Source organism: Solanum verrucosum, unplaced genomic scaffold, assembly GCF_900185275.1.
Source record: "Solanum verrucosum unplaced genomic scaffold, falcon-dt-bn FXZP01000097.1, whole genome shotgun sequence".
Taxonomy (NCBI): Eukaryota; Viridiplantae; Streptophyta; class Magnoliopsida; order Solanales; family Solanaceae; genus Solanum; species Solanum verrucosum.
The window spans coordinates 1,358,194-1,430,282 of NW_026020256.1; the positions used below are offsets into that span (position 1 = coordinate 1,358,194).

General features: G+C 36.8%; 2 protein-coding genes across 6 annotated transcripts in view; both read left to right on the plus strand.

Moving 5' to 3' along the window:
• The first annotated feature begins 26,238 nt into the window (after window positions 1–26,238).
• LOC125833258 (OVARIAN TUMOR DOMAIN-containing deubiquitinating enzyme 1) lies at window positions 26,239–52,112 on the plus strand. The gene is made up of 9 exons (XM_049512405.1): window positions 26,239–26,346; window positions 26,598–26,802; window positions 27,877–27,942; window positions 28,017–28,100; window positions 28,213–28,335; window positions 51,164–51,216; window positions 51,329–51,378; window positions 51,465–51,565; window positions 51,754–52,112. Exons 2-9 carry the CDS (start codon window positions 26,632–26,634, stop codon window positions 52,015–52,017), a joined length of 912 nt encoding a protein of 303 aa, XP_049368362.1. The 5' UTR covers window positions 26,239–26,346; window positions 26,598–26,631; the 3' UTR covers window positions 52,018–52,112.
• A 14,468-nt stretch (window positions 52,113–66,580) lies between these two features.
• LOC125833263 (probable DNA primase large subunit) overlaps window positions 66,581–72,089 on the plus strand; it is a 27,273-nt gene continuing 21,764 nt past the window's right edge. Inside the window, exons 1-3 of one of the 5 annotated variants that reach the window (XM_049512415.1) lie at window positions 66,581–66,636; window positions 66,716–66,819; window positions 69,018–69,099. In XM_049512415.1, coding sequence (XP_049368372.1) covers window positions 66,625–66,636; window positions 66,716–66,819; window positions 69,018–69,099 — 198 coding nt within the window. In that variant the 5' untranslated portion in view covers window positions 66,581–66,624. Of the gene's footprint in view, window positions 66,637–66,715; window positions 66,820–68,741; window positions 68,757–69,017; window positions 69,100–70,596; window positions 70,733–71,132; window positions 71,215–72,089 lie in introns of those variants that run through there. The other 4 variants (XM_049512414.1, XM_049512413.1, XM_049512412.1 and 1 more) reach the window with 4 other exon arrangements.

Below are 72,089 nucleotides of genomic sequence, written 5' to 3' on the forward strand. Positions count from 1 at the left end.
AGGCAGCTTTCTTATCCTCTCTTCCCTTAGCCTTAAGAACAGGGCAATCCCTCACTTTGTGCGCAACCTTTCCACACCCGTAGCAATCATCCATGCCGGCTAGGCACTTACCATAATGACTCCTCCCACACTTGGAGAAAGTAGGCTTGGAAGAATCTTGGCTGGAGTATCTTGGTTTAGTCCTAGGCCTATCTTGTCCATCAAACTTAGCATTAGTAAAGTTCGCATCATTGGTCCTATCCCTTTTTACCTCCCTATTCACTTTCTTGAGCTTTTGCTCCTCAATTTGTTCGGCATGAACCATAAGACTTGAAATGTTCATACTAGGGATAAGCATTGCCGAACGACACTCATTATGTACTAATTCGGACACTCTCATCACAAACTTATTCATTCTAACCCTTGAGTCTGCCACTAGAGTTTGGGCATACTTAGATAGTTGGGTGAACCTAAGAGCATACTCGTTTACACTCATACCTCCTTGACGGAGGTTGATGAATTCTTGCATCTTTCGTTCCCTCAATTCTAGGGGAAAGAACCTATCTAGAAATGCTTCTTTGAACATTTCCCACACTATTGGGCCCGCTTCTAATGGCCTACTATCTTTTTATTGCTCATACCAAATTTGAGTTATATCCCTCAATTGATAGGCAGCTAACTCTGCCTTCTCTACCGTAGTCAAACCCATGATGGCAAGCACCTTATACACCTCATCTATGAAACCTTGAGGGTCTTCCTCCACCTTGGAGCCATAAAACTTTGGAGGGTTCATTTTCAAAAACTCTCTCACCATCGAAGCAACTATATTCCTATTATTATCCGAGGATACTACTTCCCTATTGACTTTAGCCGTAACGGCTTGAGTCAATAATTGGAGTGCCGTCCTTATCTCCATGTTAGTCATAGCTCTTTCATCAATAGGGACTTGAGGAGGAGCTTGTGCAGGGACTTGATTTGGAACTTGAAGAGGAACCTCTTGCCCCTCATCATCTTCATCAACCCTCCTAGAATTAGCCCTAGTATTAGTCATACCCTGAAACAACGAAAGGCACGGATTAGAAGAAGGGCCTACTAAAGCCAAACTCTATGGCACAACTAAAAGTATGAAGAAGTGAGACTTTTCCTAAGCATCCCATAGCCTCTTATTCATAGATGTGTCGCGACTCACACCGATGAATAAGACTATACTAGACGTGGTTTGAGACATCCTAAAACTAATCCCAAAACCTTATGCTCTATTACCAAGTTTATCACGACCCGAGAGCACCCTTTAGTCGTAGCATGACGTACTTGACCCCGAAAGGGTCGCATACAAGCCCTTAGCATTATCATATCATAAGATCGTAGAAAAGTAGGGAGAATTTAAAACTTTATTTAAAGCATAATACCAAAAACATTTCATAAAAGTGGAAGTATTTCTAACATCTTTGTCTAAACCATTTATGAATAACATGAATAAAATTTTGGGACGCAGCCCACATAAAGTCTAAAACATAAGAAAAGACATAAATGAAACATAAGGGGTTTGTCCTCGAAGCTATGAGGACTCACCAATCTTCAATCTTCTTGCACCTAGGAACCTAGCCTCCAAGCAACTCAATCTCCCAACACCCTACATTTGATTATAATGTAGGCAATATGAGTTGATACAAAATGTTCCAAGTATGAAAGCTAACATACCAACATAAACATCTCAAAGTGGTTAGTCAACATAAGACATGCTCATAAGAGATAATAACATAGTCAAAAGTGTAATCTCCAACATAAGCAACGAATAAACATAAGTCGACATAAGACATAATAAACGAGCATAGGAAATATATCACAATAAGCCAATTCTTCAGCATAAGCATCATATAAGCATTATTGACTATTAGTCATGTATGCCATAATAGTACCATTCCCAAGTAACCTCAAAAGCATACAAGTGCAAACCAAGAATAGCATCCCATAATACTACCCAAGCTATATATCCCTTCTTGGTCATCCTAATCATGGTATATATATATGGTCTAATTCTCTAGGCCTCTCTACCATAAGGGTACCATACTTCTAGGTAAGCTCAAAGCACACCTGTGTAATGCATGAAAAGCATCCCATAATACCCTTCACACTAAGCATAACCTTGAATCCATCCTAGTCATATTCACCCTACTTTGGTCTCATTATTAACTTAACTTCTCATAACTAAGGGAATCTCTCACCTTTAGTCAACTATAGCAAGGAAGGCAACTGTGGAATAATCCCATCTTAACTCACTCTACTTAGTAACCCTAAGCCATACTTGTGCAATACAATCATAGCATCCCATAATACTACTCATGCTAAGTATTACTTTTAGGTCTTGTTTCTAGTACTTATAAGTTTGGAACCTAATTCCACTTTTTATCTTTATAACACAATGAGGTACTCTCTTAAGCACATCTTAGTTCATTTATAACTTGAACCCTATGAGATACCACTTTTAGTATATCTTAGTACATTACTAGCATAGATACTTTGAGATACTTACTTAAGTATGTCTAACTCCCTTATACTTTGAACATTATGAGATACTCTCTCAAGTATGTCTAAGTTACTTCACTTCATAGACCCTATAAGATGCTAGCTTAAGCAAGTCTAAGTCCATCTACACTCTAGAACACTATGAGTTACTTCATTACGTAAGTCTTAGTTCCTTATGCTTTGAACACTATGAGATGCTTCTCAAGCATGTCTTAGTTCATTGGATATGGAGATTTCTACTAGGAACCTAGACTCAACTATATGAAGGATCCCATCTCATGAGACCTAACTATGGGAAAACCCACACTCTACTGCGTAAGAGTTCCCCCTTGTTCTTGGATAGTCCTCACATCAACTAGGTGTGCTTCTCCTTTCTTCTTGGAGCCCAGAACCTTTCTTTGTGTGACACTCCATCTCATTGTCAATATCCACTTGGAACCAAGCATACACCCCAAGGTTTACTTGTTAAGCCTTTCTTAACATTCATCTCTCATGGAAGGATGTCCTTGACAATCCATCCATGCTCAAGTGATTCTATCACGTCATACTTTCAAGCATTCATAAAGTAGATTAGGTGAGTATAGGCCTTTCACCATAAACCCATCCATTAGATTCTATTCATCACATTGACTCTACTCTCAAGCCCTAGTGATTCAACATTCATGACTACAGGCCTTCATCTCAAAACTTTACTTCATTCTATCCTTCATCATATCTAGATTACAAGACATTCAAGTAATAGGCTTCTTCTTAAGCAATTCTCATCACATTCCTCATTACTAGGTGATTCTAGCCATAATTCATCAAGTGTAGGATTCACTTTCTCGAGCTGAACCAATGACGACCCAATAACCACCGGCTATCGATTCAGTAGTTTTGGTCTTAAGACCTCTCTCTCGAGCAAGCCAAAGACACGAAGATGAAATCATATTGGCAACTACAATTCCATTAAAACAACTACTGAACGAAATCACATTAAAACAACAAATTAACTATTAATTTGCACGACCCAACAGTAAATTCAACCCATGTTCACATAATCACACACCAAGAATTGGGGTTTTAACTAGCCATGAAAAAAAGATAAAAATCGATACCGATAGGTGTTCCATCAAATGGGTACGATAAATATTGTCTTTAAACACGCAAGGATGAAGATTCTTCAAGACCCACTTCCAATTTCTTGGAATTTAAAACCTTCAAAATCTTCAAAGCTCAAGAACAATGTCTCATAAAAATTCTAAAAACTCAAAACTGAAAAAATTAAAATCAGTAATAATTCGCTACAACTTTGTTACTATGCTACATATTTAAATGGGTATTTATAGTTTTCAAAATTTTGGGCTGCCAAGGACCACTCAGTGCAGTTAGTTGAGATCACCGATGCACTCGGCGATGCGCCCTTTGGTCTAGTTCATCACCTTTCAGCTTTTGCCTTCAGCATCTTTGCATTTTTAATCATTGGGCGATATGGTGTTGCTTCGCGGAACTGTTCGGCGATGCGCCGACTGCTTCATTTCATCGCCAACTTGATATTTTCCTTCAGGGCTAAGCACACTAGAACTTTGGGCGAGGTTAAGGCCACTCTGCGACTCACCTAATGCATTAGGCGATCCTCAGGCCTTCTTTTCTTCATTCCTTCAGCTGCCTTGTTCCTTTTTGCTCCATAGTGTTCATGCTTTGTCTCTAAATCCAAATACCTGAAACTCAAGGATTTACATCAGTTTTTGAGACAAAATATGCATTTGAGGACACTAAATTTATTAAAATATAGCCCTAAATGAGTCCAAACTGTGGACTCATCAACACCCCCAACTTAAACTTTTGCTTATCCTCAAGTAAAACTCAAGTTCAGCAATTCAAAAAGAATGTCTCAAATAGAGCTACACAAGACTCAATCATGAATGTACACATAAGACTCAACTTACTCACGCAAGGATCAATTGTGTACTCAAAGACTCAAGTTGTGATACACCATTATCAAAGATTCTCATGCTCACAATACTTGTTTCAAAAGAAAGTTCAAGCTCAACTAAAGTGTTCAAATGCCCTCACATAAAGAATGATTCCATTATCACACACAATGGTTTAATCATTTAAAGCTCCGGAATCAAATGCAACGCTCACACTCACAAAGAAGAACACAATGCATGCTTTCCCCCATAGGTTTGCCTGTATTTTCCAATTGACAATTGCTTCAGATCACTCAAGACCAAAAAGGTCTTTTCAAGGCTTGTAATGGGGTTGAGTGCAAAAGTATTGTCATTTAGGCTCGATGACTTTTATCCTCATGAAATGTGGTGCTCACAACACATCCTTTCCTATTCTTTCATCATTTTCTTTAGTGCTCATAAGTAGTCCCATTATTCACTCTCCATGAATTGTTCGAAACCCCATTCCGTTTTGCATTTTCATAACTTTATTCCACGACTTTTTCTTTTTCAATCTTTTCTTCTCTTTTTCTCCTCTTTTTTGTATGGAGGGATCCCATTTTTCCCAACACCATGGGTTAAAGGGGACTTTTCTAGCACTTCTTGACTTGCCTTCTCTTTTCACCACACCCCCAACTTAGGATTTTGGCCTAAATTGGCTATTAAATAAACCACAAATCAAGAGGATTATAGGTAGTGGATCAAGAAAGGTCATATTTTTCATCAAGTTTCTTCCCAAGGTAAGGCTCAAGGGCTGTTCAAAAGAGGTTCACACACACTCACAAGGTAGGTCACAAAGAGGTATATGTCAAATTGGCTCACATTCTTCGAAGTTGCCTAAGATTATATCAAGAGATAGCCTTACTTAGTCGACCGAACTAACGGGGCAAATTCTAGGTGTCATCATACACGGTTCACGGTAAGCTCATCACACAAGGCATTGACACCAAAGTTAAATAAGACTCCACACTTTTGCTAGCTAGTGTGCAATATTCATCACAAAAGACTCGATTCGATAATTGGCTAGTCACAACGAGATGAAAAGAGTTCACATATTGTCTATGCAACTTTAATTGGCCTCGTCGTAGCCGCGCATTCATTTATGTTCGATTATGAGCACTATTTAAGTCATCGGTATTGATCAAAACTGATACTCAAATTTGCAAGAGAACAGCCACATTCACCATATACAAGAGGTGGGAAAAAAATTTTGGAAGGGTCAAAAATCATTAACAATTAAAGCATAAGGAGCCACAAGCTCAAATATCCGCGAAAAGCAGTATAAAACACAATTTTAAGAATAACAACCCAAATACATAATCAAAACACGGGTCACGAATAGCACACCAAGGTGGGCCTCACCCCACCACAAATAAAAACATTTGTCCTCAAATGCAAATAAAAACATCCATCATTCGAAATAAAGTAAGGCAGAGATGGACGTAAAGAGAGGGTAATGTCTACACAGTCACTCCATCTGTATGGGCCTCAGCTCCCGATGTATCACTCTGAGTCTGAGCATAAGTGCTCAGGATCACCTCAGGAGGAATGGCAGTGCCAGATCCACTAGGGGTTGTCACGTGCGAGTTCTCCAGAAAGACATGCACAACTGCACAGAATCCCCGGGTCCATGAAGGAACATTAGGATCTCTGATAGTGGTCTTCCGGTTATAAGTGGACCTTTTGGCCTTGCCTTTCTCACTTGTTGTGGGTAGTTTCATAGCTTTGCCTTTGGACTTAGCTACATCCTCATTTATTGTAATCCCCTTAGCTTTCTCTTGGACTGGTATTATTCTTTCAGCTACTTTTGATCTAGTAATGTCTACAAAACCTCGAGGAGAAGTTAGGAAATATCTGAACGAACACACAGAGAATTAGGTGCAGATAGACTCGCCGAAACAGTTAGAGGGTCACCGAATTTCTTCGACGAACTGGGCTAGCCCGCCAAAAGCTATAGGGTAAGAAGGGTTCAGGGGTGCAGACAAAAGGCGATCAAGAAGACTTTCGGCAAGTCACGTAGTACTTTCGGCAACCTCAGGCTTCTCGCCAAAAGTTACAAAATCAATCATCAAATAAAGCATAAAATTAAAGGCGAGATGGGGACATTAGGTGAACCACCGAGTGGTTCGGCGAGCTCGACCCAGCTCGCCAAACGACCCAACGTGCCTATTTTCAACCCAACTTTTCGAAATCAACCCTGCAACCCCTGAAATCAACATCAAGGCATGCACTAGTTAAATTAAGCTCAAACCCATAACACCTAAGCATAATACCCATGAAAATTACTTCATTTTAAGCACAAGCCTATGGGATTTCGACAATCAAAACATTACGGGCAAGATTATCAAATTAAATCAAACATTAAAACATACGAATTCTATCAGAGAGATCCAGCACACAACTACACGATAATATCATTGAAATGAGTACAATTTTGATAAAATAATCTCGGGGTTCGGAAAAACCAACCTTTGATACCGATTAATGAATATTGAAATGCTAGGCAACAAAGTGATCCACAATCTGAGCACCAATCAACGACTAAATTATGCTAAAAATGCAAGAAATATAGAAACTAGAGTGCGGTGTGAGTTTGGGAAAATAAAAATTGAGGGAAAGTGAATGAATTTGAAACTTTTAAACCTTTGGCCTGAAAAATCATTCAGTTCACGTCCATTCGGCGACATTAGTCATGCTTTGATGATTCCACAAATTTCACTCATTTAGGGCAATATTTTAATAGAATTACTATCCTCAAATGCATATTTTGTCTCAATAACTGATGTAAACCCTTAAGTTTCAGGTATTTAGAGTTTGAGGCAAAGCATGGACACTACTTGGCAAAAAGGAACAAGGCCGCTGAAAAGAACGAAGAAACGAAGGCCTGAAGATCGCCTAGCCTTGCTAATGAGTCGCCGATAGGCCTGGATATCGCCTTTTATTCCAATGTGCTGAGCCCTAAAGGAGAAGGTCAATTCCGCGATGAAATAGAAAAGTCGGCGCGTCACCAAGCAGTTCCACAAAGTAGTAATTCTATCACCCAATGCCTCAAAACGTGAGAATGTTGAAGGAAAAAGCAGGAAGGTGATGAAATTGACAAAAAGGCAGATCATTGAGCGTATTGGTGATCCCGACTAACTGTGTTGAATGGTCCTCCGCAGCACAAATTTTCAAACACTATAAATACTTGTTTTAAATTTCTAGATTAGTATCACTTCTATTATTCAAATTTTTTACAGTTTTTAGAGAGTTTAAATTTTATTATCACTTCTATTTCGCCCTCTATCTACACCCCTTAGCATTTGTGCACTGGAACTTTCAGCGAGCTTGTCCTTGTTCGCCGAAGGCAAACGGCGACACGCCAAGTGGTTTTCCCATCACCTATTTGCTGCAATTTTAGAGCTAATCCTTTAGGCGAGCTCGATCTAGCTCGCCCAAGAAATTTGGCGGGTCGCCCTCTTGTTTGGCGAGTCTGACTGAAATTGTTCTAATGAGCTTTTATTTAAGTTTCTCTAAATTCTCTTCGAGATTTTGTAGACATGACTAATTCAAAAGTTGATGAAAGAATAACTCCAGCTCAAGTGAAGTCCAAAGGAATTGCGATAAAGGAGGATACAATTATGTCGAAAGGAAAAGTTTCGAAACTACCCACAACCACTGGGAAAGGCAAGGGCAAGAGGCCCACTTCTACCAGTAAAACCATTACCCTGGACCCTAATATTGCATCATGGGCCAGGGGATTCTACAGGGCAGTGCATGTCTTTCTGGCAGACTAACAATCAACAGAACTTGGTGAAGCTGGCACTGCTGTACCTCCTGAGATGACCTCGGGCACTGATGCCCAGGGTCAAGGTGAGGCATCGGGCACTGATGCCCAGATAGATGGAGCGACTGTTTAGAAAGGATTCCCTCTTTACCTCCCTCTCTGTCTTTATTTCTTCTCACTTTTAGATGTAGTTATTTGCATTTGAGGACAAATGTTTTTAAATCGTGGTGGGGTGTGGCCCACCTTTGTGTGCTGATTATGTTCATGTTTTTTTTATATAGTTGGGTCGTTGTGCGTAAAATTGTGTTTTATACTGTTTTCTTGTGGATGTTTGAGCTTGTGGCTACTTTTGTTTTAAATTGTAAATGATTTTGACCCCTCAAAATTTTTTGCACACTCTTGTATGTACTTGACTGTGGCTGTTCTTCAGCAAATTTGAGTCTCGATTTTGATCAATATCGATGACTCAAACAGTGCTCATAATCGAACATAAATGAATGCGCGGCTACGACGAGGCCAATTGAAGTTGCATAGACAATATGTGAACTCTTTTCATCTCGTTGTGACTAGTCAATTATCAAATCGAGTCTATTGTGATGAACATTGCACACTAGCTAGCAAAAGTGTGGAGTCTTATTTAACTTTGGTGTCAATGCCTTGTGTGATGAGCTTATCGTGAACCGTGCATGATGACACCTAGAATTTGCCCCGTTAGTTCGGTCGACTAAGTAAGGTTATCTCTTGATATAATCTTAGGCAACTTTCAAGAGTGTGAGCTAATTTGACATATACCTCTTTGTGACCTACCTTGTGAGTGTGTGTGAACCTCTTTTGAACACCCCTTGAGCCTTACCTTTCTTTGGAAGAAACTTGATGAAAATATGACCCTTTTTTATCCGCTACCTATAATTCTCGTGGTTGATCAAATAGCCAACTTAGACCAAAAGCTTAAGTAGGGGGTGTGGTGAAAAGAGAAGGCAAGTCAAGAAGTGCAAGAAAAGTCCCCTTTAACCCATGGTGTAAAAAATATGCAACCCCTCCATACAAAAAAAAGAAAGAAAGAAGAAGAAAAATAATGAAAAAGTTGTGGAATAAAGTACAAAAGAAATGGGGGTTCCGAACAATCCAAGGAAGTGAATAATGGGATGACTTATGAGCACTAAAGAAAATGATGAAAGAAGAGGAAAGGGAGTGTTTAAAGCACCACATTTCACGAGGATGAAAGTCATTGAACTTAAATGACCATACCTTTGCACTCAGCCCCATTACAAGCCTTGAAAAGACCTTTTTTATCTTGAGTGAGCTGAAACAATTGTTGATTGAAAAATACGGGGAAACCTATGGGTGAAAGCATTCATTGTGTTCTTCTTTGTGAGAGTGAGTGTTGCATTTGATTCCAGAACTTTAACTGATTAAACCATTGTGTGTGAATATGGAATCATTCTTTGTGTGAGGGCATTCAAATACCTTTGTTGAGCTCGAACTTGCATTTGAAGCAAGTATAGTGAGCTTGAGAATCTTTGATAATGGTGTGTGACAACTTGAGTCTTTGAGTATACAATTGATCCTTGCATAAGAAAGTTAAGTCTTGTTATGTACATTCATGATTGAGTCTTGTGTAGCACTATTTGAGATATCTTTTTTGAACTGCTGAACTTGAGTTTTACTTGAGGACAAGCAAAAGTTTAAGTTGGGGGTGTTGATGATTCCACAAATTGGACTCATTTAGGGCTATATTTTAATAGAATTAGTGTCCCCAAATGCATATTTTGTCTCAATAATTGATGTAAACCCTTAAGTTTCAGGTATTTGGGGTTTGAGGCAAAGCATGGACACTACTTGGCAAAAAGGAGCAAGGCGGCTGAAAAGAACGAAGAAATGAAGACCTGAAGATCGCTGAGCCCTGTTGGCAAGTCGTCGATCTGCCTGGTGATCGCCTTTTGCTCTAGTGTGTTGTGCCCTAAAGGAGAAGGTCAATTCATGAAAAGGAGCAGTCGGCGCGTCGTCGAGCAGTTCCACGAAGTAGTACTTCTATCGCCCAATGCCTCAAAACGCGAGAATACTGAAGGCAAAATCAGAAAGGCGAGAAATCGACCAAAAGGCGGATCGCCGAGTAACTGCGCCCAATGGTCCTCCGCAGCACAAATTTTCAAACACTATAAATACTTGTTTTAAATTTCTAGCTTAGTATCACTTCTATTCTTCGAACTTTTTATAGATTTAGAGAGTTTAAGTTTTAGAGGGTTTTAGAGACTTTGTTCTAAGACCTCGAAGATTCAAAGGGTTTCAACTCCGAGAAATTGGACGTGGGTCCCGAAGATTCTTCACTCTTGACGTGTTTTAAGACTTAATTCTTCATACCCAGTTGATGGAAACTGATATTGGTATAATTTTTATCTTTTTTACATGTCTAGCTAAAACCTCAATTCTTGGGGTGTGATTTTGTGAATATGGGTTTAATTATATGTTGGGTCTTGCTTGTTAATGGTTTATATGTTGTTTAAATGTGATTTCGTTTAGTAGTTATGTATGAACTTAATGGGATTGTAGTTGCAAATACAATTTCATCTTAGTGTTTTTGGCTTGCGAGAGAGAGGTCGTAAACTAAGACTACTAAATTGATAGCCGGTGGTATTGGGTCGACATGGGTTCAGCTCGAGAGAGTGAACCCTAGTCCTTCTCCCATACATTCAGCTCAAGAGAGTGAATGGGCTAAGGCAAAGGTTGTGCTTAATGCAGCAACTCGGTGTTCGAGAGAAATTGAATTGATTCGAGGTAAGTTGCTCGAGAGAGAATTTACCTCCACTATAGTCTAGCCTAGTCACAAATGTTCAAGAATTTACTATTAAAAGCATGTACTCGATAGTCTAGTTTATCCCGTATTCCTATCACATCCCAAGAATCCTGTCTCCATATCTAGTTTCCTTATATTTTGGCTCTTTTTAGTTGTGAATTAACGCAAAGCCCCATTGATAATTGACGTTTGCGTCCCCCTTTAGATTTAGTATGTTTATATTCAATAATGTTTATAGCTATGACTAATTAGAACTTGATTTTATTTTTCTATTAATTCTCAAAATTTTATTTTTCTACTAATTCTCAAAACCACTCTCTGTGAGAACGATCCCAACCTTTGGTTAGGTTATATCACTACACGCAATCGTTTGGCACTTGAACCAAAATAGTGTCAGTTGATTACGTCAAACATCATTCTTCGCCAAGCTACTCAGTGAAATGCTAAGTAGTCATTCACCTCGCCGAATTTTACAAGACCTCTAGTTATTGTGGGGGTCAAAATGGCAGTCTCCGTCGGGATCGCCGACATGGTCGGCGATTCGCCAATAATTTTCTGGGCTCGCTAAGTTTACAGACTCCAAAGTAAAATTGTCTTGAGTCTGTCGGCGGTCAAGGTCGCTGACCTCTTCGGTAATTCGTTGAATGGACTTGATACTCGTCAATCTGCACTTTTCAAACACTTTCCACACTTCCACCTACATAATCAACACACCATTATTTTATCAAAACAAAATAAAGCAATAAGGGGTCTTGGGTTGCCTTCCAAGCAATGCCTTAGTTAAAGTCGCCACACGACGCAAGTCCACCTTCAAAACTCATTCTTGAGGTTAACCATAGTATCACTAGGCAAATCCCCCTGCTGTCTCGGGTTGAGATGAGACGTTATATGACCCATTTGGGTCTCCAACTGCTTGATAGATACTGAATGGGAGGTGACGGTCTGGCTAAGAGTAGACACATCTTCTTTCATTTCCTTTAAAATCTTGCTTGACCTTTCAACTTTGTTGAGGATACGAGAGAGCATATCCTCAAACCGACCACCTTCCGAATCCTTTGGCTTTTGGTGCTCATGGGGAGGCACATACCTATCCTTCTCCCCATCCTTCCAATTCGGATTACGGTCTCTCCATTCATGATCTCGATCTTTCCAACCTTTATCCCTAGCCCAACCTTGGTTACCACCCTGCCTCGGGTAGTTTGAACGATAGACACCGCCTTGGTTGGCTAGGAAATTTACCTCTTCATTATACAAGGCTTCAAACTTGGACTCATCCGGATTAGCACACACAAAATCCACGGCATTGACACTTCAAGCACCAGCCCCCATGACATTTTTAGACAAAATATCAAGTTGTGTCATGATCTTGGCCATGTTTTGGTCCCTTTCTTGGTCCTTCTCCATTTGTTCCTTAGTTAACTTGAACGTGAGACGGGACACCTGGTCTTCACGGGTATACCACGCCCTGTTTATGGTAGTCATGCCATCTAAGAGTTAAGCAACTATCACATAAGGTTGCTGCATCAAACCCCCCGGAGAGAGTTGGTCAATAACACCCTTATTTACCGAATCCAAACTCCAGTAAAAATACTGCAGCAACACGTTATCAGGCAAGCCATGGGTTGGGCATTGAAGCACCAACTTTTTGAATCACAGCCAATTTCATGGATAGGCTCGCCTTCTAGACGCTTGAAGCTCTGAATGTTGTCCCGAAGAGTCATCATTTTTTAGGGAGGGAAAAATTGCACTTGAAATGAGGTGACCAACTCCTCCCACGAAGTGATTGATTCACGTGGCAATTCAGCCAGCCATTTGCACGCCTCACCCATCAACGAGAATGGGAACAACCTCAACCAGACCGATTCTTGGGAGATATTCTTGAAAGAGAGTGGTCTGCATACATCCACGAAGTTCCTAATGTGCTCATGGGGATTCTCCTGAGCCAAACCACTAAAAAGCCCTTTTAGTTGCAAGAGTTGCAACATAGTACTCGTGATGTGGAATACCTCATTCCCTTCGGCCGGAGGTAAGTGAATGGCACCAATACCGCCCATGAGATGGGGGTCAATAGCATGAGGCTCGTTGACATCGTTGAGCTTTCTGATGTCGTCTTGATGGCATACTTAGTTGTCATTCCTGTCGTTTACGCTCATACTTAATGTTCACAATACACAAATAAGCAAAACGAAACTAAAAATTAAGTAAGTATCATTATAACTAACAAGAACAAAAATTCTACTTAACTAAAAATTATCTACTAACACCACTCCCCGGCAGCGGCGCCATTTTGATGTTTGACGTAATCAAAGACACAACTTCCAATTCAAGTGTCAACAATCGTGTGTAGTAATATAACCCAACCGAATGGGTTGGGGTAGAGTCCAAGGGAGCAGTTAGTAGTCGAGAATCAAGTAGAAAAGTAAAATTATGTTCTAATCAATCATAGCTATAAACATTAACGAGTAAAAACATAATAAATTCAAGAAATGACACAAGTGTCAATTATCAAATGGGGGGTTTGTATTCAACTAAGAAACAAAAATAGCAAAAATATAGAGATTTGAATTAGGGAGACGGGATTCTTGGGATGTGAAAGGAATATGGGCTCAAACAAACAACTGAGTGCATGCTATTGATAGTAAATCGCTGTAAATTTGTAACTAAGCTAGACTTTAGTGGGGTAAATTCTCTCTCAAGCAACTTACCCCAAATTAAATCGGTTTCTCTCAAACACCGATAAGTCGCAATTTCACTCAGTCTTCGCCTTAGCCCATTTACTCTCTCGAGCTGAATGTGTGGGAGAAGGTATAGGATTCACTCTCTCGAGTTGAACCCACGACGACCCAATAACCACCGGCTATCGATTCAGTAGTTTTGGTCTTAAGACCTCTCTCTTGAGCAAGCCGAAGAAACAAAGATGAAATCATATTTGAAACTACAATTGTAGCGACCCTTCCAAAATAATATAAGCCATTAACTCACGAGATTTTTATGCATATATTGTCCTCACACTAGTAAAAATGATATAAAAAGAATATTACTAACTTCCGAGTACCCAAACTTGGTGGTTCATGCTTCACACCATCATTCAAAATTAGTGGTAAATTTAATATTTTACAAGACTTGGGCTTACACACCCCAAAAGAACAAAACATAGAGCCATACTTATAATACAACCCATGGTGACATGATCAAATTAGTCCTCAAAATTTCATGTAAATATACAACACATAGATCATGTACAAGTCCCAAGGTTTATACAAAATATAGATGTCTATATGCAAATGTGATCTTCCTTAAGGCTCTCAAAATTTCCATCTCCAATGGCCAACTTCATGCATCCACTCGATCATTCCCTACGATAGAAATAACTATCGCTAAGCATATAGCTTAGTGGTGCAAAACTATAGGTTCGGAGCCATCGGATTCACCAAGTTAACTTTCTCAAGTCATGGGGAGCATAATCGAACATAATAAATAAAAAAATAAATAAAGTAAACAATATATCAAGAGTATCAACCATGCCCATCTCATGGGATGACGGATAAGGAACTACTGGAGTGCTTCTATAGGGGTCTTGGACCCGAGAATAGAAGCATAGCCGATCAGATTTGTGAGGGAGGCATGTTATACCAACACTATGAAATCATCGAAAAACTCTTTGATGGCATGGTAGCAACCAGCAAAAAAACCAAAAAGAAGCAGGAGTGGGAGGCACTAATTACCCAGTTGGATGATCTGTCCAACTAAGTCACAGAATTGGAAGTACAAACCATGGGTAAACAAAAGTACCTCTTCCTCCGTGAGTGTAGTCATAGGAAGAAGCAGGGAGGTGTGCAAGGAGATGAAGCTTTTTCACTCATTCAAAAGAAAATGAAGGCACAAGAGGAGATGTTAAATAAGATGAAGGAAAATATCGCAATGCTAAATGAAGCATCAGTCTCTCACTCCATGACCATCCAGCTGCAGGATGCTCAAATCGGCCATTTGATATCAAGCCACTACCCATCATTCGTTGAGGATTCGCCTAATTACAACATGGGAGAATCTGAGGATGAAGAATAACTACTGACTTGCGTCGTGCCACGACGTTAACTAAGGCTTTGTTTGGGAGGCAACCCAAAACCCTTTCTTGCTTTGTTTTACCTTAAGAAAATAATGGTGTGTTGTTTGTATAGGTTGAAATGAATGAGATGATTGAAAGAGGATATGGAGGCGAGCAACAAGTCCAGTTGGCGGATTGCTGAAAAGATTGGTGAACATGGTTCTATCCGCTAGCTAACACAAGGCATTGTTAGTTAAAACCCTGTGCAACTCGGCAGTCTCGAAAAGAATTGTGGCGTATCGCCGACCATGTCAACGATTGCGTTGTTGGAATCTTCACAAGAGCTGCAGATCCTGTGACATTTGGCGAACTAATTAAACATTCAGCGTGTCGCCGAATAATTAGGCGAACTCAATTTATATCGCCGAACAAGCAAGAACTCGACGGTTTTTGCTAGCCACAGATTTAAAAGTCCTATGTCACTCATTTTCTCACTTCTTTGATCTACCAAATTCACACCTGCACTCTATTTTTATATTTATTGCACTATTGGAATATTGTGGCTCATTGATTTGTGCGCGGATTTGGATTGCATTGCTGCCTAGCATTTCATTAGCAACTATTCAACATCAAAGGTTAGCAGTCCGAACATCGCATGTAAAAATATTTAAATTGCACTCATTTGCGTAATGACTAAAGTGTTAAACCTCTGTTGAGTCTCTGAGTCACTGAGGTTACAGATATTTTCGATTGTGAATTGGTATCTGTTGTATGATTCGAGGAATTTCCACTTAGCTATGCTTTGAGTTAAATTGTTACATGGTGGGATTAGAAGTTTCTATGTGTTTTCGCTGAAATTGAATTATATATGTGTGGTTACATTAATTGGGATTGCTGGGTGAATATTGAAAGACAGGGTTGATAATGGACAAAATGAGTTGATCGGCGAAATGAGCAAATGTCGCCGAATTGTTTAGCAGTTCGCTTAACAGTCCAATCTTGTTATCTACTTCTATTTTTATGTACTGATTGAACTGTGACTCTCAACGGTCAGTTTGGTTCACATAATACACCCGGCGGCTTGCTGAAAGAGCCCATGTTCGCCTTTCGCCCACCCCTTTTGTATCATGGGTACATCAATTTACGCACATAGAAACATCAGTTTTGCTCTTATTTGAATTACTATTTAACTTATCCTCGAAGTGGTTACAGAAATGGCTAGACCCAAAGTTGCAGGGAGAGATGACCCACCCAGGCATGTAAGAGCACGAGAATTTAGAAAAGAGGAAAAGAGAGACGAGATGGTCAGGCAAAGAAAGTACACCAAGGAAGCTAGGGAAAAGAGATGAATTCCTTTCGATCTTAATGTCCACGCATGTAATCGGAGCTTAGTTAATGCAATATATGTCTTCAGAGCAGCTCATGAGATAGATCAGATGAATGCAGCAAATCTTGTTGCAGAGGCTAAGGCAAAGGCAAACAGTGGAGACCAAAATGACAATGCTCCAGGGACCATTGTTTTACTTCAAAAAGATGCACCGGGCATTGATGCCCCAGCAGACAGAGAGACTGCATAGACAGGACCCTTCCTTACCTCTCTCGCGTAGTCTTTTCCTATCTTACTTGTTGGTATATTTTTTATTACATGCTTTTGAGGACAAACACTCTTTAATTGGGTGGGGTGAGGCTCGCCTTTTTGGTTTGTGTGAATACTTTGTTGTTTTGCGCATGAAATTGGGTCGTTTGGTTTGCTCTAAGCTGTGTTTTAATACTGTTTCTTTTTGTGGATGTTTGAGCTTATGGCTCCTATTGTTTTAATTGCAAATTAATTTTGATCCTTCAGAAAGAATTTAAAATTTTTTTGCACATTTTTGCCACCCCTCTTGTGTTGAAAGTGGTCATTTTTTTGCAAAAATTTAAGTCTCGGTTTTGATCAATTCTGATGACTTGAATAGTGCTCTCAATTGAACAAACATGAATGCATGGCTACGATGAGGCCAAATGAAGTTACATACACAATATGTGTACTCTTTGCATCTCGTTGTGACTAGATATTTATCAAATTGATTCTCTTGTGATGACCATTGCACACTAGCAAACGTGTGTAGTCTTGCTTGACTGAAGTATCGATGCCTTGTGTGTTTAGCTTACTTTGAACCTTGCATGAATAAACCTAGAATTTTCCATGTTAGTCTGATTGATTTAGAAAGGTGTACTCTTGAGATGATCTTAGGTTATTTTAAAGAGTGTGAGCCAATTTGACATATGCCTCTTTTTGTGACCTACCTGTGAGCGTGTGAAACTCTTTTGAACACCTTTGAGCCTTACCTTTCTTTGGAAGAACCTTGATAAACCCTAGACCTTACTTGATCCACTACCTATAACCCTCTTGATTTGTGGTTTAGTGAATAGTCAACTTAGGACAAAAAGCCTAAGTTAGGGGTGTGGTGAAAAGGAAAAGGGGAAGTCAAGAAGTGCTATAAGAAGTCCCTTTTATCCATGATTGCAGAACAATGAAGCCCTCGAAAAAAATTAGAAAAAAAATAAATAAAAGGATTGAAAAAGAAATTTGTGGAATAAAGTACAATGGATATTAGGGTTCCAAGCAATTCATGGGGAGTGAATAAAAGGATGACTTAGAAGCACTAGAAAAATAAGTGATAAAGGAAAAGAAGGGAATGCTTTGAGAATACCACATCTCACGAGGAAAAAGTCACTAAGCCTAAATGACCATACCTTTGCACTCAGCCCCGTTACAAGCCTTAGAAAGACCTTTTTTATCTTGAGTAAGCTGGATCGAAAGTCAATTGGAAAATAAGGACAAACCTATGGGTGAAAACATGCATTGTGTTCCTCTTTTTGAGTGTGAGCGTTGTATCTTATTCTTGATCTTAAATCGACTCATATATGTGTGTGAATAAGGAATCATTCTTTGTGCAAAGGCATTTAGATATTTTTGTTGAGCATGAACTTGCACAAGTAGCAAGTATTGCGAGCACGAGAATCTGTGATGGTGTGTCACAATTTGAATCTTTGAGTACACAATTGATCCTTGCATAAGTAAATTGAGTCTTGTTGTGTGCATTCATGATTTAGTCTTGTGTAGCACTGTTCGAGGCACCCTTTTTGAACGGTTGAACTTGAGCTTGCTTGAGGACAAGCAAAAGTTTAAGTTGGGGGTGTTGATGAGTCCACAAATTGGACTCATTTAGTGCTTTATTTTAATAGAAATAGTGTCCTTGAATGCTTGTTTTATCTCAATACCTGATTAAAATGCTGAAGTTTTAGGTATTTGAAGTTTTAGTGGAAACATGGACACTTAGGCGCAAAATGGAGCATATAGGGCTAAAAAGAACAAGAAATGGAATCCTGCGGATCACCGAGTTCAACTTGGTGAGTCGCCGAAACGACATGAACCGCCCTTCGTTCCAGTACGCGAAGCCTTGAAGGAAGTGGATCAAAAGGCAAGGAAAGGAGCAGTCGGCGAGTCGCCGATCAGTTCTGCGAAGCAGTATTATACCGCCCAATGATCCAGAATGCGAGGATGTTAAAGGCAAGACACTGAAGGCGATGAGCTGACCAAAAGGGAGATCGCCATCGGCGATCTCGACTAATGTCCCCGAACAATCATCCGCAACACAATCTATGAAAACTATAAATTCTAGTTAAAATTGTAGTCTTAGGGGTGGAACAATTATTATTATTATTTTCACTTTAGAACATACTTTAGCTGATATTTTCTCTCAAGTTTGGAGAGGGTTTTGTGGAGACTTGAAGAAAGGAGTTCTTCTTCCTCAAGTTGGAAGTGGGTCTTCTCTATTCATTTTCCTTGGCTTACTTTAAGGTTTAATTTCTTATACGCAGTTGATTTCATTATCATGTTAGGTATAATTTCTTATTTCTTGATGTGTGGCTATAAATCCCCATTCTTGAGGTATGATTTAGCAAATATGGGTTGATATTCTTGTTGGGTCTTGCTTGATGATAGGTTAGATGTATTTTAATGGTGATTTCACCTAGTGGTTATGGTTTAATCTAAAGGGTTTGTAGTTGCAAATTCAAAGCCACCCATGTGTTTTCGGCTTGCCCGAGAGGGAGGTCGCGAAACCAAAACCACTAGACTGATGGCCTAAGGAATGGGTCGACATGAGGTTCAGCCCGAGAGGGTGAGCCCTAGTCCCATATTCTAACACTCAACTTGAGAGAGTGAGTGGGGTAAGGCTGTCACGACCCAAGCCTAGGGCCTAGACGTGACCGGCGAATGGGAAACCTGAAGGAACCCCAAACAAGCCTCATAGCATATGACACATCCTTGGTCGCGGAAGCAATTAAAATGACCATAAGAGATAAGCATAATCAAGGGGAAGTCGGGACTAAAGAAGCAAGAGAAAAAGAGAATGATACATAAATACCATAGATGAGTCAAGTTCAAGCATAATACACAAGTTGTCTAACACCACATCTAAACATGGTTACTTAGTGGGGGCCAAGACAAACTACCGGGCTCACCCTCATAGTCAACACATAACTAAAAAGGAAAAGTCTTATATATAGCAAGAGATCATAAGCAACGTCCCTGGAATGGAGGACTCACCAATAACCTCGATAGAAAATCGTATTAGCCACGCGGAGGAGGATGGTCAAGCGATGCTCCGGTCCCTACATGGTGACATCATGTAGGCATAGAGTATGCATTAGTACGTTTGAATGTACTAAGTATATGGGATGCAATGCAATGCCACAATAGATGGACATCATAGGCAAAATGCATAATCATACCCGATAGATAGCATATTAATGAGATGATATGTATAATGATGCTTACATAAAAATCATATTTAGTGGGGCGTAGTACATGTGTGGCGAGTGACCATCAATATAGTATTTCCAAGGCCTACCACCCCCTTGGAGAGGCGAAAGAGGTACAAACCCCTCAATGTGGTTACCCGGGCCTACCACCCCCCGAGCTAGGGACCAAGGTACAAACCCCTCGATATGGTTATACGGGCCTACTACCCCCCGTACTAGGCAACCAAGATACCAACCCCTCGATACGGTTACCCAGGCCTACAACCCCCCGAGCTAGGCTTGGTCGACTCACAACACTTATATAGAGAAAATCATATACATGTGTCCATTTCATCATCATTTCAGTAATTATATAACCATCCGACTCATAGGACGTACATTGGACCTTCCATTTCCTAAGAATTCTATAAATGGACATTTTATCAAACACATGGTGGGCTACTGTTCATGTAAATAAAATCATGTATTTCAAGAATACTAAGTCCAACCAATTCCAAAATCCATATAAATCAGCCCACCAACAACATGCATATATATATATATATATATCAACCTTCATAATTTGATCGTAGAAGCATGAAAACCATAAACATCACATAATAATTTCATTTCATGATAATATGCAAAATAGACCATAATAGGGTGTGTAGTAGTAATTCCATACTTCAAGAGTTCATAAATAACCATAAAGACCCATAAACTTGAAGTAGAAATAGAGGATAAATGGTTGGACTTGTGGAAAGGAAGGTTTCCACAATCAAACCCACATACCTCAACTTTGGAGAATCCTTGATGAAGATTGGAATGGAGAATTGAAGCTTGAGATTGAGTCTTGAATCCGGAATTAGAGCTTGAGATGTTTGAATTTGGTTGAGGATCTTGGTGGAATTTTGGAGAGGGCTTAGAGAGTGTTTTTGAAGTTAAAAATGACTAAGTATGGGACATATCCCCTTTTTATAAAAAACGTCCCCAACACTTGGCCTCAAAAAAAAAAAAGCTCACTGGAAATTGCAAATCTGCACAGACAAGTTTTACGAAAATGGTCATAACTCCCTCATCCTAACTCGGAATAAGGTGAAACCAAGTGCGTTAGAAAGCTAACTCAAAGATCTTTAATTTAATAGATTGTGGCCCTTCCAGTTCCTTGTGTGCTAAGAGATATGCCCCTTTAAAGTTGACCCTCCAAATCACATTTTTTGCGATTTTTGAATTTTGATACGATTGCTCTAAAATTCGGGTTAGACCCATCTCCCACTCAATTTTACCCCATGAATAAGAATATGAAGTCGAATTTCCGAAATCATGCACAGATTTTGAGATATATGGAAATTACAATTATAGGTGTTTCCGAAGCACATTTTCGGCATTTTTTTTTTGGGTCGTTTCAAAGGCGTAGGCTGGTCTTCATGCGGCAAATGGGTGTCCGAGAGGAACACATTTGAAACAGGGTAAGTTGCTCGAGAGGGAACTTATTTCCATTTAAAGCTTAGCCTAGTTACTATTATTTTGCAAATTTCCTATCGAAAGCATGTACCCAACAATTTATCTCATCTTATATTGCGGTCACATCCAAGAACCTTTCCCCATACTTGATTTTCTTGTTTATTTTGCTGTTTTAGTACTTGTTACAAAACCCCCTTTGATATTTGATACTTTTGTGTCGCACGCTTTAATTTACAATGTCTTTTATCACAAATGTCTTTAACTACGACTAACTTAAATGAAATTCTAATTGGTTATTAATTTCTCAAAACCGCTCCCTTGGGACACGACCCCAACCCTCGATTGGGTTACTATATTATCGACGATCGTAGACACTCATATCGTACGATAGTGTCGTTGGTCACGATAAGCATCAGTCGGCGACAAAAAAGGAGCAGTCGGTAGATCGCCGAGTTGTTCCGCGAAGCCAATGTTGATCGTCCAAAATTACAGGCCTTGAGGATGCTGAATGCCAAGGCAAAAAGGTGATGGAAGAGGTTAAAGGGCGGCTCGCCGAGTGGTTCGGCGAGCCCGACTTACTTCGCAAAAGGGACTTTCGTAGCTTATTTTCAGCGACTATAAATTAGATTTTGAACATTTAGTTTAGCATCTTTTTACATCTTGGAACAAATTTAGGAGTTTTAGAAGACTTTTCCCCATAGTTTTCCTTAGCTTTGAAGAATTGAAAAAATTCACTTTTGCGAATTTTGAAGTGGGTCTTTAAGATTCATCAAATTAGAGCATTGTAAAGATGAAATCACTCTTACCCAGTTGATGGATAATTGATTCGGTAATGATTTTTATCTTTTTATGATGTTTAGCTAAAACCCCAATTCTTGGGGTGTGATCATGTGATTATGGGATGAAAAAGTTTATGAATATTGTTAATTGCTAGTTTAAATGCTATTTAAAAGTGAGTTTAATCATTAATTGTGGTTTAGTTTAAGAATTCTAGTTGCAAATGCAGGTATATACTTGTGTTTTTGGCTTGCTCGAGAGAGAGGTTTTAAAGCTAAGATTATTGATTAATGGTTTGTGGGTATTGGGTTGACCTGGGTTTAGCTCGAGAGAGTGAATCCTAAACTCAAACCCACACATTTAGCTCAAGAGAGTGAATGGATTAAGGTGTGAGTTGTTCTTCATTGTCATGCTTGTTGATGTTTGAAAGAAATCACTTGATTCGGGGTAATTGTTCGAGAGAAAACTATCTCCCTTATAATCTAGCCTACTCACTGATATTTAGCTATTTACTAGTAGTTGCAATTACCCATATGCCTATATTTGCCTATAATCGATCACATCCCGAGAATCTTTCTCCCTATTGTTATTTCATAGCTTTTGTGATTGTTTGTAGTTGATAACTAAACCAACCCCTCCTCCATCATCTGACATTCGTGTCATCCCTTTAATTTGTATAATGTCTTTTCCAATAATGTTTATTCCAATGGTTGATTAGACCGCATTCATACTTTTTAATTGAAATCTAAACATGTACTGCTCCATGTGGGATTCGACCCGAACTCATTTAGTTGGGTTTTATACTGATTTATGATCGTTGACACTTAGAATTGGAAGAAGTGTGCTTGAAACGTTAAAATCACAGTAAGAACCCCCAATTGACATGATCATAAGCCTTCTCAATGTCCAACTTGCATAGAATCTCCGACCTTTTGAGTTTGACTCTGGAATCAACCAATTCATTAGCCAATACTACAACATCCATGATCTGTCTCCACTTGAGAAAAGTCGTTTAATGCACATTGATAGCTTTCCCATCACTGATTTCATCATTTCTATTAAGAGCTTGGACATTATCTTATAGACCCCTCAAATGAGACTAATGGGTCTAAAATCTTTTAACTCTTCAGCACCATACTTCTTAGGAGGGCAATGAAAGTAGCATTGAAGGATTTTTGAAAACTTTCATTCTGATGAAAGTTTTGAATAGTAGATATTATATCTCCCTTAATAACTTCCTTGCATTCTTTATTGTGAAACCATCCAGACCAGGAGCCTTGTCCACTGCACACAAGTTGACAACTTTAAAGACCTCTACCTCTATAAAAGGTCTTTGTAACGATTCACTCTCTTCATCATTGATTTTAGAGCAATTTGAGAATTCAAATGAAGGCCTCCAAGTTTATGTTTCTACATATTACTTCTTGTAAATATCCACCATGGTTCTTTTAATCGCATGCACTTGCACTACTTCTTCTTCCCAACTTTCAACATGTGTATGGTATTATATCTTTTACAAGCAATAATCTTTCTTTGAAAGAATTTAGTGTTCTTATCCTCTTTTTTAAGCCACAATACTCTTGATTTTTGTCTCCAATTCTCCTCTACATTTTGGCAAGTTCCTCAATCTCATCATCATCTCATCTTCATTAAGTTGTCTTGTATCTAATCTAGCTCAATTAACTCATTCAGTAGACTATTCTTCTTTTAACCAACTCCCCGAAGTTTGTTCTACTCCATTCCTTGAGCTTGTTCTTTAGCAATTTGAGCTTACTGGCTAAATGAAAATCAGGAAAACCTTGGACCACAAATTCACACCACTATTTCTGGATCTGACCTTTGAGCCACTCACCCCTAACCACCAATTTTCAAATTTGAAGTAAGACTTCTTGTGGTTCCAATTTCCACAATCTAAGGAAATTGGAGTATGATCAGAATTGGCTCTAGGTAGAATTCTTTGTCTTATATCTTTGAAAGCTTCCTCCGTATCATTGTAGAAGAGAAATATGTCAAGCCTAGCCATGCTATAGTGATTTATTTCCTTGAACCATGTAAATTTTCTGCTATTCAAGAGAGGATCATGTAGCCACATATCCTCAATCCATTCGGAGAAATCTCTCATTATATTAGTGATTCTTGAACAATTTCTCTTTTCTACCGTGTGTTTGATAGTGTTGAAGTACCCACATGATACCTAAGGACCTTTCATTAATCCTTTAGCAACTAATATCTCTTCCCAACAATCATTTTTGTCCACTTTGGTGTGTGGAGCATACACTCTCATGAGGCACCAATTGAAAGATTCTTGTACAGCTTCAAACTTGTAGGATATTGAATATGCCCCTTGGTAACTAACTCCCCTTTCCATACTTACTGTCCCACAAAATCACAATTCCTCCACAAGCTCCTTGTGCTTCTAAGTAGCCACACTTGAACCATCTACATTCCCACAATTGCTTAGCCATCAACTCTATTTCTTTCTCAAAATTTGTCTCTTGAAAGTAATAAATATCAACTTTCCACTTTTAACATCAAGCTCTTAACCTGGTTCCTTTTATCTAACCTGTTAAGAACCTCACATTCCATGACACTAACTTTATTTTCATTTATAAGTTAGGCTTAGATTTCTCCCCCTACTCCTAACCCTTTCCACTTCCTCATTGATTTTGACCCTATGTTTTTCAATTTATTTTCTCAATCCCCCCCTACTTCTTAGAGTTTTTAGTTTACTGCTTCCCTCAAATTTTCCCATATGATTTCTTCTTTCACCCATTTTGACTAGCAAAGCAAAAGCTTATTTTTCGCATCCTACCATATATATTTCTTAATTCCAACATGTTGGATTTTACCCAATTGGAAGCCTCTGTTTCCGCCTCCAGTGATTCTTGACTTTGTATGTCAACTGGAGTAGGATCATGCATATGTATCAATTGCATATTTGGCTCATGTCTTTGTTATATTCCCCTTGTTTATCTCCTCTTCAACAATAGTCATATTGTTTGTGTCTTACTCCTCTCCTTCGTAACCACCTCTTTTTCCATCCTCCCCTTGAGATGAAGAAGAAGAGAACAATTTTTTCTTCTTTGTCACCACTTCCCATTCGCCATGCTCTCCAGAAATTGCATAGCAGTTTCTTTCAAGTTTGAGAAATAACATAACTATTGTGTTTCAATAGATAAGTGCGTGAGGTAGTTGTTTGTCATCTCAGCGAACCTTCTTACTCTTATTTATGATTTTGTTCTACTTTAGTGACAACATCATTTGAGACTTGTGTTTTTCTTTCAAATCCATTGTAATACATTATAGGTGTGTACACGTGATAACTAGATTTTGAAATTTTTATTAAGTTGACCTAGTTATGTGCACTTATGATATTTTGAGATCAATCTGTCTTACTTTTGCATTTTTGTAATATTTGAATTTTAGGTTGAATTGTCTTAATAGGATAAAACGAGTGTCCATTTTTGGATCGTGAGATTCAATAGATAAGAGCCCGTTTGGATTGGCTTTAAAAAAAGTAGCTTTTAAGTCAAAAATAAAAAGTAGAGGGAGACCTACTTTTGGTTTCTAACTTATTTTAAGTTATTTTTTACCTTGCCAAACACTTCGTAACTTATTTTAAGTCATTTTTTAACTTATTTTAAGTTATTTTTTATAGGAAAAATTACAGAAATCCCACATTTTAGTTTACTTATTATCATTATCCCCTATAATAAGTTTTACAAATCTCCAAAATCCTTCATTTTCGCGCATCAGATTAATGTATCTGCGCTTATATTATTGTATCTCGCGCATCAAATTAGTGTATCATGTATAAATGTAATGTATCTTACTTAACGATTAATGTATCTCGCGCATCAGATTAATGTATCAACGCTTATATTATTGTATCCGTTTGAGGGAATTCTGTAATTATAAACTTTTAAGGGATAAATTGTAATTTTGTCTTAAAAGTATGTAATTTTTGTAATTTTCCCTTTTTAATATTTGTCAAACACTTTCAAAAATCAAAAATTGACTTAAAAGTAGATTTGACCAACGTTTTATGTGTGTGGCTAATGAGTTGGGTCTCATAACAAAAACTTCATTCTGAGGCCCAATTGAAGTGGAGCCCAAAACCCTAAAAGAGTTGGTCTCGCACACAGCCCCCGTGCTGTGTCACACCATACCGACCTCTGAGCCTTGGTACATCTGCTGGTTGTTTGCTTGCATGAACCACCTTTCTTCTCCGGTGGAAGTGGATATTCTTGCCTGCGATTCCACCCAGATCTGAAGGGTAAAGAATATGCCCAGAGTTATTTATATTTAGGAACCCCTATTAAACTGCATTGAAATGGTGGTGGTGTTTGTGATTTTCTTGTTAGTTAATACCTTTAACCTGTAGATTCTTTGCTACCTACCATGTTTTTGTCAAAGGCTTGTAGCAATGTTAATAGTCCTGGAGTCGTATACTGATTCTGGTTATTTATTAATAAATAGACTACTCTGATATTTTTTCACAAATTTAATTGGTGTCTTTGATATCAGATCTTACCATCAAACGAAGAAAGATATAATAGATATGCAGGATCAGGAAGGGGATGTGGCTGAGGCTGTGGCTGATACAGAAAAGGAAACGTTGACATCTTCTGAAACTGATGACTGGAAAAAATACAGGGATGATGATATTATGCAACAGCACTCTGCCATACAAGCTGAACAAGCTGTAAAAGTTCCATTTGTTGGTGATAAGGCAAGTCGTACTTATTTGTACTAATTTTTTTATTTAGAAACCCATACTTCTTTCTATCTCAGTTACCTGCTCAACATGTTAGTGTTCTATAATCAAATTGGCCTGATTCCTGCTGTTTTTAGGCCCATAGGGAATGGGTTAGTTTTGTTTTCACTGGTTTGTGCATACTGTTAACAATCTTGAAGGAATTTCTTCTTCTTCTTCTTTAATCTTTATCTCAACAGAAATATTCTGATTATACTTCTGCCTGATGCTCCAAAGTGTTCTAATTCAATTAGTTTTCTTGTGTTCTGGAAACTGAAAAATAGGCATCACTTATCCAGTAAATAAGATGTACAACATTCATTATCAAAAAAAAAAAAGAAGCTGTACAACATATTCCTGGACTCATATATTTTGCTTGATTTTCTCAAGATTCACCTGTGCACTGCAATTTATGGATAATTTGATGACCATAATAGAAGGTGAAGGATCTAGAAGGTTGGCTGTTGAGTAGCTTTTGCTCTTCTTTTATCCAAGTGGAAATTTTTATGCTCGTAATATTTTGGTTCTTCCTGACAATTACTTGTTAATCTGATGATTCCCCCACATCATATTGTGCCAGAATGGCATTTCCAATCAACTCATGCCATTATCTGTAGTATTCTTGTGAAATCAGGAGGTGTAGCCACAATAGCACCAGTATCTATGTGTTGGTTGGCTCTGCATTTTTTCAATAGTATGTACGTGCATAGTTTAATTTTTCACCTGATTCACCATTCTCACTTGACCTGACTGACTGTGTTACCAGCAAGGATTTGCATCCTGTGAACCCTCTCGCTGGCTAGCTTTAGGACATTCTTCATCTTTCTGCCTTGCTGGTATATCATTCTGTGGTTTCTCCATGGTTTACCATTTCTTCTGCGTTTGTAGTGCTTGTGTGTATATCTTTTAAACTTACGGGGATTGTTCAAGATCCTTATAGAAAATTGTGAAGAATTAAAGATACAAAATTCTTGCAAGGTTTGCTCTAGTTACTTGAACTTTAGTAAATACATTGATTAATTGGAGTATTTTGTCCGAGATGATCTGCAGGAACCTTTGTCTTCGTTAGAAGCTGAATACCATCTGGGAAATTCAATTGTGCTTAAGAAAATAAAGGTTTGAACATTATATTTATGTTTTTTTGGTGATTGTTCTGCATTTCTCAGTAATTCATGTAACTACTTCTGCAGGTGCTGAGTGAACAGTATGCTGCCATTAGAAGAACACGTGGAGATGGGAACTGCTTTTTCCGCAGTTTCATGTTTGGTTACCTTGTATGCTTATTTTCTTATTCTGCATGTTATTTGTAACACATATGTGACTCTCTAGCATGGACTTTGATTTTGGCATCTTTACTTACTAATGGATCATGTATTTCAACTAAAGGAGCACATTCTGGAATCACAAGATCACAATGAAGTTCAACACATTAAAGCTAATATTGAGGAATGCAAGAAGACACTTCAAAGTTTGGGCTATGCAGAATTCACCTTTGAAGACTTTTTTGCAGTAACTTGTCTTTCTATCTTATTATTTGCAATTACTTTCTTTCATGTTTGGTGACTTTGCATAGAACTGTCATTTCTTGATGCATTGAACTTAGGAGTTCTCAATCTATGTTTCTGGTGTACCCAGTATGTTTAATTGTGTCTAAGTTTTAAATGATGTACCATCAACTGAACATGAAATGGTAAACTTGTTGGTTAAAAGAATTCTTCACTGTTCCAAGCTTAACATGTACTGCAATATTAGTTAAGGGCTGCTCTCTAATGATGAATTTTCAAGAGATACTGTTTAATGCACTTTAATAATAATAAAATGAGTTGTTGATTGTGTTGATTAATTAGCATGATTTTAGGAGACTTCATATTTTTTCTAGCTTAATTGTAAGAATAAAATATTTTCTTTTATTATAATTGATTGTCTTCCCTTAATCAGTTAGGATTCACTTGTATAAATACCCCTTGTCATGGGATGTAAAGACTCTGAAATACAATGAACTTCTCTCTCTAGTTCTACATGTTATTAGAGTCATTGTTTCCTTTTGAGGTGAGTTTTTATCCCTGTAGTATTAGGATTCCTTTTTTCAAAAAAGAGGCCGAGTTTGCTCTCCCCTTGAAGCTGTCCCTAAAGGGTACTTACGATGGGATTTTTAGCCTACCCACCAAGTTTTAGATTATTTCGATCCCAAAGCTAGGGTTCTAGCAAGGTAGACCTGGTTTTCCGGTGAGACGAATCTGTCTGATGATTTTTTCCTGTTTTTTCTTGGCATAATACATAAACAGACAGACGCTCAAACTAGGCCTCAGCTAGCAACTAAGCACTCCAACTTTGAGAGTGCACATTGGAGTGCTTACTTGACAACTCAGGCCAAGTTTGTATTATGCCTTTTTTCTTCTTCTCTGAGGGACCTTTTTTTTGGAACTGGTAACTTTGTATATTTCTCACAAACAGTCTAAGTTGCTCGGACTCGGGTGCGGGTATCCGAGACGGATGCAAATCCGAGAGTCGGATTCGGCAAAATTTAAATTTTAAGATTCGGGGGTGCGAATCCGAGTATGGATACGGGTGCGGGGATACGGCTAATTGGTATACATGGTATATATAATATAAGGTGTAATATATTATATATACATGGTATAATTGCTTATTATTTTTAGCGTACCTCGAAAAATAAATTATATCAATAACAACAATAATAATATATCTAGTATAATCAAATAAGTGGATATATATATATATATATATATATATATATATATATAATAAAATATTATTAAAAATATTTATGAAATATATTTAATAATGAATTGCATATTTTGGTATAATTTTGTTAAAGAAAAGAGAGAATATAATAAACATTAAAAGTATTAATTTATTTTATAAATAAAAAAGGACACACTTATCTAGAGAAACCCTTAGCCTTTAGTCTTCTTTTTCAAGAAAAGTTGAAAAGTTGAAAAGACTTTACTTTTTCAAAAAAATAAAAAAGCTGCTGTACTTTTTCAAGAAAAAACTCCTCTTTCTTCTTCTCTTTACTTTTCCAATGAAGAAAAAACTCCTCCTCTTTCTTCTTCTTTTTACTTTTTCAAGCTTCTTACAGCTCCGCCGCCTCTCTGAAGAGGTCGCCGGAAACTGATCGCCTTTTCCCCAAATTTTTTTCTCGGCTCTGGTCAAAGTGTCCGGATCGGATTGACCGAATCCGACACGCACCCGCACCAGTGTCGCGTCGAGACGGGCTCGCCTTCAAAAATGAAGAGTCCGCGCAACATCGCAAACAGTGCAGATGTTGTACTGAAAACCATATTTACAAAATTTACTTCAAAATCCCGCTAACTCCTACCTAAATTGAATCTTGAACATCAATTATGGAGATAGTGTCATTTGAATATATTTGATTACACCAAAAACATATTAATAAAAGGCAGTTTAGCTTAATCTTTTGCATACTATTCTCTATTTTTTTTTTAAATAGGTAACTTTGTATTATATCACAAACCCATGTACTGAAACCATTATATACAGATGTCTCCTTTCCACTTGTTTCAGTCTATATTGAGTCTGAAACATCAATTACTGATACAGTGTCATTGGAGTATACTTGATTACACCAAAAACATAACAATAAAATGCAGTTTAACTTGACTTTCTGGACATCATTCTCTATGCTCTCAAAACACCTAGAATTCCTTTCTTTCCAAATAGTCCACCATGTGAGAAATATATACGAAAAATATTATTGAATTGTGTATCTAAATAGTTACATTGAGACCCTATTTATAGACACTACATTGGAATCCTTTTCCAACTAGGATTCCTATTCTTATTCCTATTCCTATTCCTATTCTTATTTCTATTCTAAGTAGGAAATACTTATTTCTATTCTAACACTCCCCCTCAAGCTGGTGCATACAAATCATATGTACCTAGCTTGTTACAGATGTAATTAATACGAGGACATGTGAGGGACTTGGTGAAGATATCTGCAAGCTGATCATTTGACTTCACAAATTTCGTAACAATATCTCCCGAGAGTATCTTTTCTCTGACAAAGTGACAGTCAATCTCAATGTGCTTAGTCCTTTCATGAAACACTGGATTTGATGCGATATGAAGAGCCGCTTGATTATCACACACAAGTTCCATCTTATCAACTTTGCCAAATTTTAGTTCTCCCAGCAACTGTTTGATCCAAACTAGCTCACAAGTTGCTGTCGCCATTGCTCGATATTCTGATTCTGCACTAGATCGAGCAACCACATTCTGTTTCTTGCTCTTCCACGACACCAAATTACCTCCTACTAAAACACAATATCCGGATGTCGAACGTCTGTCAGAGGGTGATCCTGCCCAATCAGCGTCTGTATATCCAATGATATGCTCATGGCCTTGATCCTCAAAGAGTAGTCCTTTACCGGGAGCTGACTTTATATATCGCAGAATACGAACAACTGCTTCCCAATGACTATCACAAGGGGAAGTCATAAACTGACTTACAACACTCACAGGAAAAGAGATGTCAGGTCTAGTCACTGTGAGATAATTCAACTTTCCAACAAGTCGTCTATACCTTTCAGGATTACTAAGTGGCTCCCCCTGTCCTGGAAGAAGTTTAACATTCGGATCCATAGGAGTGTCAACAGGTCTACATCCCATCATCCCTGTCTCCTCAAGAATGTCTAAGGCATACTTGCGTTGAGAAATAACAATACCTGATCTAGACTGAGCAACCTCAATACCTAGAAAATACTTCAATCTGCCAAGGTCTTTAGTTTGGAAGTGCTTAAAGAGATGTTGCTTCAAATCGGTGATACCATCTTGATCATTACCGGTGATAACAATATCATCAACGTAAACAACCAAATAGATACATCGACTTGGTGCAGAATGCCGATAAAACACAGAGTGATCAGCTCCACTACGAGTCATGCCAAACTCCTGAATTACTGTGCTGAACTTCCCGAACCAAGCTCGAGGAGACTGTTTTAGACCATAGAGTGACCTGCGCAATCGACATACAAGGCTACTAGACTCCCCCTGAGCAACAAAACCAGGTGGTTGCTCCATATAGACTTCTTCCTCAAGATCACCATGCAGAAAAGCATTCTTAATGTCCAACTGATGAAGAGGCCAATGACGAACGGCAGCCATAGATAGAAAAAGACGAACAGATGCAATTTTAGCCACAGGAGCGAAAGTGTCACTATAATCTAGCCCAAATATCTGAGTATACCCTTTGGCAACAAGGCGAGCCTTAAGTCGATCAACCTGACCGTCTGGACCAATTTTGACTGCATAAACCCAACGACAACCAACAGTAGATTTACCTGCAGGAAGGGAGACAAGCTCCCAAGTACCACTCTTATGTAAAGCAGACATCTCATCAACCATAGCCTGCCTCCATCCAGAATGAGAAAGTGCTTCACCTGTAGTCTTAGGAATGGAAATAGAGGACAAAGACGACACAAATGCATAATGGGGTGATGATAGACGATGATAACTTAAGAAGGTATAATGTGGGTTAGTATTTCGAGTGGATCGTATACCTTTTTGAAGTGCAAGCGGTTGGCTAGGAGGAGGCAAGTCCGCAGTAGGAGCAGGGTCTGGCGCATGACATGAATCATCTGGGACTAGGGTTGGACGTGGACGGCGATGATAAGTTAGTAGTGGTGGCACTACAACTGGAGATGTAGAAGTAACCGTAGATTCCACAAAGGTTGGCATAGGTAAAACCTGAGGTATGGGTAAGACCATAGAGACATCAGGATGATCAGAAGATGTATAGTAAGGCTGAGACTCAAAAAATGTAACATCAGCAGACATAAGGTATCGATGAAGATCATGTGAATAACAACGATACCCTTTTTGGACTCGAGAGTAACCAAGAAAGACACATTTGAGGGCACGAGGAGCTAATTTATCTTTTCCTGGGGCTAAGTTATGAACGAAGCATGTGCTCCCAAAGACACGAGGAGGGATAGGATAGAGATGTGACTGAGGAAACAGTATGGAATGGGGAACCTGATTCTGAATAGAAGAAGAGGGCATTCTATTTATCAAATAACAAGACGTAAGAACTGCATCTCCCCAAAAACGCAATGGAACATTGGATTCAAGGAGAAGAGTACGAGCGGTCTCAATAAGATGCTGATTTTTTCTTTCAGCTACACCATTTTGTTGAGGGGTGTATGGACAAGTAGTCTGGTGAATAATGCCTTGGTGAGTCATAAACTCCCGAAATTGGGAGGATAAGTATTCTAAGGCATTATCACTACGAAAAGTACGAATAGAAACACCAAACTGATTTTGTATTTCAGCAAAGAAACTTTTGAAAATAGAAAATAACTCAGAACGATCTTTCATTAAGAAAACCCAAGTACATTTTGAATAATCATCAATGAAACTAACAAAATAACGAAATCCTAAGGTGGAACTGACTCTACTAGGACCCCAAATATCAGAATGAACTAATGAAAAAATAGACTCTGAACGACCCTCAGTACTACGAGAAAACGTAGCACGAGTGTGTTTCCCAAGTTGACACGACTCACAATCTAATGTGGATAAACTAGACAAACTAGGCACCATCTTTTGCAGTTTGGATAGACTCGGATGTCCCAAACGTTTGTGAATTAAATCTGGGGAATCTGTAACGGAGCATGCTGCTAAGGAATTTGAAGAGGTAAGATAGTAAAGGCCTTGTGATTCATGTCCTGTTCCAATCATCTGTCCCGTACTGCGGTCCTGCATGAGAAAAAAATCATCGAAAAAAGTTATGCTACAATGTAGGGCTTTCGTCAAACGACTAACAGATGCTAGATTAAAAGGAGAACCAGGGACATAAAGAACAGAGTCTAGGGTGACAGAAGATAGGGGTTTGGCTTTTCCAACCCCTTTTGGTTTGGTTTGGATCCCATTGGCTAAAGTAATAGCTGGAAGAGATTGTGAATAAACAATATCGGATAAAAGTGATTTATTACCAGAGATATGATCAGAAGCCCCAGAGTCCATGACCCATGTTCCAAGAGTACTAGATTGCGACACACAAGCAAAAGAATTACCCGCAACAGAGACATCAGGTTGTGCAACCGAAACTACTTGTGGAGACGTTTGCTTATTTGCACGATACTGAAGGAACTCATCATATTCTGTCTGAGCAATATGAGCATTATTGGATGGTTGATTAGGTTGAGCACCATATGCTACTGGTGGAGATGTCTGTTTACTTGCGCGATTTCGAAGGAACTCATTATATTCCTTTAGAACAATAGGATCATAACTGGGTGGTGGACCATGCAAAATATAACATATATCACGAGTGTGTCCAGGCTTATGACAATGACTACACTTGGATCGAGGTTTCCCAAAACGCCCTCCTCCTCGCCGATTCTCCATAGATTGATATGTACGCTTTTCAAAGGTTTGAGATGCAAGAATAGATGAGTCAACAGTGGGTGATGAAACTACCTTGTGACTGGGAGGTGCCGCAAGACGAAGGAGACGAGAGAATAATTCATCGATTGTAGGAACTGTAGGGCTAGCTAAAATCTGATCACGTACAGAATCATGATCAGGAGGAAGTCCAGCAAGAGTAAGAACTAGAAACAATGTTTGTCTGTGTTCTTGTTGTTTTTCCACATTCGTAGTAACTGGCATTAATGTGTCAAATTCCTCCATGACTGCCTGTACCTGTCCTAAGTAAGTAGACATATCGGATTCTTGTTTCTTTAAGTTGGTCAATCGAGATATCACATCATAGAATCGAGATATGTCATTAGTGTATAAAGCACGAGCCTTTTCCCAAACTGTATAACACGTCTGGAATGGGCGAAACAAGGGCATCAACTTGAAATCAATAGAACGCCATAGGAGACTACATAATTGAGCATCTACTTTCTCCCATTGTGCTTTGGCTTTTGCATCTTCCTCACTAGTCTTTGCCTTTACATCTACCTCATAAGCCTTGTTCGTTAAGTGATCTTGGACACCTTGACCCTTGCACCACAACTCAACCGAGGAAGCCCAAGATAAATAGTTTGAACTTCCCAATAAAAGTTCTGAAGTGATTATAGGGCTAGAACTTCCAATCCCCATATTTTTGGAACCAAAAACATCACACCCAAAAGACATTATGCTAAATTTGTCTCGGAAAATTCAAATCTCGAAGAAAAGTCGCCGGAAACTGCCTGGAAATAGCTGGAACTCTAATTCCGGCGATCGGATCTGGTCAAAAACAGTATGGGCCTGGTCGGATTGGCTGGACGACCCCAACTGTCAAAAAAATCTCAAAAAAATATGATCAGAGAAGCCCTCACGCGCCGGCGCGTGAGACAGATCTCGCCGGAAACTGCCACCTCCGATAGGCGAGTGAGAGCGCGTGGGGTGGTGTTTTCCGGTGGTTTTGGCTGGGGTTTGGTCGCGGGGGCTTTCCGAGCCTCGTGGTGGTGTTGGTTTTCGCACAACACCCACAGAAAGAAAAAAGTATAACAAAATCAGACCCAACCGTCACCGGAAATTGACATAGACATACGGTGACTTGTTTGTTCTCACCAATGCTCTGATACCATGTGAGAAATATATACGAAAAATATTATTGAATTGTGTATCTAAATAGTTACATTGAGACCCTATTTATAGACACTACATTGGAATCCTTTTCCAACTAGGATTCCTATTCTTATTCCTATTCCTATTCCTATTCTTATTTCTATTCTAAGTAGGAAATACTTATTTCTATTCTAACACACCATATACTAGCAGTGATAATTCTCCATCTGTTTCTGTCCTTTGCATTCACCCCTGCTGCCTCCCAACTCTTCAAAGCCTCTGAGACCTTCCTGGGCATGGTCCAGGAGATGCCTTTGAGATTCAAAAAAACCCTCCATAGTTGTTGGGTATACTTGCAATGTAGGAACAGATGGTTCACTGTCTCTAATGCCTCCCCACAGAGAAAGCAACTAGAGCATAAGGTTATCCCTCTTTTCTTCAAGTTATCTTGAGTCAGAGCAGCTTCTTTGGCCAATAACCATATGAAGCATGAGATTTTATGAGGTATTTTGCTTCTCCATATTTGCTTCCATGGCCAACTGTATGTTTGTCGGTTTGTCTGATCCATCAACTGGTAGGCTGAGTTAACTTTGAATTCCCCTCTGCTATTTCCCTTCCACCACATAACATCTTCCCCTGTTTGTAGCCCATTAAAAGCTTCCAAAGTGTTGAGAAATTCTGCCACTCTTGCTATTTCCCAGTCATTGAATTGTCTTCTGAAATTGAAGCTCCACCCCTGATTTGTCCATAACTCTGCTATAGTATTGTGCTGTCCCAAAACTATATTGTATATGTCAGGGAAAAGAACTTCCAGGTTTCCCTTTTTCATGCCACTCATCTTTCCAAAATCTTGTCTTGCTTCCATCTACAACTTTGATCCTTGCATTACTCTTAACTTCATCCCACATGTCTCTTATTGATCTCCACAAACTCACTCCATTAGGTGTAGTCACTTCTTTGGTCATCCACATATCTTCGCCTTCATATTTTGCACTTATTACCCTTTTCCATAGCATCTGATTTTCATTGGCAAACTTCCACAACCATTTCATTCTGAGAGCTTTACTCTGTACCTTCAAGTTCTTTATCCCCACACCCCCTACCTTCTTGTCAGTTATAACTACCTTCCACTTCACCAAATTGAAGCCTTTCCTCTCCTTGTTGCCATGCCATAGGAATTTTCTCCCGATACTGTCCAATCTCTTGATGACTCTTGCTGGTATTGGGAACAAGGTCATCATGTAAGTTGGCAAGGAGTCTAAGACTGAATTGATGAGAGTCAGTCTACCTTCGAAGGACAGATATTGAGTTTTCCATCTAGCCAATTTCTTTTCACACTTCTCCAGCACACCATTCCATATCAACAGAGTTGGAGTTTTCGCCTAGAGGCATTCCCAAGTAAGTTGTTGGCAGAGTACCAATTTCCCCACTAAGGATTGCTGCTAGGCAGTTCATATTTGTGACTTCATTGACTGGATACATACTATTCTCTATCATATCATAACATTTAGCATTCCTCTCCTTCCAAATTGTCCACCTGATTCTCTGAGGGGCTGAGTTGAAGATATTTCCCTTCTATATTTCTAGGAAATCCTATTTCTTGATTTGAAGTTCTATTAAAATTACGGGGATACGACTTGTGTAGAAACTTTGACTTATCATGAAATTCAATAAAATTCAACATCTTAACAACTGACCAAACTTGACTCACCTTTTGTTGCTACATTTAATTATGTGTAATCAAGCACTGCCTTTACTGGTTACCTTAATTCTTGAATTGTTGATTCTGGTGCGAATAGACAAATGCAGGCTCCTCTAAAACTTGCAAAACTACTCTCCTAGTCCCAAACGGAATTATGTCAGCATAGCCAATGCCCTCTTTAATCCCCGTCTCTAGAACAAGTTATGTTATTTGTTGTTCACCTGATATTACATTATTATTCATTCTTCATTTAACAGAGTTTTTTGTTAACTTGTTGTCTGATAGTCCCATCACCTAAGAACTAAGTTGTAGTATTGAGTTCTTTCTTGATCATTGTGTTTTTTAAGGATCTACAAACAAATAGATAGTGGTAAATTGCATGATGACGTATATATGTTTGATGGGACTTGAGACTCTAGTCTAGCTTTTTCTTTGAGGAAATAAGAATGTCAACCAACGAAATAATCTAGTGTTATAGGTGGTTCGGGCTCCCATCCTTTTTTATTTTACGGAAGTTAGTATTGTAGTATGTCTTCCAGAACTGAGTCTAACGTTTTGTTTGGTGATGCTTGTGAATATGTCAACCATAATATAACTCTTACCTTTTGAGTGATCATAAAAGTACTACTCCTTTTACGATTATTCATTTGATGTATTGGGGGCCTATGCGAACTACTTCTTTGTTTGGAAATCGATGATTTGTTACTTTAATTGATTGTTACACTATGTTGACTTGGGTGTATTTGTTAATGGTCAAAAGTAAGATTTTCTCTTGCTTTCAATCATTTTAAGAGATGATTTGTACTTAATCTAAGGCTAGGATAAAAATGTTATGAACTGACAATGGCACAAAATACATGGATAATAGATTTGATTCTTATCTGGAGTTCAATTGGATAATCCTTCTCACTAGTTGTCCTTAGACTAGTGCACAAAATGGGTTGTTGAAAGGAAAAATAAGCATATATTAGAAATGGAAAGATCTCTTATGTTTACATTGTATCTACCAAAAACCTACCGAGAGGATGCCATTCTAGTAACTAGTTGCCGCCTATTTTATTGATAGATTATCACTTAAAACCCTATATTTTTTTGATAACCTAGAGGCTCTAAAAGGGTGAGATTAATATATTGTTCCTCCAAAGGTGTTTGGGTTGTCAACTTTGTTTACACTAGGATTTTTGGAAAATTTGAACCTAGAGCCTTAAAGTGTCTTTAGTAGGTATTATCCTACATAAAAAGGTACAGCTGCTATCATCCTCCTTCCACGAGATCCTTTGTCAGCATGGATGTTATGTTTCGAGGATCTAAGCCTTATTGTGAATATTACACCATCACCTCACCTCTTCAAGTAGAGACCAATAAGGAAGAAAGGATGATTCTCCCAAGTTGGAGAAACACTACCACAGGGGAAATGAAGTTGAAGAAAGAATTCATGGGAAGACTATTGAGCATTTAGATAGACCTGGTTTGATAACTCACTCAAGGAGAAATAGAGTACAAGAAGCCGTTATGTAATTTGTTGAAACTGAATTCTCTTCTATTGGTGAGTCTACGTTTCCTAATGGGTTAGATTTGCCTATTGCTTATAGTAAATGAGTAAGATCTTGTACCAAACATCTTTTATCTAATTTTTTCTCCTATAATTCCCTCTCTCCCTCATATAGAGTCTTTGTTTGCCTGTATCTTTTGTGTCTACTCCTCAGAATTGTAGGAAAACCAAGTTGTTTTGATTGAAGAAATGAAGATCTTGTCAAAAAATGAGACTTAGGAACTTGTCACTTCACCACTGGACAAAAGTTGGTTGGCTGCACATGGGTCTTCACTCCGAAGCATAAAGTTGATGCCTCGATTGAAAGATTCAAAGCAAGATTAGTAGCTAAAGGATTCACTCATATTTTGTGGAGTTAATTAGCGGGAGACTTTTACCCCGATTGCTAAGATGAACCCTATCAAAATTCCTATTTATTATGCAATTAATCTTGATTGGGACACAGTGCAGCTACATGTGAACAATCTTTTTCCAAAACGATTATCTCTCTGGTTACCAACAAAGCAAAGTCGATCACACCCTCTTCATAACACATCAAAAGGGTAAACTCACCCTTCTCATTGTTTATGTTGATGATATAAGAATGATAGGGGATGACCTGATTGAAGAGTTGAGATTAATGATCTAGGTAGGTTGTAGTATTTCATGTGGATTTAGGTTGTTGCTATAACAAAAATATGAATAGAAGGAAGTATATTCTAGATTTTATTGAAATGAATTGGTATGATAAGGTGCAAGTCAATATAATCGCTTAATTGAAAACAATTACAAGTTACAAACATGGGTTGTGGAGGGTCAATGATAAGGAGAGAGATCAGAGGTTGGTTGGAAGACTCGCTTATCTCTCATGTTAGACAAGACATAGCCTATTTAGTCAGCTTGGCGAATTGGTTTATGCATGATCCCCTAGACCTCATATGCAAGTTTATCTTTCACATTTTTCAGTATCGGAAGTATGCTCCAAAGAAAAGTTTGCTTTTCTCTAAACATGGTCGCTTCCGGATAAAAGCTTTCACAGACGCAGATTGATCTGGATCTTTAGATGATAGAAGATCTACATCTGGTTCTTGTACACTAGTCGGAGTAAGCCTAGTTACTTGGAAAAGAAACAAAGTGTAGTTGCAAGATAAAGTGCGAAAAGCAAAATATGGATGTTTTGAGCTTCTTTGGCTACAAAAGTTACTGGAAGAATGGAGAATGTTTGAAAAAGGGAAACTTTTCTTGTACTGCGACAACATAGCTGCAATCAGTATAGTGTAGACTTTTGTTCAACATGACCGAACAATAGTGAAGTTGATCGACACTTCATCATAGAGAAAGTTTCTAGTGGCATCTTGATTGCTTCATGTACCGTTAGAAAAATAGCTAGCGTATGTGCTTACAAAAGGCCTCAGTAAGATTTTCCATATTTTGGTTTGCAAGTTGGGCATGTATGAGTGCGGCATCTTTGCTCCAACTTGACGAGGAGTGTTGATTGTGTTTCAAAATACCTACTTGTATAACATTCAAATATGCTCTCAGGCACAAATATCGAGGCTTGTCAATTTTTAGTTTAAAGTGTGTTAAATTTAGGTTTCAGATGGGTGGATCTAGCAAGCTCGTCGGAACACATCCAATAGGGGAGGATAGCATCTTTTACAACGCAGGTTTCAAGTCCTGCGACATTACGAGATGTAAAGACAAAGTTGGGAGTTGGTTTGTATGGGTGGAACGCAGGCGACGTCTGATGAGAAGAATGGAAATTAGCATTAAAGTCCTGAAATGGTTAGTTACAGTATTTATTGAAGCTTCCAAAGTGCAGGGGAGGACAGTTAAGAGGTGGAACATGAAGGACCACTTTGCAGAGTTCTATTGCACTCTCAAATACAAGGGCGAACCCATCGGTGGCCCCCTAAAGTTGGCACCAAGTTTCACTTAGACACCTTAACCAAGCTTTGTTTATTTTAGACACCTCATGTCATGTCCCGCTGTGTCATTTTGACACTTTTTACTGAATTGACAAAGTGCGTGTGTTGCACTGATTTTAAGTGCGTAGAAAGCATTTTTTTTGTGAAAAATAATATTTTTTCTCTTCATCTTCTTCCCTCTTTCTCCTTCATCTTTCACCACCATTATGTACTGATTTTGAGTAAAACAAAAAGAATCATATACTCATTGAAAGATTAAAAAATAATCATAGACTGATAGAAATAACTTACAAAAGCTATTTTTTTTTAAAAAAAAAATCAGATCTAAAAAATAACACCACTACCTCACCGGAAAAGATGGAGATCCACCATTTTTTGTTACTATCTTTCTCTCTCTCCCTCTCTTCCGCCAAAACCTATTTTATTTAGAATTAGAATTATTAGTTATAAAAGAAAATATGAGACGTCATTGAAAAACAAATTGGATCTAAATCTCCTCAATTTTTCCGGCGGAACTCCAATTTTCGGCGAATTTTTTTAGATATGAGTCATTGAAATGACTTCCTAGAAAATGAAGTCTTTTCTTATTGAAAATTTTTTAAAATATAAGTTTAAATGGTTTTTCTTTCTTATAATTAAATTTTTACTTTTTTAACCAAATTGACACATGTCTTCTCTTAATTTGTCATCATGCCATGTCATCCGCGAGTGGATAACACACATTTTTTAACTTTTGTTGATTGTTAAAGAAGTGTCAAAATGACATAAGGTGTCTAAAATGAACAAAGCTCAGTTGAAGTGTCTAAGTGAAAGTTGGTGCCAACTTTAGGGGGCCATCGATGGGTTCGGCCTAAATACAATGAGAGCGGGAGATACATCAGTTTTATAGCATTACAAGGTCAAAACAAATCAGTTATAATTACTCCAGAATCTACATTCAAAGGAGGTTGGGGGAATATAGCTCACAAGATTGTTGGGTTTATTTATGAACTAGACAAAACACAGGGGATAACAATAAAGGGCAACAAACAACTCCACAGGTCCTACAAAGAAGCTTTATTGCGTGACAGATGGGTGATGGAGGCAACGGAGAAGGCAGAGATACAAAGCACAACAAACAGAGTAAGGATCACATGAGGCAAATCGCAATCAGAAAAGGACCTCTTGAACATATGCTTAGTAGGGAAATTCCAGTGCCAAACAAATGAAAACCCTAACTTGAACGATGTAAGAAGATGGGCCTGTAACTCTTGGAAGTCGGCGATAGAAGTCAAAGTGTATGCCATGTACGACGGCCATTTTATGTTTGAACTACCGTCAAGACCAACAGCAGAGCATGTCTTAACAGGCCAATGGACCTGGAAGAAGATGAAGTTGGAACTTGAATGGTGGAAACCAACAATTGGCTACTGGCCTGCAGAAGTAAGGAGAGATTGGGTATGGATCAGACTGCTAGGTTTACCTATGAATCTATGGTCGCAGAAGGTTTTAAAAGAGATCGGTAACCTATGTGGAGGCTATATCGAGACAGAGGAGGAGACCTCTCTCAAAAATCATCTTCATTGGGCTAGAATAAATGTACAAGGCGACGGTGAACGGATTCCCAAAGAAGTAGAAATAACCTGCGATGATTTCACTTACACCATTCCGGTATGGTGTGAAGCTCCGGTCACCGTGAAATTTTTAGAAAAGAGGAGAGAGGAGAAGGGAAAATACCCAACAGTCAATACCCAAGATCAGCTTTTGTAGATAACAAAGGAGGTAATAACAGCGAAAAAGGTGGATAGGCACGTGGGGTCTTCCAGTGAGGGTTCTCTCATGCAAGTGGGCCCGAGATTTAAAAGGGGAGAATATAATGTTTATAGCAGACAAAAACTAGGTCAAAGGAAAGTGGGCCCAATTCTTTTGGACCCAATTGCTGGAGAAAAGGCTAGAGCCCAACCTTTACAAATCCCTTCAGAAGACATTTTTAACATTGAGATAGCAGCGAATCAAACGAAGGAAAATAAAGCTCAAAGCCAGATTACACCATGGAATAGGGACGATGGGGAACTGGAAGTTGCGAGACATATGGTAGACATGCCTGGAAAAAATAAGGAAGAATTGGGGAGAAAAGTACAGCGATAATGGTACAATCATTGGCAGAGGAGAATACAAATGGAGGAGCAGAGGATGTTATTCCACTGGGTATCCAATTCCCAGAGGAAGACTACAACACACTGAGCACCTCAGAATGGATACACCAAAATATAATCAAACTGAGCTCAGAATTTGGGGTTAATTTCAAAGGATGTGAGAGAGAGCGAAGGAATTATTGATGAAAATTGACAATAATAAGCGAGAAAGTAAGGGGTTACAGAGTGAATAGTAAACATGCAAGAAGAAAGGGCAATTGGAACTAAAGAACCTACAACTAGATTCTAAGTTTCACAGCAATGTGTCACGGACTTAGAGTGTTGGCTAAAGTTCCGTGCGGCCCTTGACAATTTACTCACCACTCTTTCAAGATCTTGTAAACTCAAGGAAGCCTTTAAGACTTGGATCGCTAAGAGAATGCTTTTAAGGAAAGACTTGGAAAGAACAAAGAGAGAGTTTTTGGAAGAAGGCTTTTTGTATTGCTTTGGAGAATGCTTTACACTTGAGTGATTGCTTGGATGGTTGGATGCCTTGCAAATGAATGGCACCACCTATTTATACTAACTCCTAGGGACTAAAGTACAATTTTAAATTACTTTCTAAGTCCCTAAACTTATTTACACAAAAGCCCCTCTCTAGAATTCTCTACACACTCTAGAATTCTAAGGCTTTCTTTGGAAACCATCTAAATTATTCTAGAGAATTCCTTAGAATTCTCTAGCCTTCTTGAATAATCTAAAGGGTTCTAGAGTCTTCCGGAAACCTCTCCACAACTCTAGACCCTTCCGCCCCTACTCGTACACAAAATTTCACTGTGATGTGGCGGGACGTGACACTCTCCCCCACCTATTGATGCGACGACCGCGTCGCATTACCGCTACACCATCATCCGAGCCTTGGGCATGCGCGACCAATAGTCCATTGACTCGATCAAGCCCCTTGCGCAACTCCTTCAACGTCTTCCATATCGCTTCTAGCTCGGTCTTCTAGCCTACCTCCATCCTAGGAGGCAAGCGCCTCAGCGGCTTCTTTGGCATCTCGACATTGTTCTCTTTTGGCACCTTCTTCATGCATGGTGGCAAGGACCTTCTTGCACCATTGTCCTTCTTCGAACTTGCAATGGTGGCTCTAGACATCGACTCCTTCTTAGGGTTTTTCTCGAGCTGCATGGCCGTTAGGCGGACTTGTCCTTCCGTCTTCGGCACCTTGACCATGGGCACCATACATGATCTTCCTTGCTTCATGACTAGAAGTCGTTGGAGGTAGGGGTCGATCACTGCGTGGCACTACTGGAAGAACTCCTGCCCAAGAATTATGTCAGAGATCTAAAGGAGCGACAGTGAAGTTGGTCTTACCTTGCCACTCACCTAGCGTGATGCTCACTCCATGCGCAACTCCACACACGGGAGTCGGGGGTGCATTGGCGTTGCTTGAACTGTAACTCAACCCCAACCTCGTTGCTGCCTTTTTGGTCATGAGATTGACCTCTGCACCCGTGTCGACCAAAGCACAAGCAGGTTTTCCATTGATCTTAAGGTCGACATACTGCGCGCGGTATCCTCTTGGCGTCTCTGGCTGCTTTGTGATGGCTCCGCATAGTCCTATCAAGCCCAACTGCGTCGTCTCTGCGCCTTGTCCTTGCTCCTGTGCATCTTTCGCCTTTCGCTCTCGCAGGATAGCACCAAGGCTCTTCAGTTCGGGGCACCTTGCATAACCATGCGGCCCGCCGCATATGTAGCAACCACCTTTGTTGGCAACCTCTGTCTTCCTCTCCGTGTTGCCATGACGTCCAGACTTCTTGCCATCGGACTTATAGGTGTCATGCTTCTTGGGATGTGGCCGCTGCTCCTCGTCTTTGCCACGATCTCCCCCACCATGGTCATGACTACCTCTCATCTCTTCTCCTCTGGCTCTGTCGGGCTTCTCCTGCCTGAAGTCTGTCAAAGCTTCGGCCTGCGTGATGGCTTCATCTATGGTCCTGACTTGCCGACGTTCCAACTCCGTCCTGGCCCAATTTTGCAGCCCATCCATGAAGTGGAACAACATATCATCATCCGTGAGGTTAGGAATTTGAAGCGTGAGGGTAGTGAACTCCTGCACATATGCGCGGATGCTGCCCGTTTGCTTCAGCTCCCTAAATTTGCGCTTCGCCTCATAGATGACGTTATTAGGGAAGAAGGCTTTCTTGAACTCCTCCCGGAATTGCTCCCAGGTGTTGATGGTGCACGTCCCCTTCCCTATCTCGGCCTCCTTGCGCCTCCACCATAGCATGGCCATTTCTGAAAGATACAACACACCGGTGTTGATCTTACTCTCGTCGCTCTCCAGCCCGTTGCACTTGAAGTAATTCTCCAAATGCCAAAGGAAATTCTCCACCTCTTGCGCGTCACGGACGCCTTTGAACATAGGTGGCTTGGGAGCCTCGACCCTGGCCTCCCTATCTCGATCAAGCGACGATGATCCTCCAACTGCCACACCTTCCTTGAGTGCTTTCATCTCGGCCTTCATGGTCTCAATCGTGCTCAACGCCTCCATGAGCTGACACTCCAAGGAAGTTATAACCTCCTTCATCTCAAACTCGGCCCGCTAACGTCCCTCCAACTCCTTACAGATGTTTTCGGTCTCTTCAAGGGTGAAGTCCTCAAGTGTCTTGAACTTGCCATCAACCACGTTCAAACGCCGGCCTAATATCTCTACGGCCTGCCTCGCCACTTCAACCCTTGCGACCCATTCTTCTCCAGCGGTGACGTCAATAGGCTCCTCGCCACGTTCATCGTCACTTGCTTCGGTGGTCGAAGGTGGATGAGATGTTAGCGCCTCGCTTGGTGTGGGATCCAGCAGCATTTCCTCATTACTCTTTTGGTGCTTCTTTCCCTTGTGGTTCCTCTTTCCACCATCCGAGCATACGTTAGTAGCGACGTTCACGTCTCCTTCGGTTGTCATTCCCTTAGTATCAAACCTTCGCTCTGATACCACGTTGTCACAGACTTAGAGTGTTGGCTAAAGTTCTGTGCGGCCCTTGACAATTTACTCACTACTCTTTCAAGATCTTGTAAACTCAAGGAAGCCTTTAAGACTTGGATCGCTAAGAGAATGCTTTTAAGGAAAGACTTAGAAAGAACAAAGAGAGAGTTTTTGGAAGAAGGCTTTTTGTATTGCTTTGGAGAATGCTTTACACTTGAGTGATTGCTTGGATGGTTGGATGCCTTGCAAATGAATGGCACCACCTATTTATACTAACTCCTAGGGACTAAAGTACAATTTTAAATTACTTTCTAAGTCCCTAAACTTATTTACACAAAAGCCCCTCTCTAGAATTCTCTACACACTCTAGAGAATTCTAAGGCTTTCTTTGGAAACCATCTAAATTATTCTAGAGAATTCCTTGGAATTCTCTAGCCTTCTTGAATAATCTAAAGGGTTCTAGAGTCTTTCGGAAACCTCTCCACAACTCTAGACCCTTCCGCCCCTACTCGTACACAAAATTTCACTGTGATGTGGCGGGACGTGACAAATGGCTCTAGAAGTAAAGGGGGGTATTTGTCCATCATGGATCAATGAATTTAAACATTATTTCCTGGAATGTGAGGGGACTGAATTGTGGGAAGAAAAGGTGTATGATCAGGAATATGTTAAGAATCTGGAAAGCAGATGTTGTGTGTTTTCAAGAGACAAAATTGGAGGGGGAGATTGCAAACATAGTTAAAGAAATTTGGGGTAGTTAGATGGGCAGATTATGTAGAAGCTAGTGGGACTAGGGGAGGCATACTAATTATGTGGGATAAAAGAATATGGGAAGATGAAGTAAGTAGTGTGGGACCATACTCAGTTTCATGTTGTTTCTCTGGCAAAAACCAGGAGATTTTAAATGGCACCTAACGGGAGTCTACTCCCCAAATGATAGAGTTGAAAGGGAAGAAACTTGGTGGGAAGTGGGGGCAGCTAGAGGTCTATTTACAGGTCCTTGGGTCTTAAGCGGGGATTTCAATACAATGAGATATCCTTCTGAGAAGTTCAACTGTAGTAGAATCAGCAGGTCAATGACAGATCTTTCAGAGTTCATTGAAGACATGGAATTAATGGACTTGGACTTAGCAGGGGGGAGAGTTCACATGGAGGAAAGGTGAAAGACATTCCACAACAGCAAGACTAGACAGGTTCATGATCTCTGAAAGTTGGGATACAAAATTCAGGAATATCAAGCAATCTATTCTGCAGAGAGAATTGTCTCTGATCATTCCCCATTGATGCTACAATGTGGAGAATGGGGGTCAACCAAATCATATTTCAAGTTCGAAAATTGGTGGCTGACTAAAAAAGGTTTCAATGACAAAGTAAAGGGACAGTGGGGTCTTTTCATTTCTAGGGAAAACCAGATTTTATACTGGGAGCAAAGCTGAGGGCATTGAAAGAAAAGTTGAAAGAGTGGAGCAAGACCGGTCAGGGGAATCTGAAACAACAAAAGCAACTTGTACTCAATCAATTAACAGAAATTGAAAGGATACAGGATCAGAGAATTTTGGAGGAAGGGGAGATAGTTTCCAGATTAGCTCTTACCACTGAGTTGGAAGAAATAGTCAAAAATGAAGAAACAGCATGAAGACAGAAATCTAGGGCAGTTTGGCTTAGACAGGGGGACGTGAATACCAATTTCTTCCACAAGGTAGCAAATTCACATAGAAGTGTCAACACTATTGATAAAATCAAAGTCAGGGAAGAGTTACTAACTGAACCTGCTGAAATTCAAATAGAGATCACCGAGTACTATGAGAATCTATACTCTGAAACTGAGGATTGGCGGCCAAAATTGGAAATGAGGGAGTGTCCTATGATTGATGAAGATGACAACAACCAACTGATGGCCCCTTTTGAAGCGCAAAAAATTCTAGAATGCATCAAAGCATGTGCGGGGGACAAAGCCCCTGGCCCAGATGGCTTTTCAATGGCTTTTTTTAGACAGTGTTGGGATATCATCAAAACATAATTGGTTGCAGCAGTTCAAAACTTCTCTGTGGAAGGAGTGTTTGAGAAGAGTATAAATGTTACTTTTGTGACTTTGATACCTAAGAAGATAGGGGAAGAAGAACTTAATGACTTTAGACCAATAAGTTTAGTGGGGGGAGTTTACAAGATAATTGCAAAACTTTTGGCTGAAAGACTAAAGAAGGTGATGCATAAGCTTGTGAACAAGCAACAAATGGCCTTTATCAAGAGCAGGCAGATCATGGATGCAATGTTGATAGCCAATAAATGTGTTGATTCCAAGAAAAAGGATAAACAACCAGGGATCCTATGCAAGCTGGATATCCAAAAGGCATATGATCACCTGAATGGGAACTTTTTGATGAAGATGATGCAGAGGATGGGTTTTGGTCAAAGATGGTTAAAGTGGATCAGACATTGCATAAGCTCAGTGAAATTCTCTATTCTGATCAACAGAAACCCATGTGAGTTTTTCCCATCAAACAGGGGTTTGAGACAAGGGGACCCCCTATCTCCTTTTCTTTTTATCTTGGCTATGGAGGGGTTGAGCAACCTATTCCACACTGCAAGAGCAAATGGTTGGATCAGAGGTTTCAAAGTGGGGGAGAATACAAGAAACAATCTAGAGATCACTCATCTACAGTATGCAGATGACACTTTAGTATTTTGTGGAGCTGTAAAGGAGCACATGCTAATTTTGAGAGTCATTTTAAATATTTTTGAGGCTGTGTCAGGTTTGCACATAAACTGGAACAAGAGTTTCATTTATCCAGTAAACACAGTACCAAATATTGAGGACTTAGCTTACAAGCTTGGAGGGAAAGTAGGTGAACTACCAACAACCTACTTGGGAATGCCTTTGGGGGCTAAGAGCAAATCAAGTGGAATATGAGTGGTGTAATTGAAAAGTGTGAAAGGAAGCTCATGAACTGGAAGTGTCAATATCTATCCTCAGGTGGCAGACTAACTCTAGTTAACAGTGTCCTGGATGCCTTGCCATCATACATGATGTCAATATTCCCTATACCAACCAAAGTAACCAAGAGGTTAGATGCAATTAGGATGAACTTTCTATGGAAAGACAGTGAAGATAAGAAGAAGTATCATTTGGTCAAATGGGAGGAGTTGCTAGTTAGCAATAGAGGGGGTGGACTCAACATCAGAGATCTGAGTACGTAGAATAAGAGCTTGATGATGAAATGGTTGTGGAAATTTGCCTCACCAGAAGTATCTCTATGGAAGGAAGTAATAACAGCAAAATATGGCATGGAGGACAAGTGGATGACAGAGGGGGTGACCAGCCCTTATGATTGTAGTGTATGGAGATCAATCAGGAACTTATGGCTACTGGTCAAAGATAGAACAAAATGTAAGGTTGGAAATGGAGAAAAAGTGGCCTTCTGGAATGACATCTGGTGTCCGGTGCGGACAGGAGACACTCAAACAAGCATTCCTTGAGCTACATAATCTAAGTCAAGCATAGGAAGCATCAATGGCAGACTTATGGACAGGACATGGACAGGACAAGGGTGGAATTTACATCTGAGAAGAAACTTAAATGACTGGGAAATAACATCCATAGCAAGATTTCATGAGACAATGGCTAGGGCTACCAATCTAACAGACGAGCAAGATAGACTGATATGGAAAGGGGAGAGAAAGGGAGAGTTCACTGTAAGATCTGCATATCGAGAATTGAGACCTATTGAAGAGCAGCAAGCAGGATGGCCTTGGAGGATGATCTGGAGAACAAAAATCCCATACAAGGTGAATTATTTCACATGGCTTTTGGCAAAGGAGGAAGTCTTGTCACACGAAAACTTGAACAAGAGGAAACACAACCTTTGCTCTAGATGTTATTTATGCGAAGAACAGGTGGAGACAGTCAACCATCTCTTTTTACACTGCAAATGGACAGATCAATTATGGCAGATGTTCATTCACAAGAGGAAGATCAAGTGGACAAAACCAGGGAGAATCATAGAAGTTCTAAAATGTTGGAATAGTGATGGAAATGCATGAAAAAAGGAGGAGAGATGGAGGATTGTCCCAGTATGCATTTGGTGGACAATTTGGAATGAAAGTAATCAAAGATGTTTTGAAGGAAAGAACAACAATATTCAGAAGATAAAGATAAACTGCCTAGGTCTTAATTATTTTTGGTGTAAGCAAGTAGTAATAGGAAATTCTGAAGATGTTTCTAATGTTATTGACTGGTGGTTGTAACTAGAAGATCTTAGGGGCTGTTGTTAGTACAAATTTTTGGAGGGGAACTACACTTTGATGTAGTATACCTGTGGATATATAGAAGTAAATGTTACCTTTCTCAAAAATAATAAAAAAATTAATTAGCATGATTTTAGGAGACTTTATTTTTCCTTTTCCCTTCATAATTATAGATATAACTTTTTTTAATTGTAATCAGTTAGGATTCACTTGTATAAATTCCCCTCTTCATGGGATATAAAGGCATTGAAATACAAAGAAGCCTTTCTTCTTTCTCAAATTCTACGTGAATAAATCGGCATATTGTTTCTCATTTACATACCGGAGGTTGGAATAACCAGATATCTTATTATCGTGAATTACCAGAAAATGTTACAAAGTTCAAGCTCCATGAGTGTTTTCACTCCCAACTACATATGCAACTTTATGCTGTAATTTTCTTTGACAAGTGTGAGACTTGCTGGCGGTAACCAACTTTTAGTTGATACATGGGTAGATTGGGTTGTACTCCCAGTTTCACTCCATTTCGTGAGGAATGAACTTCTGATTCTCTTGTATTAGTGAATTTGAACCCTATGTTCCTTTTTCTTTTGGTTCTTACCAAGTTGTTCCTGAGCGGCTAAGCCAATACCTTCTATTGCTTAATTTTCATCTTGATCTTTCTTGATATGTGTTCCTACATCTTTTTGGTCCAGGAAAATTTTGCTTGTTCTAATTTGGGCAAGGGCTTTTCAATTAAATCTTCTCACACATTCCTGCTCCAGACTTCCACACCTTTAATTTATTTTCTGACATCTCTAAACCTTTTTGCTCCAAATTTATGGCAGGGATTTGACCAATAATCACTAGCCTGTATTTTCCATAAAGGTAGATGCACAATAAGGGCCTCGGCAATTATGATGATAGAAGGGATAATTGTATTACTAATTAGTAGTATTCGGTATCTAATTTTAAAACAAAAACCAAGGAAACTGCATGCCTAGGAGTTGTAATCTTCTTGATTATCTTACATCTTTGTTTGGTGGGAAGTGAATTTAGAAGGAAAGATTTGATATTGATGATATGTTGGACAAATACTTTTTTGTTGATGGAGCTTATATTATGTCACTCTTTTGATAACTATTAATCTTATCTTCACTCAAGATATGTTGTATCCCTGTATCTTGAGTAATCTTTGCTCGTTACTTCGTTCCTGCATTGCCTACATCAGTATCTTGCATCATTTCCTTCATTTGATTATGAAATTTGTCACTCTGAGGCTGTTTCATCTTTTTGGACTAATAGTTATTCCTCGAGCAACTCGATAGTGTTCTTCAAGGTAGTGAAGATTCCATAAGGTTTGGATTTTACATTTTCGAATTTTAATTTCCATTTAACTGGCTAATATCCTTATGCTTCCACTGGTGAACTGGAAGTACTCAAGGAATAAACTTGGTTTGTTTATTGCAGTCATGATGAACTCCTGTGCAGAAGTCGTGATCCATCAATTTCTGACTATGGTATGAGCGATTGGCGACCTTTGTAAATGTGAGATTATAAAGTGCTTTATTCTTCTCTATGTGACCTGATGATGTGTGCTGTTTAGTTGTTATGTTCTTCAGATTTGTGACATCAGGTGAAATAAGAAAGCGGTCCGAGTTTTTCGAACCATTTATTCTAGGACTAACGAATACCTCAGTGGAGCAGGTTTGTTCTTAAAACTTTTTCGAATTTTTAGACTTATTTTTGTACCAATGAACATATGCCTAAAATTGTCTAATGTCTACTAAATAAACTAACTTGTATGAGTACTTCCTTGCAACCTGTTTTGTTAAATGGTGTCCCACTGCTGTTAGAATCCAGGTCCTAACCCATCTTGTTATTTGAAAACACAGTTTTGCAAGTCAGCAGTGGAACCCATGAGTGAAGAGAGTGATCATGTACAAATTATAGCCCTATCAGATGCATTGGGTGTACCAATCCGTGTTGTATATCTTGACCGAAGCTCATGTGAGAACAACAGCATCAATGTAAATCACCATGACTTTATTCCTACTAGCAGGGAGGTTGGGAATAGTGATGTTTCCAAGACCACAAATCCTCCATCTATCACTCTGCTGTATCGCCCAGGGCATTATGACATTCTGTACCCTAAGTGATGTTCTTCAGCCTGCACTTGTTAGCTTGTTTTCATTTAGTTTGTGGAAACTTTGCTTATAGATATTGATATGTATGATCAATGGGTATAGAAACTGTGTTACCATCATAATCTGACTTTGTTGACGAGGGCCGAATTGTAGATAAGTGGAGCTTTCTTAATCCTCTCATTACAGTGGTTTCTTAGTTGAAATTTTCTTTTGTAAAACTATATATAATGAGGTGAGACTTATCAGAAGAGATTGAAAATTTTGCTTGGGTTCTACTACAAACTAGGTAAGAGTTGCCCGTGCAAGCATGGGCCAACGTTGCAATATTTTTGTGAGTTGAATGTAATGATAGTGCATACATGGAGACACACGTGCACGCGCGCGCGGGTGTATATATATATATATATATTATAAATATGGTTGGCACAGTTGTTTTGTTTGTTGTCATGGCTGTCGCTTACATTAGATAATTACATTCTACAATAATTACATAATGCTGCATTTTAGCCCTTTGCGCCAGAAAGTATCTGTGAAATAAGAGGGAAAGATGAATTTAGTGTGTAGCTATGGGGAGTAGTAAATGTGGAGTGTGATTGCAAGATTTAAGTACCTGATGGTTTGCAAGAAGTAGCAGCAAAGTCCACGCTATCAACAGCAAAAGTGTCCGCCATCAACATTTGTAGCAGCTGAGTAGACAAAAGGGTGGTGCCAGCCATATCGCAAAAAAGTAGTATATACTACACTGATTACAAAAGGAGAAAACTCAGTTGTTGAAGAAATAGAATGCTGAAAAAATATATGCTAAGTTATATAATTTGATTATTTAGTTAGGAATAAGGCGAGTATCCTGCAGGTTGTCATCCAAATCTATATATATATATATATATATATATATAAAGGAGAAACATGGGGCTGCTGATGTGGCATGCTTTTAAAGTCAGGAATGATATTTATCTTTTTTTTCTCAAATTTTTGATATTTTTCAATCTTTAACTCCATGAAAAGGAAAAAGGCATCAGTTTAATTTTAAAGCTTTTGTAACTCCTAATGTCCAATTAACCACACCCTTTTAAAACATTTCTTAAATTAATAATATACACTTAAATAGATGGAAGATGAAGAGACTAAAAACTTTTCATTTTCCACAACAGTTTATATTTAGCCTATAATATAGAAAGATTTTAACATCCATAAACAATTACAACACACTTCTTAACTTTGTTGCTGCTTCTTTTTCATCTTCATGTCAATCAATTTCTGATTATCATGTTGTATATATATTTCTATTAAGAATGTATTACGTCGATCTGATATTACATGTGTGCTAGCGTCGTCGTCATCATCATGACTCATGAGCAACTCATAATGTCAATAGATTTGTCCAACTTCATATTAGCGGGAATGATCACATTAATACATTTTTCTACTACATCCAACAAGAAATGAGAAAGAGATATTACACATTGGTGTAGGAAGAAAGATTATGTTGTATCTCCTTAAAATAAAAGACTTTTTGAAAGGATGTTGCACTATAATTCTTTCTACAAAGAGATATATGTTGAGAAAAATATTTATATGGTTGAGAAATTTGTAAGTGTGAAGAGTGTTCAAAGGGCAAGAAGATTATTGGAGAAAGAACCAATCTATTTATGTAATTCATATCAAATTAGGAAGAGAATAAGGAAGAATTATTTGGGGAAAAAATTAATTTATTTATAGAATTCATGAAGATTATTGGAGAAAGAACCAATCTATTTATGTAATTCATATCAATCAATTTATGCATGAAGATTATTGGAGAAAGAACCAAACTATTTATGTAATTCAAATAAAATTAGGAAGAGAATAAGGAAAAATTATTTGGAAAAGAAATTAATTTATTTATAGAATTCATATTAAAATTAGGAAGAGAATAAGGAGAAATTTGTTATGTAATTTAAAAAGAGGAGAAATTAATGTTGACATTATTTCTTTCAACTTTTTTGTTCAACTAATTCCTTTTTCTTTATGTTCAAAAAACTTTTTTCTATTTTATTTGTTCTTTGTGCATCTTTAATTATAATTAAAGATATGATGTTAATTTAGGAACAAATATATATGTATATCAAGTTTCATTGAACATACATGTAACAGTGAATTTCATTGAGCATACATGTAACAGTGAGTTTCATTGAACATACATGTAACAGTGAGAGGAAAATTCAACAACGCACCAAAATAGTAACAACAATCATAAAGAAGAGAAAGATAACAAGCAATAGAAAAAGAACAACAAAATTGACATAACACACTAAAAGCTAATTTAGAGATGAGGAGAAGAGATCTTAGAATGAACAAAAACATCGCGACTCCTTTACTTTGTCTCTTCTTCTGATGATGATGGAGTGTTATTTCTTCACGAAAAGAGAAAGAGATGATTTCTCATGTAATAATCAAATTTCTTCAAAATATAAAGAGTTTTTGAAGGAATGTTGCACTATAAATATTGAAAGAAAAAATCATTTTGATTGAGAAATTTATAGAAAGAATAACAAGTGGTCCAAGAGCAAGAAAAATTATTTAGAGAGAGATTCAATTTATTTATGGAATTCATATTAAATTAGGAGGAGAATAAGGAGAAATCTATCAATATTTTAATTCCATTTTTTTTGTTTTTTTCCGTAAAACGTTTTTCTAATTTATGTTTCCTTATCTATCTTTAATTAAAGTTTGTTTTATTATCTTTTAGGGATAAGGGTCTGAAAAATACCCCAACTTTGGTCGAATTTATTGTTGCGATACTAAACTTTCATGAGGACCTATTACCTCCCTAGACTATTTAATACCATATTTTAAACATATATATTTGCCCACGTGGACATAAAAAATAATGCAAAATTATAAATAGTAATGTGTCTACGTGGGCACATATATACCTTTAAAATACACTATTAAATAGTTCAAGGGGTAAAAAATACGGTATTAAATAGTCTAGGGAGATAATAGGTCCTCATGAAAGTTTAGTATCGCAACATCAAATCCGACCAAAATTGAGGTATTTTTCAGACCCTTATCCCTATCTTTTATATATTTTTCACTGAAGGTTGTCTGTATTTTTGTAGTTTTTTTTTGTTTTTAAATTTAATATTTTTTTTCTAATTTTAATAGACTGAAAATTTCACTTTCAAATTTTATTGAATATCAAAGCTGGGCATATTTAATTTCATTCATCATTAATCAAACTATTTTTTTTACTTTATTGCCTTAATTTGATCTCTTTATTCTCATTTATATCATTTCTTATTTCTTTAAATTGCTTCTTTCCTTTTTCTTTTTTTCTTACTTATTTTATTTATTTGTTAGAAGAAAATAGTTATTATAAATTGGTAAGAATAGCACATATATATTTTACGAAATTTGATTTATTTTATTTAAATTTAGATCATTTCTTATGCTAATTGATTCATAACTATACGTAATAATAAAGTTAAAGTTAGAAAAGGATGACAACCTTCTCACTTCAGATATTTATTTATTTTATCATATTTTTATGACATTTTCTCTTATATTTTTTAAAAATAATTGCTAAAAATTGTGTCTAGAAGTTTATTTATTTATTTTTCTAATTCTTATTTTGTGCATTTTTCCTATTTTTTAAAATAATGAAAATTTTACCTTGAAATTTTGCAGAATATCAAATATGACTATATTTAAATCCTTTCATCATAGATGCTATTAATTTTTAAAATTTTCTTTCCTTAATCTCATCATTAATATAATTTATATCATTTCCTTACATTAATTTTTTCCTTTCTTTGTTCTTTGTTCTTTTTATTTATTTATTTTAAAAATTAATTGTTTTAACTTTATAAGAATTGCATTTTTTATACATAAATAGACTTTAATTTGTCATTTATTTCTAATTTCTGTTTTTGTTGATTTTTTTTTCTTATCTATCTTTAATTATAGTTTTTTTTTTTATATATATAACTTTAATTGATGTTTGTTTTATTTTCTTTAATATATCTTTTATTAAGATTTATATATATATATATATATATATATATATATATATATATGCGCGCGCGTTATTATGACGTTGTATTAAAGTATTGGGGTGAAGAAGAAAACTACGTTTTATAAGGTATTATAAAATAGGTGCCAGGGAATTATAAGTATTGGAGTGAAGAAGAAAAAAATATGTATTATAGCATTATATATTTAATTTTTAATTATTTTAGTTGGGATCATTTCATTATTTATGAATATTAAAATAATTCTAAATCTTAAATAATTTAAATAACCAAAAAACAAAGATAGGATTTACTTTGTAAAACGGTTTTGAAAAATATAATTATATATAGTTTATGTTTAAATAAAATATTTATTGTTTTTCTTTTCTATAGTTTTTTTAAAATCTTTTTCTTAATTTAAAACTGAAAATTCTACCTTACAATTTCATATTTAAGATATATTTAATCATTTTCATCATCAATGCTATTAATATCTTTTCTTACCATTCTTCAATCTTTTCATTAATGTTATTTATGTCATTTTCTTAAGTTACTCATTTTTCTTTCTTTGTTTTTATTTATCTATTTAATTTAAGGAATTAGCTATTATAATTTTATAAGCATTGTATTTTACTTCTTTTTTTACAGAATTTAATATTTCATATTTTGAAATTTTAGATCATTTCTTTTGTTAAAAAATCTATACTTACATATAATATTAAAATTGAATTATAAAAAAAATAAGGTGACATGTCTCATTAAACAGTATCATTATTTATCTTCTTCTTTTTTTCTCGGATTTTTGAACTTTTTTCTTAATTTTTTTTATCAAGAAAACTTGTAAAAAATTATATTTCTTTCCCATTAACTATGGACATTTATTCCATTTCTTCAAAACTATCTTTGTTCTTCTCTTTCTTTCATCTTCCTTCAGACAAATATGTATATAATTTTCTCATTATTGTCATTTATTTTATTTCCTTAAAATATCTCTCTTGTCATTCTTATCTTAATATATCTATTATTTTTTTATATATATAATTAGGAGTCTTAAATAAGAAAGAAAATCACGTAATAATAAAGAATATTAATAGTGATTGGATAATAATTTAATTGTTTTTCTCAAATTTTATTTACAGTTCCGATAAAAAAAATTCTTCATTTCATTTCTCTAATCATTAAAATTGTTATTATACAATTATGGTATTAAATTGCATTTAGATTAGTATTTTATATTTGTCTTTTCAAAATCACTATTTGATGGTCAATTTAAAATTCAACACACACTTATATATATTACATTTCTTTTCTCATTAATTATTGTTCTTCCAAATATAAAATAAAAACGTAGTTTTCCTTATTTATATCATTTATTTTAAGTATCTCCCTTGAATCTATTATTATTTTCTTCTATTTGTTTTTTCTCTAAATTAATTTGTCTCAACATACTCAACTTGATTGGATAATAATTTTAACTATTTTGCTCACATTTTTATTTAGAATTTCAATAAAATATCTTCACTTTTTTTTCCACCCATCTTCACTTCATTTTCAACCATTAAAATAGTTATTATACAATTATGATTGTTAAACGCATTCAAATTATTATTTTATATTTTGTTCTTTCAAATTCACTATCTGATGGTCCACAATTATATATATTATTTATATTTTGTCGTTATTCAACGATGAATTAAAACAATACGATACAATAAAATTTATATAACAATTAAAATAAACATGTAATTAAATTAACAATACAATATAACAGATAACAATCATTCAATAAGGTGTAATGTTTTAGAAAGTGCAACCAACCAACACATATGTTCCATCAATAATTATTATCAATTATATATATAATATTCATTTATTCACTAATAAATTTATAACCGCGCGAAGCGTGGCTATGTTCACTAGTCTAGGCATAATTCTGAGAAAACATGGGTCCAAAAAAATAAAAGAAAAAGCAAATTAAAGTGTACATATTGAACAAAATATCAACAAGCATGTGGGTCATCGACAGTACATCACGCCCCTGCTTGTATAATCAAAGTTCTGATGAGACTACAAGTTGCTGAGCCAAGTTACTGAAAGGCAATATGTGAACAATTACGTCAACAATCAATGACAATTTTAGAGTTAATGAATCATATGATACTATGATGTTTTCATTAACAATTAAGAAACACAACCTCAAGGTATTGTCCTCTTCTTTATCACTAGAGAAAAGACTCATTGGACAAGTTAGATACTTATACTATGTACAACATTTTGTTTAGTTCAAAACTCTGAAGCTTCACACCACTCTATACACATGTTTCACAATCTAAAACGACTTTGATACCTTTAAAATTCTGTCTCGATGTACTTTATGCATCTTCCATAATCAGACGTCAATCCTACTGTAACAGCCTAACACCTCTATACGGAATGATTAAATCAAATTCACAAACCTAGCATCATGGTAGACATAGTTATTGAAAATGTTAAGGTAAAGTTGCTCCTATTCCTTCAAATACTCATGTAACACCCTTGAGATTTTCATGTACTCCCCCCCCCCCCCCCCCTAGATAAAGCAAAGGAAGATTATTGCAACATGTGACACAAACAAACGCCTAAATCAACAGAACAGAAAAAGGAAAACTTAGACTCTTATTTCACTCCACACATCTCCCACGCCAAGGCAATGGTTATACGAATAAAACCATAAATCAAGTGAAAACAATCTGCATTTCCAATAGAAATATCTTGGTGTCATAATTTACACATATCATTTAGTATCGTCGAAATTCTTCATTTCTGTAAGCATTTAAACTTAACAAAAGACAAAGGCAACAAGTAAATTATTACAAAACAAGAAACCCAAATAGTATTAAGGGGCAATGGAGCAACCAAATATAACAAACAAAAATTTTAGGAAAACATTAGTATAATCATTTAACATAAGGTAAAAAGAATGAAACTTTAGAGAGGAATAGAAAGACTCAAAAATGTCGTAGGCACAACAACAGTGGCTCTACTTCTTCTGTGTATAGCAGCATTTTTCTTTTGTTTTTTATGCCAGTTGAAAGTTTGTGATGTATGTCTGTATCTAACAGTATGTATCAAGTAATAAGAATAAATTGAATATATTGTTGGATAAAAATTGAAAGTTGCGTAGAGAGAATACATTTAGTCTTTCTTTGTCATGATTTGCTTTAGCTTGCGTTTGCTGCTTTCTGGAGTTGTTGGTGCAGTGAGTGGCAATGGAAGGTTGCTAGCAACATCTTTTTCGGTGATTGAAATGATGAATAATTTTGCTGAAGATGCATCCTTGTATTTTGCGAACAACTTCTTTATTTGGATAGTGAATGTCTTCACTAGCAGTTTGTGTTACACGGGTATGAGTGACAACAATTGTCTCTAAAAGTTGAAAGGAAATCATGTAAAATAGATTTTTAAACAAGAAGCAAGAGGTTGTAGAGTGTTTTACCTTGATGCAACGTATTTCATGAATTTTTGCCACAATGAGAAATAATAGTTCTTCTCCATAGAGTGTTAACAAATAAATGTAGCTTTGCTTGCATTGATAGTAGCAATTAATTGTTCTAAATTGATTGTCTCTGTGGATTTTTCGGCCATGAGTTCGAGTTGGAAAAGCAATCATTAATACTTACATTATGATAGACCATTTACATTACACTCTAAAGTTGTGCATGAATGCTTTGTTCACGGAGCTGCTAGGCACTATTCCAAGTTGCAATTTTAGAAGCCATTTCTTAAATGTGTTGTTGACTCCAATCAATTACTACTGGATTTATTCAAAGTTAATGAGAGATAAGCTGGCAGACAATAAGTAGTGAGGGTTTGGGAAGAATACAAGATGAGCTAAATTTCACTATTTACATATTAATTAGAGGCATACATTTTCCTTCATATGTTACTAAGACGACTGTATATATGGTTTAACCAATCTTTCAACACTACATCGCTTTTTATGTAATACAATAAAAAAAATAGTGCAATTACAAATTCAAGACATGCAAAAGAAACAACAATTAGAACTAATATCAAATTACTCTAGCGAAAAATCCACAACCCTTTTTACCTTTGGCTGGAAGATGGCTGAAAAGTTGCTGGTCTTGAACCAGTCTTTACTCTCTAGTCTTGCAGCCAGATAGTAAGATGAGATGTCTTGGTTCCAAACAAGTTGTGGTCACTTATATAAGCCTAAAAGTAACCCCAGTCTCAAAAAGATGGTCGAGTTCTAATTATAATGGTTAATGCATCTAAATTTCACTCTTTTATTTGATGTCAATTGATTACTGCAGAACAGAAATGTACGGAACAAATAGGGTGGATAGGCCTAAGCATGACACTACACACCACATTAGTCGTATAGACGCAAACCTCCCTCCTTACCGTACGTGTGATTCTCATCTCATACGGCTTGCACAAAGACTACAAAATCCCTTACTTGCACTATATCCTTGGAAGCTGAATTAGAAACAATAGGCTAGCTTTCCAAAGCAAGTGAAGTTCAGTTCAAAACTGATATTTTATGAGAATAACAACTATGTAACAACACCTCTACTCAATCTCTTATACATGTTGGAATTATGTGGGCCATCAAAAGAACATAAAGGACTGGAGGCTATTTCTTAGTGTGGAAAAGCTTCACTCTACCCTCTCAAAAGCTCTCCCATTTCATTGAGGCCTCATATTTCATCAACATATCTATTTGTATCTCACCATAACATGTATCAAGTAAAAATAAATTGGATAATTGTTGGATAAAATTTGTATCTGAAGATGAAAATAGCACAGACTCGAGTAGAGAATCTGTGGACTATTGAAAAGATGGAAGACATGTGTAGAGAATACCTTGACCGTCTTCCTTTGTCATAATCTATTTCAGCTTGCCTTTGCTGCTTTCTGGAGTGGTTGTTACAGTGAGAGGTAACGACTGGTTAGTAGTGATAGTTTTTTCAGTGATTGACATGATGAACAAATTCGCTGAAGATGTATATTACTCAGTCATGATTACAAATCTAGTTGTGGACATTAATATTCTCATATAAAAGTGTACTATGAAATTGTAGCTAAACAGAATGTAATGAACTGTACCTCAGCTGATAACTAAGATGACAAAGAAATGTACAATAAATGAGACACTAAAATTTTAGATAGTGCTGCAGGAGACAAAGACATAGAGATCATATTTGGACATTGAGATAGGGAGATCCTAGATAATGTAACTTTTATTTATTTAGAAGATCTTACTTCTATGTGGACAAATATGATGGGTTGAATAAAACTCTATTCTCTAAACTAATTCCAAGGTAAGATTATCTACTTATGACTTTGATATTGACATAAGCTTCAATGTTAGAATTTGCAGTCAAACAGAGAATTTGTGGGAATACAGTGAGTTCTGAAAAGAGAGTAATGACGATAGTGGTAGGTTGATGTTATCGCTTTAAGCCCGTAAGTATTTCATTTGTTTGATTTCATGAGATATCAACTTCAATGTTGTAGTGACCTTTTTTCTACTTGATTCTTATTCACAATTGTTGTTATTGTTAAATTTTCCATCTGCCTACATATTTCTTGTACTCAATTGAATTTTCTTTTTTTCTTTTGATGAGATAGATGATTATATTGCTTGAAAGTTTTAACACTTTAGACTAAGCTTCATCTTTTGGCTATTACCTAGAAAGAAGATAAGATCTTCTTGATTCACATACTGTCTGTATGCAATTAGTGAAGATGAGAAGATATTTAAAACGTATTGGTTCGTTGTGGAGTTAATATCTTAAAAGGTTACTGAACTATGGGTGATTCCTTGGTCACATTTGTCATCTTTGCAAACTTTCTCATGCTAATGAGATACTATCAAGATGCATTATTCCATAAAACTTTATAAAACAACCATATTGCAGCCTTAATTTGCCATGAAATTTACTTTATTTATGTGTGATTGTTTGTGTTTTATACTTTGTGTTGTTATTATTAGTACTTTGTATTGTTATTTCTATTTGGCATCAATTCATGCTCTTTTGTTTGTTTCTAAATGTTCATTTTTATCTCCATCCTATTGAGATCAATAGTGATTTTCCATCAAACTTTGTTTTTTTTAATTATAATACACAACACGTGTTGTGCTTTTGTGAGACACTAAAATAGAATGAGACACTCAAGAAAAGTATGTATTAGATTGTGATAATATTATCGTTACTTCTAGTATGAACAATACACTAATGATTTGTGAAGTTTCAGCCCATCCAAAAATCAAGAAATGCCTAATCCACTTTGCAAAATTAAGAAATTTGATTGGAAAAATTATATTGAACTTCCATTGGAACATACTCCTGGTCAGAAATTCTAATTCATTTAAGTGCAGAGGTTACGAAAAGAGAGTGTAAGATCCTAATTTCACTTATACCTGCTACCAATAGTTTCTTACTTTGTCTATGACACATTCCTGAACTTTTTCTGGTTATCTTCCTCTTCACCAGTAACAAGACTACAACTTTGTACCCTTGAACTCCTTAAACACTCCAAAATTTCCTATCAACTGGATTGCTATTAATCAAGGAGATAAAAGGAGGAAGGAGAGAAAAAGAAATCACAATAACAGGTGGAAAAGAACATACATGTAGCTGAAACCTTAATTGTAATAACTGCAAATTCTTAACTTCACACTGCACGCGAAAATAATTGTAGAATGAATTTAGTATTTTTTATAATTTGTATCTATTAAATAGCATTTGTTATAGTTGACCTTCGACATATGATATTTATTGTGTAGCCATGTGAATTTATGAAAACTTAAACAAACAAAACAATAAAGTTATTTGGTTTCAATACACTTTTTTCTTGCATAACAATAGGGGGACTACAACAGTTTATTAACACGTCATGGGTTCCATGGGCATTTCAAGTTTTTCCTGTGTTTCCACAAAATCAGTTGACAAATAATTTCGCTAAGCATTGGCCCTGCTTTAGTATTTATATGAGATTTCATTTATTCGATGATCTCTAAGCGCTGGTCCTTCCTCACTATTTACATGAAATTTCACTTATCAATTTCAAAAGTCAAATTCAACTAAAAAGAAACCTAACAATTCCACTTTCCCTAAATTCCACAAAAGAAAAATCAAGGTGATTGTGCATTATGCCTATAAAACAAAGAAGAGTAGAAGGTAGATTTAGAGTGACTACAAGTGCTCCACACCAAAACTCACAAGCAACAATATTCCAACTAACACTACCAAATATAGCAAGAGAAAAGATTTAGCTAAAAAGAACAAAACTGTAGTGCTTTACCTATCAGTTCCTTCCTCCAGAACCTCAAATTAAGCCTAACAAAGGAATATAGTAATACCCTTAAATTTGAGAGAGACTACTGAAAATTAAAAACCCCAGCTTTTCAAGGAAGATGCTAACTACTTCTCAAATCGCTTTACTACGGATATGAGAGAGCACAATGCGTTCAACTGCATCCTAGAAATCAACTATGAAAACGTCAATGCAATAAGGCGAAGAAACTCCAAGCTAAACCCATAAGAACTCAGAAAATTGGTTCCGATGAAAAACTCATATATGAACGGAGGAAGTTCAAAAGAATTTTGATAAAGAAAACTTACTGCATTCTAAAACAAAAATCCTAAATAGAACACGGATACCATAATCACCCAACCAAAATTGAAAGCATAACAATTAAAATTATTGGGACTTCCAAAACACAAGAACAATCGAACATCACAAAAACCCAGAAATTAATTCAAATGGAAAAAATCATATATGAACGAAGGAAGTTGAAAAGAGTTGTGATAAAGAAAACCCAACTAAAATAAACCACAAAGTACATTTCGATGGAAAAAGACCAAATTAACAACAAATTAATAACTACATGTAAGAAAACACAACAAAAATTTACTGCATGTGAGAAAACACAACAAAAATCTGAAATAGGAATTCAAAATAGAGCGGGGAAACCATAATCACCCAGCCAAAATTGAATTGAAAGCATAGCAATTAAAATTACAAAAACCCAGAAAATTGAAAGCATATCGATTAAAATTATTGGGACTTCCAAAACACAAGAAAAATGCAACACCAATAATATGGAAAAAGAAGCAAATTTTCACACGCACAAACCAAATTTGGTATATTCACACACCTAGACCAAATTTGCTTCCCGAACTTCAATTTTGAGGAAAAGAAAGATGATGCAAGAAGAACTGAATGAAAATCGAAAAGTATAACCTAGATGGAATGTTGAAGGAAACAACAGAACACTAATGTGCTGGAGTATAAATGATGAAGACACAAAGTGAGGTGTAAATTGACAAGGCAGGAGGAAGACACGTAGCTATAACAGATACGTGAAAAGACAGAAATACCATTTACATCAATGAAGCAGGCATGTTGAAACAAGCCTTTTTCTAATATAAGAGAAATATGATAGTAGTATATTCTTAAATCTCCTCATGTACTGTCATGATATAGTAGACTCAAAACTTTGAAGCTCCACTTGTTACTCAACATTCAATGTTTAGGAATAGTTGTAGAAGAAGAAGAAGAAGATTTGGTCGGTTTGATTTCTTCAGTGATGTCTCTATTCAATTACAGAACATGGTTGGCTGGTTTGCGCAACTATCATATAGTGTTTGATAGACCAGCCTGTTAAGTGATACCTACTTGCTCATGTCTTAGATTGTATCGAATACGAATTAGAGTATTATAAGTTTCAACTTTGTCGTCCACCATTTTATAATAATTATTAATTAGATAGTTACATCTGCATTACAAACACAGTCAATAGTCAATACCTGCACATGAAGAGACAACTCCAAATCCTAAAAGTTATAGCAACAGTTAGAAAAATGTGTGTTTGTAGTTTCATGTTTACAAATTGTACAACACCAATAATGGATACCACATTAATCTCATCCTCTCTATTATTGCTACTATAAACTTGCATGCTCTTCGCATCATCTGCTTTCTCCAAAATTCTTCATGACATTGAGATTTATGTCATCCATATCTCCAATCTCATTGTCTTGCCCATAATGATCTACACTCATCTTTCCACCTTCAAATGGGGCACAACACCAACCATAAATGTATTCTACTACAAACAAACAAGTTCACAAATTGAATTCTTAGTCATCACTCTCCCGACAATGATGTCATATTTATAAAACTCAAAGTAATCACGAAAATAATTAGGTGAGAAAGTGATCGCTATCAATAAAAATAGTCAACAAGAGAGTCGGGGTCGAATACCACAAGGAGTTATATATTTGTAGAAATTCAATTAGGAAATTAAGATGCAAACCAATTCATTGTAGCAATTAGGACAAATGGGTTGATGATTCCACCAAATTAAAAGAAAGGTTTTGAAATCAATTAACACAATTCAACTATAAACAATGATTCAAACAAGTAAAGGACAATATAGGGGTGTGAGAGTTTGTATCAATATCAAATAGGGGTACAAGTGCTTGCTCAATAATGCTAACTAATCATGGATAGGCTGGATAATCGTCAACGATACAAATCTTCTCTCAATCTCAACACACCATATTATAAAACCTCCTTTCGATCTCATCTATGTAAATACATATCAACACAATGCCTTACTAAAATCTCTCTTTCGAGTAGCACGATCGGCGTATCACCGTTCTATTCTTGAGCTCGCCTTTTCTTGGCTTGATGCTTCAGTTGTTTAAAACTCAGTTGTCGAACTCGATCGAGTCTGCCTTTCATGTTCGGCGAATTGTGGTTACCACCACTACTAAAAAAAAGTGAATACCGACCTAGAAATTACCGACCTCAAATAGAAGTAGGTAATTTCTGAACTCCAGAGGTCGGTATTATTAAAAAGAATAAAACATAAAAACAACTTTAGAAAACCGACTACAAGGAGTCGATTTTTATGAAAAATAAAGCGGGAAAATCAAATACCGACCTCTGGAGGTTGGAATTTTTTATGGAAAAAATGAATTACAATAAAAATTGACCTCTTGATGTCGGTATTAAATAAATCAATAAAAGGAAAACGTAAGTCTATAACCTTACTCAATAATGAATTCTACTTTAATTTTAAAATTAGAATACAAATGAAATTACGCTAATGAAAATAAGAAACATAATTAGATAATACAAAAGATTGCATGAAATCAAATAAAATATATAAAATAAACTTTTAAGAATAATAAAAAAGAAAGAAAGAAAAAAGAATTGAATAAAAAGGATAATGAATGGGCCTAGAGGCCGAAAGGGGAGGGAAATGTTTCCCGCCATTTTGTACTTGGACCCATTTACTCATACTCATATAGCATTACCATGTTGAAGGAAACTGATAGGAAAGGATGGAAGCGGTAAGGTCTCAGAGGAAATCTTTGGTGTCCACGGGCGTCGGTTCAACACTTCCTCTCTATCGTTGTGCCCCTCCACTTGAAGTCCGTCTTGAAGATTTTGAGCTTTACGCCATTGATCGCCTCCGAGGTACTCAAACTATAAACTTTCAAATCTCATTTCCTTCCTCTGCGCTTACTAATTTTATTTTTCTTAATTCAATCCAGTTCTTAAAGGTATTTCGGATGCTTTGTCTAGAGGAAAGAATCCCAATGAAATGGAGAAATTGGTAACTCTATTTTAGTATGGTATATTTTATATCTTTCTACATTCTACAATTGGATTCATCTTAATGCTTTCAAAATTAGGTGTTGGATCTGTGGAAAACAAATATGAGGCATCAACATTCATCTGAGCTCCTTAATAAGGACATAATTTCACATTTTGTTTTGCGACTTGTTTATTGCAGGACGTGATTACCATTTTTTGCCTTTTTTCATTTTCCATAATTCTAACAATCCATTCTTTAATACATATAACTTAATCTTTCAAGGAGGAGTTAAGAAAATGGTTTATTTCAATTGAAACTACCTTATTTCGTTATAGTTTCCGCGATAAACCTTCTGAAATTCAGGTTTGCCACATTTTCTATTCCTCTCACAACATCTTTATGCTTATTGTTTGTGATATAATAAATTTGGACGCAGAGAGCGCTAATGGCAAAGTTTAATCTTCCATACAAAGTTGTCACCACTGCTGAATATGAGGTAAATATTTTTAAAAGATTTTTCTTCTCTTAATACCACTACATTGAAGTTTTACTTTTCGGCAATATATTGGTGTGTGATGCATATTTTATTTACCTTCAAATGGGGCACAACAATAACTCCAACCATAAATGTATTCTACTACAAACAAACAAGTTCATAAATTGAATTCTTAGTCATCACTATCCCGACAATGATGTCATATTTATAAAACTCAAAGTAATCACGAAAATAATTAGGTGAGAAAGTGATTGCTATCAATAAAAATAGTCAACAAGAGAGTCGGGGTCGAATACCAGAAGGAGTGATTTATTTGTAGGAATTCAATTAGGAAATTAAGATGCAAACCAATTCATTGTAGCAATTAGGACAAATGGGTGGATGATTCCACCAAATTAAAGGAAAGGTTTTGAAATCAATTATCACAATTCAACTATAAACAATGATTCAAACAAGTAAAGGACAATATAGGGGTGTGAGAGTTTGTATCAATATCAAATAGGGGAACAAGTGCTTGCTCAATAATGCTAACTAATCATGGATAGGCTGGATAATCGTCAACGATACAAATCTTCTTTCAATCTCAACACACCATATTATAAAATCTCCTTTCGATCTCATCCATGTAAATACATATCAACACAATGCCTTACTAAAATCTCTCTTTCGAGTAGCCCGATCGGCGTATCACCGTTCTATTCTTCAGCTCGCATTTTCTTGGCTTGATACTTCAGTTGTTTAAAACTCAGTTGTCGAACTCGATCGAATCTGCCTTTCATGTTCGGCAAATCGTGGTTACCACCACTACAAAAAAAAAGTGAATACCGACCTCAAATAGAAATAGGTAATTTCTGACCTACAGATGTCGGTATTGTTAAAAAGAATAAAAATAAAAACAACTTTAGAAAACCGACTACAAGGAGTCGATTTTTATGAAAAATAAAGCGGGAAAATCAAATACCGACCTCTGGAGGTTGGAATTTTTTTCGGAAAAAATGAATTACAATAAAAACTGAACTCTTGATGTCGGTATTAATAAATCAATAAAAGGGAAACGTAAGTCTATCACCTTACTCAACAATGAATTCTACTTTAATTTAAAAATTAGAATACAAATAAAATTACGCTAATGAAAATAAGAAACATAATTAGATAATTCAAAAGATTGCATGAAATCAAATAAAATATATAAAATAAACTTTTAAGAATAATAAAAAGATAAGAAAGAAAAAAGAATTGAATAAAAAGGATAATGAATGGGCCTAGAGGCCGAAAGGGGAGGGAAATGTTTCCCGCCATTTTTTACTTGGACCCATTTACTCATACTCATATAACATTACTGTGTTGAAGGAAACTGATAGGAAAGGATGGAAGCGGTAAGGTCTCAGAGGAAATCTTTGGTGTCCACGGGCGTCGGTTCAACACTTCCTCTCTATCGCTGTGCCCCTCCTCTTGAAGTCCGTCTTGAAGATTTTGAGATTTACGCCATTGATCGCCTCCGAGGTACTCAAATTATAAACTTTCAGATCTCATTTCCTTCCTCTGCGCTTACTAATTTTGTTTTTCTTAATTCAATCCAGTTCTTAAAGGTATTTCGGATGCTTTGTCTAGACGAAAGAATCCCGATGAAATGGAGAAATTGGTTACTCTATTTTAGTAGTATATTTTATTTCTTTCTACATTCTACAATTGGATTCATCTTACTGCTTTCAAAATTAGGTGTTGGATCTGTGGAAAACAAATATGAGGTATCAACATTCATCTGAGCTCCCTAATAAGGACATAATTTCACATTTTGTTTTGCGACTTGTTTATTGCAGGACGTGATTACCATTTTTTGCCTTTTTCCATTTTCCATAATTCTAACAATCCATTCTTTAATATATATAACTTAATCTTTTAGGGAGGAGTTAAGAAAATGGTTTCTTTCAATTGAAACTACCTTATTTCGTTACCGTTTCCGCGATGAACCTTCTGAAATTCAGGTTTGCCACATTTTCTATTCCTCTCACAACATCTTTATGCTTATTGTTTGTGATATAATAAATTTGGACGCAAAGAGCGCTAATGGCAGAGTTTGATCTTCCATACAAAGCTGTCACAACTGTTGAATATGAGGTAAATATTTTAAAAAGATTTTTCTTCTCTTAATACCACTACATTGAAGTTTTACTTTTCGGCAATATATTGGTGATGCATATTTTATTTACCTTCAAATGGGGCACAACAACAACACCAACCATAAATGTATTCTACTACAAACAAACAAGTTCACAAATTGAATTCTTAGTCATCACTTTGCCAACAATGATGTCATATTTATAAAACTCAAAGTACTCACGAATAAAATTAGGTGAGAAAGTGATCCCTATCAATAAAAATAGTCAACAAGAGAGTCGGGGTCAAATACCACAAGGAGTGATATATTTGTAGGAATTCAATTAGGAAATTAAGATGCAAACCAATTCATTGTAGCAATTAGGACAAATGGGTGGATGATTCCACCAAATTAAAGGAAAGGTTTTGAAATCAATTATCACAATTCAACTATAAACAATGATTCAAACAAGTAAAGGACAATATAGGGGTGTGAGAGTTTGTATCAATATCAAATAGGGGAACAAGTGCTTGCTCAATAATGCTAACTAATCATGGATAGGCTGGATAATCGTCAACGATACAAATCTTCTTTCAATCTCAACACACCATATTATAAAATCTCCTTTCGATCTCATCCATGTAAATACATATCAACACAATGCCTTACTAAAATCTCTCTTTCGAGTAGCCCGATCGGCGTATCACCGTTCTATTCTTCAGCTCGCCTTTTCTTGGCTTGATACTTCAGTTGTTTAAAACTCAGTTGTCGAACTCGATCGAATCTGCCTTTCATGTTCGGCAAATCGTGGTTACCACCACTACAAAAAAAAAGTGAATACCGACCTCAAATAGAAATAGGTAATTTCTGACCTACAGATGTCGGTATTGTTAAAAAGAATAAAAAATAAAAACAACTTTAGAAAACCGACTACAAGGAGTCGATTTTTATGAAAAATAAAGAGGAAAAATCAAATACCGACCTCTGGAGGTTGGAATTTTTTTCGGAAAAAATGAATTACAATAAAAACTGAACTCTTGATTACGGTATTAATAAATCAATAAAAGGGAAACGTAAGTCTATAACCTTACTCAACAATGAATTCTACTTTAATTTAAAAATTAGAATACAAATAAAATTACGCTAATGAAAATAAGAAACATAATTAGATAATTCAAAAGATTGCATGAAATCAAATAAAATATATAAAATAAACTTTTAAGAATAATAAAAAGATAAGAAAGAAAAAAGAATTGAATAAAAAGGATAATGAATAGGCCTAGAGGCCGAAAGGGGAGGGAAATGTTTCCCGCCATTTTTTACTTGGACCCATTTACTCATACTCATATAACATTATTGTGTTGAAGGAAACTGATAGGAAAGGATGGAAGCGGTAAGGTCTCAGAGGAAATCTTTGGTGTCCACGGGAGTCGGTTCAACACTTCCTCTCTATCGCTCTGCCCCTCCTCTTGAAGTCCGTCTTGAAGATTTTGAGATTTACGCCATTGATCGCCTCCGAGGTACTCAAATTATAAACTTTCAGATCTCATTTCCTTCCACTGCGCTTACTAATTTTGTTTTTCTTAATTCAATCCAGTTCTTAAAGGTATTTCGGATGCTTTGTCTAGACGAAAGAATCCCGATGAAATGGAGAAATTGGTTACTCTATTTTAGTAGTATATTTTATTTCTTTCTACATTCTACAATTGGATTCATCTTACTGCTTTCAAAATTAGGTGTTGGATCTGTGGAAAACAAATATGAGGTATCAACATTCATCTGAGCTCCCTAATAAGGACATAATTTCACATTTTGTTTTGCGACTTGTTTATTGCAAGACGTGATTACCATTTTTTGCCTTTTTCCATTTTCCATAATTCTAACAATCCATTCTTTAATATATATAACTTAATCTTTTAGGGAGGAGTTAAGAAAATGGTTTCTTTCAATTGAAACTACCTTATTTCGTTACCGTTTCCGCGATGAACCTTCTGAAATTCAGGTTTGCCACATTTTCTATTCCTCTCACAACATCTTTATGCTTATTGTTTGTGATATAATAAATTTGGACGCAAAGAGCGCTAATGGCAGAGTTTGATCTTCCATACAAAGCTGTCACAACTGTTGAATATGAGGTAAATATTTTAAAAAGATTTTTCTTCTTTTAATACCACTACATTGAAGTTTTACTTTTCGGCAATATATTGGTGATGCATATTTTATTTACCTTCAAATGGGGCACAACAACAACACCAACCATAAATGTATTCTACTACAAACAAACAAGTTCACAAATTGAATTCTTAGTCATCACTTTGCCAACAATGATGTCATATTTATAAAACTCAAAGTACTCACGAATATAATTAGGTGAGAAAGTGATCCCTATCAATAAAAATAGTCAACAAGAGAGTCGGGGTCGAATACCACAAGGAGTGATATATTTGTAGGAATTCAATTAGGAAATTAAGATGCAAACCAATTCATTGTAGCAATTAGGACAAATGGGTGGATGATTCCACCAAATTAAAGGAAAGGTTTTGAAATCAATTATCACAATAACTATAAACAATGATTCAAACAAGTAAAGGACAATATAGGGGTGTGAGAGTTTGTATCAATATCAAATAGGGGGTACAAGTGCTTGCTCAATAATTCTAACTAATCATGGATAGGCTGGATAATCGTCAACGATACAAATCTTCTTTCAATCTCAACACACCATATTATAAAATATCCTTTCGATCTCATCCATGTAAATACATATCAACCCAATGCCTTACTAAAATCTTTTTTTCGAGTAGCACGATCGGCGTATCACCGTTCTATTCTTCAGCTTGCCTTTTCTTGGCTTGATACTTCAGTTGTTTAAAACTC

Bases quoted from the DNA above. Each gene is read 5' to 3' on its own strand.
- LOC125833258 (XM_049512405.1), top strand. From the start codon at position 26,632: ATGCAGGATCAGGAAGGGGATGTGGCTGAGGCTGTGGCTGATACAGAA. The intron at 26,803-27,876 runs GCAAGTCGTACT...GATGATCTGCAG, and splicing joins TTCCATTTGTTGGTGATAAG to GAACCTTTGTCTTCGTTAGA. The intron at 51,217-51,328 runs GTTTGGATTTTA...TGTTTATTGCAG, and splicing joins GGTAGTGAAGATTCCATAAG to TCATGATGAACTCCTGTGCA.